This window comes from Pleurodeles waltl, chromosome 2_2 (genome assembly GCF_031143425.1).
Source record: "Pleurodeles waltl isolate 20211129_DDA chromosome 2_2, aPleWal1.hap1.20221129, whole genome shotgun sequence".
NCBI lineage: Eukaryota > Metazoa > Chordata > Amphibia > Caudata > Salamandridae > Pleurodeles > Pleurodeles waltl.
The window spans coordinates 732,035,574-732,107,662 of NC_090439.1; positions in this window are offsets into that span (position 1 = coordinate 732,035,574).

A 72,089-nucleotide genomic window follows, 5' to 3' on the forward strand; every position below is an offset into this window, starting at 1 on the left:
CCTTCACATGAACACCAACATCTGGTGCACGATGACTTGAGTAACACCAGACAATTCTGCTTATACATGAGATGTTACCAATGCAGTGCCTCACGGAAATGAGGCACAACATCTGGTGTGAGATGACTTGAGTCACACCAGAAAATCCCGCTGCGCATGAAAAGTTACCACTGCTGTGCTTCCCTGGAATAAGGCACAAGGTCTAGTGCGCGATGACTTGAGTCGCACCAGACAATCCATCGGCACACAAAAAGTTACCATTGCTGTGCCTCCCTGGATGAGGCACAATGTCTGGTGCGCAATGACATGAGTCGCATCAGACAGTCCCACTGCACATGAAAAGTTACAAATGCAGCGCTTTCCTGGAATGAGACACCACACCTAGGGCGCGATGATTTGTGTCCAGCCAGGTACTTCTGAAAACTCAATCAGTTCCCGTTCTGCATATCCTTGGAATGAGGCACTATGGGGGTCATTCCAATGTTGGCGGGCGGCGGAGGCCGCCCGCCAGAATTCCCCCCTCCGAAATACCGCGCCGCGGTCAAAAGACCGCAGCGGGTATTACAAGTTTTCCCCTGGGCTGGCGGGCGGTTGCTGAAAAACCGCCCGCCAGCCCAGGGGAAAACGACCTTCCCACGAGGATGCCGGCTCGTAATCGAGCCGGCGGAGTGGGAAGGTGCGACGGGTGCAGTGGCACCCGTCGCGTATTTCAGTGTCTGCAAGGCAGACACTGAAATTCTTTGCGGGGCCCTCTTACGGGGGCCCCTGCCGTGCCCATGCCATTGGCATGGGCACGGCAGGGGCCCCCATGGGCCCCGCGACCCCCCCTACCGCCATCCTGTTCATGGCGGCTTTCCCGCCATGAACAGGATGGCGGTAGGGGGGGTCAGAATCCTCATGGCTGCGGAGCGCGCTCCGCAGCCATGGAGGATTCACACGAGCAGCGGAAAGTTGGCGGGAGGCCGCTGACTTTCCGCTTCTGACCGCGGCTGAACCGCCGCGGTCAGAATGCTCGTTGGAGCACCGCCAGCCTGTTGGCGGTGCTCCCGTGGTCGGTGGCCCTGGCGGCCACCGGCCGCCAGGGTCAGAATGACCCTCTATGTCTGATACTTAACGACTTGAGCCACACCAGACAAATCCGGTTCACACACACACAGGCACCCGTTCAGCGGTACGCATGAGAAAGAATGTGGCACTGCTCTGGGTACGCCCACATCTCCAAGGGTCATAACTAGGGACATGGACACAGCACGCAATGAGCATGCAGTCGGTTGTCACACGGGAGAAATGTGGCACACTCTGCAACAGAGGGCCACGCGGGGTCCCTCAACCATTAACCCATTCACTGTGAACCAAATGTTTATGTGTGACGTGTCCCTACGATGAAGGGCCACACTCCTTGAATGTGGGCTGTACTTTGCAGGTCCCACAAAAGGCAAATCTAGTATCCATGTCCAATACTTAGTTCAATGCTTACACCGCTGCTACCAGGTGGACTCCAGCAGATGATGTAAATGCGTAAGAGGGCACCGCTCTCCAAATGACATGGTAAACGGTGTAGGTCCCTCACAGGTCTTTGATTTCCCTGTGACCTCTACACAGAACAGGGGACAAGCCAACAAGCCCTCGAAGAGCACACTTCCAAGTGTCATACTGCAGCAAGCAGTGCACCCAGGCCAGCCGTGATGCAGGAAGGGGGCGCGATCCCTTCCCAGGACAGTAAATACTCCTGCGCATAACAGATTCCTCAGGCAGTGTTCACTACGCAGTACGGGGTCTCTGTCCTGTGCTCCTGCAAGTGCATCTGTCAATTGCTGAAGTGTTGTCCCCTTTGAACCACAGCTGTCTTCCCTAACTTTCAGTTCTGCCGTGGGGCCTGGTAAGTAGATCCTTATCTTTAGTGGTGCCATAATCTGGCTCCGAGAGGCCAGGTGTCCAAACCCCTCTCTCCAGTTTATCCAGCCAGGCCCTCAGATGACAGAGGTCTATTGTTTCAGTTGTCCAAGCTTTATAGCTGTCTCTGGGGAATGCAAATATGTGTTTTCCCTCAGCCCCCAGTGAAATGAAGATTGAAATAAAAAGGCATACAAAAGGTATTTTAGAACATGGAAAAGCCCACTTACTAAAAGTGGCAATTGCAAAGTAATACTGACAAAACTATCTTTACCAGAGTAAAGGGTTTGTCATTGGGAATCTAATGATATAATGATAGAAAACATGATGTAGCTGTTCCACCTCAGTCCACTATTACAGCTAGGATTAATTATAAACTTTCCCCCATATTAACCTATGGGCAGAGCATCTCTCAATGGCAGTGACAACACATGGGCATTCTTCCCTTCATGGGCACATGTGCCCTGGCAAACACACAAGCCTGCAGGGGCAGGATGAACACAAGCTTTAAGATCACCCCAAGGGTGCAGGTGCACCCATGCAAGCCTGCTGTGTCAAGGTGAGTACATATATAAAAACCCTAAAATGCAAGTGTTCACACACTGGCAAGTTGTGAGAACCTCCGTGTACATATGAAAACACCAAAGTGCAAGGGTGCACATACTAGCAAGCCATGCCTGGCTCAGTATATACATGAAAACAATAATATGCAAGTGTGCACATATACACAAGCCATGCCAGGCTCAGTATATACATGAAAACACCATTGTGCAAGTTTGCACATATAGGCAAGCCATGCCAGGCTCAGTATATACGTGAAAACACCATTGTGCAAGTGTGCACTTATAGATAGGTAAGCCATGCCAGGCTCAGTATATACATGAAAATGCCAGTGTGCAGGTGTGCACATACTGGTATGTGCCCCTTCCTAACTTATGCAGGGAGGGCACGGGCACACTTTCACACTGCACTTACAGTGGGAAAGTGCCCAAAGCCCTTATCTCAGCAAACCTCAAGGAGGAGACAAACTCCTCGGTAGGGAACACCACCTGGGAGTTCTCTCCTATCAGGGCATGGGACACTCTTGTGTACATAGGCTGTCTTCTGTCTACCGCCTGCTCCCCCTTCTGGGGGGGTGCTCCAGGGGTAGTGGAAGACCTACACAGGGCTGGTCCCAATGGGGAAAATGCCCCCCTGAGCATAGACGCACCTGCGCCTCCACAGGCTTGCACTGCAAGGCCTATTACATGTTTATCAGACTACTCTGGTAGGTGGCATACTCATTGCAACGTCCCACTAGTGACCCAGGCCGTACCCACCCTGGGTATGTGGTGTACCTTTTTACAGGGCACCTCATCCAATCATGTAAGCACCCCCTTCCTGGCATCAGTATGAAGTGTGTGCGCACTTTCCCCCATGCGACAGTGGGAAAGTGCCTAGAGTCCTAAGAACAAGCACAGGGAGTCAGCAAAAAACTGTGAGGAAAAAAGCAAAAAGTGTCAGGGAAATCTTCTAAGAAGTGCCATGTCCAGAAATAAACTAAACCATATTCCCATCCCTCATTCTTATTATGAATGCTAAACACCACATATATCTCCCCCCTCACACAGCCAAAAGAAACAAAATAAAATCTCATGGTAAAATACATAATAACTTGTACATACTATGACATGCAATATTAATCATACAATTTGTGTGGTATATTATTATTATTATATTTGATCATACAATTTGTGTGGTATTTTTTTAATTCTTGTACTATTTGTAACATCTGCTTGTTTTGGTCACCCAGGTGTTTATCCCCATCTAATTCACTGCTGATTTTGTTTATTGTTGCTAAATGAGCCACGTTCTACCTTTGCCCATTGCTGGTTTTCACCACCTGCCCTTTTATTTCAGTAATACACATTGGCTCCTTACATTTTTATTTTATTTTTTGTAACCATAATGGATCTTTAACATGAACAAAATCACCCACTGCAAACTTCACACAACGTCTCTTTCTTTGCAAGTTCACTTTTTCACATCTCTCACTATTGAATTTATCACTGGTACTCTTGGCCCTGTATGACTCACTCAGTACATCAGTCTTACTACCAAAGTTTTCGGATTGCTAAAATGGATTCAATGTCAAAACCACATTTCTGCCTTTCATTAACTCAAATGGTACAGTTCCAGTAACTGAGTGAGGAGTCGTCCTATAGGCCCATATTACATCTCTAATGGCTGTTTCAGGATCAATTTTCAACTTAATAGCATTCTGTATACACTCCACCAGCACCCTATTGAATCTCTCAACTTTACCATTGTCCTAGGGATGATACAATGGTGTACACAAATGCTTCACCCCCATTTTAGTCAAAAACTCAAACATGGTAGCTGGTGTAAGTTGTACCCCGTTGTCCATTAAGAGTTCCTCAGGGGCTCCATCTATACTGAACATGTCCTGTAAAAAATTAATTCTAGATTTAGTATTGGGTTCTGAAATGCCTCTCACTTCGATCCACCTTGATAAACGATCTATCAATACCACAAAATTCTTCACGTTCTTTGGTAATACATGGAAAGGGCCTAGAAAATCCACTCTTTGCCTTTGCCAAACCTTGTCCAGACTTAATACAGGTCTCGGAGAGGTGTTGCTGTGAACAAATATGTGTTTCTATAAGAGCACTGTACACACTCCTTTATTAACTCCCTTATTAACATTTCCACTTGTCGATCTACATTAGGCCACCAAAAATCATTCCTGATTCTGCATTTGGTTGCAGACATGCCTAAAGAACAGAATGAGCCATTTCAAGTATCTTCTGTCTAAAACAGCTAGGAGGAATTATCTTGCCACCCTAACTAACAAATTATTTTCTAAAGACAATTCATCAGCTACTTTGCAAAGTGGTTGCAAATCTACTTCCACTGACTTCTCTTTTGCCCACCCTGTGGTTACAAACCTCATAACCTACTTTTACACTGTATCAACCTCTATAGCACTTTGCCATTCTCTCATGTCTGAACAAGCCACCCTGTCCTTAACACTTGCAATAATGCATTCTTCACTTTCTTCTTGTTCATTTGTTTCCAACTCACTATTCTCAATGGGTTGTTTAGAAGGAAAATATGCTTTTACATTTTTTCCTCCAGCAATATGATTGGCAGTAAAACTCCTGCTCCAATAACTTTGTTGAAAACCTCACCAATTTAGCCGTTGCTTTCTTAATCTTGTTTCCAGAAAATATATCAATTAAAGGCTTGTAGGATCTGATTTTTTCAACAACCCACACACAAACTAGTATCTCCTTCTCTATTACTGAATATCTGAGCTCCACCACCTTCATTACTCTGGATTCAAATCCAACTGTAACTTCTTTCCCTTCAACAACTTATGATAGAACAGCACCTATACTATATGAGTTAGCATTACCTGTCATATTTATATATATCACAACCTTCAACATATGCCTGAAGTGCTTGGGCAGCTATTATATATTGTTTGATTAGCTGAAAATGTTCTTGAGAAGTTGAAGTCTCCCCTTTCTCTTTAAACACTCTGTAAGACCAGCAACATTTCTAATAAACATTGCATAAAACTCGCACAAACCAATGAACAAGCATAGTTGATCTTTAATTGCTGGATGGGGAGCATTGATAGCACCTTCAACAATGCTGGGTTTAGGTTTAACAACATCCTTTGAAATAATATGTCCTATGTATTCAATTTAATTCACACCAAATATATATTCATCCTCTCTGAGTGTCACACCATTCTCCTGCAAAGTTATTAACACCACTTCCGAAACTTTATTGTGATTGTCTTCTGTATCAGTATGCACTAGAATGTCATCTTGGAGGAAAACTATGTTGGAAATGTCTTGCAGCATTCTGGTCATTACTTTTTGAAACATAGATGCTGCTGAGGTCAGTCCAAATGGCATACAACAAAATTGGAATGTACTATCACGTGTGATGAAAGTTGTTAAATGACGAGAATGTTCATCCAACACCACCTGATACGCCACTCGCAGAGCCAACTTTGAAAATCATTTGGACTGGCCTACTGTCATAATGGAATCATCAATGCATGGTAAGACATGGTTCTCAACCCATATTGCATTGTTTAGAGATCTTAAGTACGCATAGAAATGTAAAGTACCAGATTTCTTTGTTGTTCGAACAATCGTTCACAACCACAATGTAGCATCCACTTATTCAATAATTTAATCCTCCTGCAATGTTTTTAACATTTATGTCAATTCACTCCTTATACTATGTGGTATATTGCAGAGCTTCACAGGGGCCACACCTTCTTTGACTTTAACAGTGTGAACAGGATCTTTGATTTGACCAATCTTTTTCTGAAATACATTTGCAAACTTGTGTTTCCATTGTGTCTGATCAGATACAGAACTTATAAGAGACACATGGAATTTCTGACCTGGTCTAATAATCATGCCAAACTTGGCCTGATGCCACAATCCTAGTACATTTATGCCATTTTGTGCTACATACACTTTCCCATGTATGGTTTTGCTATCAATTGATATGTCACTCCAAAAGAAACCCTCCAAATCTATCTTACTCCCCTCAAATGCAGTAACCACTACATCAGGAAGTAACATCATGTGTGACCAAAATAATCTATAATTGACATACTTCTAATTATTGCACCATAATCAATAAGCAGAGATATGGCACAATCTTCAATTTTTACTAAAACCATAGGATCACCATATCCATTTTCATTTTGCACACTGTTGATTTCCACACAGTCCACTGACAATACCAGTTCTTCCATTTTTTTCCCCAACATCTTCGAGTTCATCACTACCACCATAGTCCTGAACAGATCTTACCATAACACGTTTGCCACCCTTGCATACTTTCCCAAAATGGGTTGTTTAACCGCAATTTGATATTCAGCCAGTTGTTCACTGTCTATATCAGTGTGTTCCAGTAAATGGTCACACATTTTGACCCTCAATTCCCAAATAATAATACAATACACTTTGTTTCCTGTCAGCTTTGAATTTCAATCCATCTATCACACCTAAATATGCATTAAATGTTCTATACCATGAACACTATTTTATTGGTGGATCAGCAAGTTCCTGTAAGAAAAGAATAGGTGGAGTCAAGGTTTGAATTTAACAAATATAGCAATATTTTATTCTTAAATGAAATGCTGTGGAAATTGTGTTACTTACTCTTGTAAACGTGTTAAAAAAGAATTCCAAACTGAGTAAACATGCTGATTGCTGTTTACAAATAAAATAGTTGAAAGCTTGCACAACACACTTAAAATTACCACTTCTTCACTTGTCTTGTCTTTCAACAAAATCCCATCAACTTTCAATAGTGTGCCAATCGCTGTTGACACATATAGAATGTGTATATCTTCAACCTATGAACTCAGGAAAGCGTGGCAATTGCTGTTGACACATGTGAACAAGTAATACAACATTGAAATTATCCAAGCGTGCCAATTGCTGTTGAGACGTGTTAGGTAGCAGTGATACAGTTGGCCTCCAGGGGCGCTGCCAGTAACATCCACAAAGAGAGAAACTCTTTGTGTAGGAAATGACTTCCGGGAATTTATGCAGCCAAATGAAGGTCTAGGTAAGATAAAGGGCCTTATGATGAGTTTGGGGGACAAGAACACCCGTCAGCCAAACTCCCAACAGGGTGGCTGCCACCATAGTGGTGACCATCCCGCCGGACCTATTACGAGTTTCCCACTAGGCTGACAGGTGGAAAATGAGGCTTCCGTCCGTTAGCCTAGCGGGAACTGGTGGCAGCATTGTCTCGAGCTCGAAATCGAGCCGGCAGCAATGCTGTCACCTGCAGGGTGCACCAACACATTCACAATGTTTACTGTCTACAAAGCAGACAGTGAACATTGCGATGGTGCTGGGCAGGGGGACCCCTGCACTGCCCTGCCAAGTGCATGGGCAGTGCACAGGCCCCCCTGTAACCCCCCTGCACCTGTTCTCTGCCAGCCTTTTCATGGTGGTAAAACCTACATGAAAAGGCTGGCAGAGAATGAGGTAGTAATCAGCAGCGCCGCCCTGACTGATTGTGACCTCCATCCACCGTCAACCCAGTGTGATCACTGATCCCGGTGGACATGGCGGAACCCTGGCAGTCTGACCGCCAGGGTCTTAATGTGGCAGTCGGACCACCACAGGTCCTGACCGCTACTACGAGGCTGGTGGTCTCAAGGCCGCCAGCTCCGTAATGAGGCCCAATTTCTTGATTTCAACTTTAACCAAAACAGTGTTTTAAGGTCGCTGCCCATGGAGCATTTAGAATTCCAAAATCAAGCAGCAGCTCTGTAACATTAGAGTGCAATTCTTTCACTCACACCACACTGCTCTGTAGCGTGAACATTGGAAAAGACACTGCGCTGCTGTCACAAGATGCACTGCATGGTGACTGAATGTAGTGGAATTCCACTCACGTGCTGCAACTTCACGCACCAAAAAAATGCTGCTCTGTGGTGTCAAGTGATGCTCCCTATAATGGAGGTGAGCATGCTCCAACTATTTAATGAAAATATGCAAACAACAGATGTGACATGCGGCAAGATGTGGCGACGTCCTCCACTACAATTGGTATCTGGCCCACAAATAATTCCAAAACAGTATATTTCAATGTTCATAGATGAAATCCACATCCAATGCTTTCCTAGTGGGAAAAAAAACTTTTTACAAGTAAAATCCCATGCTTGTTGGCATATTTTATGGTGTGACAAAATTCAGCCAGCAATATTAAATCCAAGAAAGCATTTATTGTAGAAAATAAGAACAACAAGTTATATGTTTGAAGGGCCCAGGAGATCAGCACCAACTGACTCCAGGGTATCTCTCCAAATTATCAGATTCTCTACCATGTATATTCTAAACTACATTGTAAAATATAAGCTAAACTAATATAAGCCTATCCCTCATTTTTATTATAAATGCTATACAGCACATGAACTCCAAATGGTGTGGTGAGTGTATAACACTGTGAGCTCTCACAAGCACACCATATGATACATCCCTTTCCTCACACCCCCGTCTGGTGATTTAATTAAACTAGTGAGGGAAAAGCATGAGAGGATAACATAATCTGTTCCAGTGTGATAGAAGATTCATTATTTTGGAGTTGGACCATCTGTGTAGCCTAATAAATTGTAAGGGAGATGGAAAAGAAATGTACAGGAACAAACAAAGTGCAAGGTTTATAATACATCATTGAATGGCGATAGCTTGAGGGTCACTCAGAAGATAAGGTCTTGGAACCAGAGCTCATAAAGTGCAACTGAGCAAGTCAGCCTTACATCTTTTGGTAAAGAGGATTATGGTGAAAGGATGATGCAAAATATTGTGGAGCACTGCTTCCTTTAATCTCCTGTACGACTAGTAAATTGACAGGTATTGCTATTGTACTAAACTGCTAGTCTTTCAAAAATAGCTGACCAAATCACAATACAGCAAGAGATGGCTAGCTCAGTTGTGGAGCTTTTCTTTCAGTTTCACTAAGGGTAAAAACCGAAGTGTTCAACACTAGGTTGCACACAATGAACATGAGGCTCAATCTCTTATCTATTAAAAAATGTTTACCAGCTGCTAGCAGGAGCAGGAGGTCTGCACTGACCTTGCTGTGGAACCACTAAATGGAGTGAAAAAGTCCACAAACATACCCTGGACAAATGAAGACTACTAGGCGACAGGCTGACGAATTTCCTAAACTAACCCCCGTGTGAATGCAACATCCTTCCTCCGAACAACATAAATTGCACAATAATGGAAAACCAAATACATTCAAAAATTGGGAAACATGGGCAACTGACGAAGAGATGACACAACTTTGCCAAGTGAGCAATATGTGGGCGTAGTGCAAATGAGCATCAAATTTGTCACATTGGAAGCTTCTCAAGCCTTACCTGATGCGGCTTGTGTAGCCAGACTTGATGATCGGTACTTTAAGTGGTTAAGTACTATCAGGTACTCAGCACCTGTACTTCTTTCATTTGTAAGAGATAGTGCCAACAATTATCAGTACTCTCCAATGTTTTTGAAGGAAGCGTATCGCACTTCGCAGCAGCAAAAAGGTACTCTGGTACAAGGAGTACATATGCCCTTATATTTCCATTTCAAGCATTACTGATAATCAAATTGGAAAGGTGGGAGTGACTAAGCCAAAACACACTGCAGCTTAGAAACTGATTGACAGGTGATCTTTCAATGCAACTAAAAGTAGGCAGAGTTCCTGGGGTTGCTGCGAGCAATGATAGCACAGGAAACAGTCAAACATTGCCCAGAATAATGTTCTAGTTAAATGGCTATCTGAGGCACTGGGCACTGTGCATGGTAAATACAGGACGATGCGGCCATACAGACTTATATTGGAAAAATAAAGTTGGAGATAAGGTAGCCGCATTATAAGATCTGCAACCACCCAAGCAATCCACAAGGATTTCCTTTTATATTTAATGGCATACCTGTGGCTAGATAGGGACTTGGGGTTTATAATGAGAATTTATCTTTATGTAAACCAGAAGACCATGGTCACGCCCATCAAAGATTGGGGTACACTACAGTGTTTTATTACATAACAGAATGTTAAATAAACTCAAACATTTAACTGTGAAAAGCAAAATAAACAAATGCATGTCAGCCTAAGGAGAAGATAATGTGCAGTGCAAAAGAAAGAAACATATTTTTGATATTGTGGAGCAGATTAGCGAGGGGTGGATCAGGTCTCAGGGGTAAGAGAATTCAAGAAAAATGAGGGACTGCTATAAAACGTAGACACTGTTTTTTATTTCCACAAATTCCAGGAGTCATCAACTGTACAGTGGACATTTTATTGAAGACTCTCATCTAGATACATCTGCTTGGCTACTAGATTTGATGGTTGCTTCGGTCCGATGATCGTATTGGTCCAGTTTGCAATTTTGAACCAGAGTTTAGCTTACAGGGGCCAATAGTAAGGGGGACATTCTTATCCATATGACCGCTCACTTTCAGGGAAGCAGCTATACTCACTGTAGAGGGATCTCTGGCTCGGTCCTTTTCATTCTGCTCCAGCACTGAGTGTTCACCAGCTTAATTTTTTATACAATGATTTAGGGCGTCCTCTTATTAATTGTTTGTTATTGTGAAGTTCAATGAAACTGGGAATGAGGCAGATAATAAACAGCATGTATAAATCAGTAATAAATACATTCAGTAGGCAGAAACAAGTTTACATGAAGGGCTGATTCATTTGTAAATTAAGATCATAATTTCCCGTGCTTGAAAAAAATAAATGTGACCTTACGTGATTTAACTGGTGCTCATGTAAAGCGCTCCTTTGCCTTCGGGTCGCGTTCACGCTATATAAAAACTGAAAAGAAAAAATAAAAGCTTAGTTTGATTGGATTTCATGACAAATAATTTGCAAATGTTTTCCAAAACAAAAAATGTGATCTTTTTAATACTATTAGTATGACTTTTAATATACTACTACCAATAGTAATAATAATAATGGTTACAGTGTTTACACCATAACACATAATGAACAGTGCACCCAATTAAATAGGTCTTAGTTGTAATCATTGTGTCCGATTAACATTAGGAAAAAAAATTACACGGAGGCCCTCATTACGACTTCTGTAGCTGGAAACGCCCGTCCACCGAAGCTGTGCGGTCAGAAAGCCGCCAGTGCGTTTGTAGGAAAGTCCTCCTTTTTGCCCTGGTCACCCCCAAGCTTTTTGGTTTTTGGACAGATACTGGCGGTGACTGACTCTTGGCTGTGCCCTGGGTACTGCTTACCAGTCCCAGGGCCAGTGCTCTGTGTAAAGTGGATATGCAAATTAGGCTAAATATAATTGCTAATATTAACCTACCTATAAGTCCCTCGTGCAGTGGTCTCCAAACGTTTTAATGCCTCGCCCCCCCCCCAGTTGAAAAATAAAAATCATTGGGGCCCCCCTCAGAATGTTTCACAATTATTTTATGAAGATGTAAATGTTTAAATATGTCTAGATATGCTTCTGAATAAAACAAAGGCCTGTTATCTGTATAATGCTTCTTTTGGCCAGTGTCTGGCGCCCTCCCCCCCCCCCGGGATCACTTGGAGCCCCCCTAAAGGGGCCCAAACCCCAGTTTGAAGACCTCTACCCTAGTGTATGGTAGGGCAGGTAGGTTTAGGGACCCCAGAATAGGTAGTGCACCCATAGGTGCACTGCTGAGGTGCCCAGTGTCATTTTAAAGGCAGGCCTGTCTTGCTGGCTGCTTTTAAATTAAATTGATTTGCAAATTCGACTTTGGAATTAAAAGCACTTCCAAAGTCTTAAACTGCCTTCTTTTTAGATATAAGTCACCCCTAAGGTGTGCCCTATGTGCATCTAAGGTCGGGTGCCATGTAACTATAAGCAGGGACCTTATAAAAATAGTTTTATAAGCCCTGGTGAGGTAAAACAGCCAAATTCGTTTTCCCTCATTGTAGTGAAGGGCCTCCATAGACTACAATGGGGTGACTTTATTTTAATTTATAAAGTACCCTAAAGTGACAGATAAATAAAGTTTGGTATCAAGTTAATTGTTATAATAAATCACACAACTTACAATTATTGGATTTAACATAACTTGTTCAGATGAATAGTTTTAAACTTTACCTAAAAAGTTGCCAACTTCAGCCCTGTGCTGCTTTGCTCTGATTGCTCTGATTGGCCAGCCTCTGGCAGGCTGGCCAGGCTGCCTTGATGAGGTGTGAAGGATCCTGGGCTCAACACAAAGAGATGTGATTGGGAGAGGAGGTTTTCCCTCAACAGATGGAGAAGCAGGAAGGGGGAGGGCTGCCATACTTGTCTTCAAAGGCAGGGAAGGACATTTGGAGCAACCCAGCACCTCCCTCACATCCTGTAAACCTAGACAATTATGTGCCCCCATGATTAGATTAGGAGAGAGCAGGAGAGGGGTGTGTTTAGGATTTTTAGCCACACCAGTGGGTGGTTGGGTTCAGCCGGATGTACCCTCCAAAAATCATTTTCAGCCATGATGGATTATTGAGGAATGTTGCTCCTTGGGATTGATTTTTGCCACACTTCCCAGGAAGTGGTCATCACAGGGGGAAGGACCCTGCACCTGATTGGAGAACCAGGACCCCCCCCGTTTTTCACCCAGGAGCAAGGATAAAACTGGCAGACCTGCACCCACATCTCGGATCCCTGCAAGGAAGAACTACAGGAGAAGAAAGACTGCCCTGCTGGACCCCTGGCCTGCGCCTGTACTTTGCACTCTGGAGAACTGCACCAGCTGCACACTTATGCTTCACCACAAAAAGGACTCTGCCTGGCTTTAACTGTTCAAAGAAGAAGGAACTCCCTGATTGCTACAGGTGAAAAGTTGCTAACAAGAGTCCCCTGCACCAACTCCTGAAGAAGCTGACCAGCTTACCACTGTCCAGTGGCCAATTTGGAGTTTTGACCCGGTGCATTCTGGGAGTTGTAGTCTGCACCCTCGAGGAGTATCTCAGAGCTTCTGGAACCTTGGGGTGAGCTGTGGACCTCAAAAGAAACTTAAAAGAACATCTGGGAGAAGATCCAAAGGTTTGGAGAAGCTTGGATAACATTTTGAAAAAAGCTCCGTAAAGGGACCAACCCACCACGGCAACTGTAGCCGGCTTGCCTCAACTGTGATCCGGCCTGACTTGCAGGTTCGTCCCGGTGAAGAAAATCTCAAAAAAAGTGACTAAGTCCGAATGTGGAAAGTTGACCGAGACCTCCCAGGCAGTGTATCTGAAGAGGGCTCCAAGGACGTCAGATCGAGATTCAGGTTTGCCCCGATCAAGGGATTTTCGTCTTGAAAAATCATCTAAGTCTGAAGGTAAAAATCTCGACTGAGGGCTCCTGCGACGTGTATCTGAGGAAGAGTTCCAGGAGGTTGGATTGCACTGGTGACTTGGTCCCGCTGAAGAAAATCTCCAGAAAAACGACTAAGTCCTATGGTAAACTTTTGACCGAGGTCTCCCGTGGGCTGGAGCCAAGTTGGGGTCCATCGCGGGCGGCCTTAAACTTTGACTTTGCCCCAGTCAAGATGCGACCAGATGACCAGATTGGCGCTATTCGTTTCTTAGCGCAAAAATCATTAATTCTTTAAAAATTCATGTCTCTGGTTCCCTTCATCCGATTTTATTAGTTTTGGTGTCATTTCAAAGCTAAAAATATTTCCTATTTTTGATTAAATGGTTTTGGATTTTTAAACTGTTTCCTGTGTTTTGTTTAATTACTGTTTTGTGATATTTGAATGCTTTACGCTTTGCCTCCTAAGTTAAGCCTTGTTGCTCATTGTCAAGCTACCAAGGGTTGAGCTGGGTTTAATTTATTGAGACCTAACTGGACATAAGTGGGGGTTAGTGGCCTATTGCTAACTGTAGGTACTTACCTGCCCTTACCAATAACCCATTTTCCAACAGCGGTGACCTGACCACAAGGGCTATTAAGAGTTTCCCGCTAGGTCAGCGGGCAGAAACTCGGTTTCAGCCCGCTGGCCCAGCGGGAAACAGCTCACAACATTGACACCGGCTCATAATAGAGTTGGCAGCAATGTTGTGCTGTGTCAGGTGCAGCAGCACCCATTACACTTTTCACTGTCTGCAAAGCAGAGAGTGAACAGCGCAATGGGGCTGCCCATGGAGGCCCCTGCACTGCCCATGCCAAGTGCATGCCCCTGGCACCCCGAATCAACCAGCTTTTTACATGCTGGTGCAACCGCCATGTAAAATCTGGCGGAGAGGGGACTCGTCGTCCGGCGAAAAAGTGGCGGTTAGTTAGTTTGCCTTATGCATTTCTGTCCTACCCTATGCAAGTTTTACCATGGGACATGCTAGGAGATGTACAGTGTTATATTAAGGATTTTGGGGACCCCGACCTAAGCATATTTTGGGGGGGCTCTGTTCTAAACAATTACGAATTATTTTATGCATCTTGTGCTAATTCAAGCCCTGTGGTGCTAAATAATATTGAAGTTCACATTAAAGATTGAGATGGAGAAATAGATAAAAGTTTAATAGAGAGAAACTTCCCCTTCCCAGGGGACCTAGGGAAGATGGGAGTCCTGGGAAGTTGCCCTTCTTTGTCCATGCCTTAAAATGTATCTGGATGTGTAGCAGGTGCAGATTCCAACACATCCCTCAGTCTCATATGAGTGATCTGAAACCTGCACCTCGCCCATGTCCTTTTCGCCCATAACAGCCCTGAACAGGTGCAGCCCTTCTGTAAGTGGATGACACAACAAAGACAAAGGGACAGCAATACTACCGGCCTGCATAAAAGATCCTGTGACTCTCTGGTCATGAACTGCCTTAGCAATAGAGTAGACAGTCACGTTCTCACCATCAACAAAGGGGTGACTTTAACTGGGAGAATCTACGGGCCTTTCAATCCTTGTACAAGTAACTGCACTTTCATGCCTGATGTGAGCGGGAGCCTGCTGACGTCAGCTGTTTGCAGTCACCACACCACGTGGTGCATGGAAGCCAATACCTAAAAGGGCAGCAAGCACAAACATAATGATTTATTCAGAGTAAGGCTGAAACTATGAGCCCAGCGACTGTGCCAGGTCCAAGACCGTCCAGCTGCCCTCAAGTGCTAATGGTGAATCAGGGCCTTGAAGCTTATAAACCGCAGGCACACTCTTGTGATGGCCATTTTGCCCCTCGCAAGTGTGCACTCAGAGTTCTGTAAATCAGCTTATTTTGCTTATATTGATCTTAGTAAGTATCCCCATGCACATTTTCGAGTGTGATGAAAACCAGCACAAACTATTTGAGACTTTCTAACTCAAAAAGTATTTGGGCTGTGGTGATCGTAAAGTAACACACTGTAGAACCAGTGCTGCTTTGCATTCCTCTGAGTCAAGGAGGCGTAGCATGGGTGGCACATGGGCTTTCCCATGCCACCACTCTGCTTTCTGATGCCAAGCCCTATCTATGAACATTTGCAGAAAAGATTTGGGGACAAAGAAATAACACCTCCTTGGCCCTGGTGTTAGCTTGCAGAAGTGTTTTTATTTCTCCAAATTGGTACAAGTTTGCATGTGTGCTGCAGAGTATAACACAGGCACAAAGTGGGTAAAACAGCACACTATTGCTAAGAATAGTACTTTGTGCTGGAACGGTACCCTTGCAGTACATAACCTGTGCTGAACATCGCACGCACACGGTGGCACTATAAGAGTGGGTATACTGGCCTATGGCAGCCTGTAGTGCAGGAAGATATTAAAACTATACGGTGCTGTCCTGCTTCCTACTGTTCAGACAGCGCAGCACTGAGCAACACTATGTTGCTTGAAAAGTTAGTAAATCTGCCCCTCAGTTTGTTACGCTTAGGGTATCAGGGGCCATCACAATCAGTGAACCCACAAGGACCTTTCATTTCAGATGAGTTGTCTAATAGGACAGTGAGCAGCCAGCCAGGCATGCTTGTGAAGGTTAAGTGGCCGCATGTAGGGCAACAGGGTTGTGGCCAGGCTGACTTAAAGAACAGGAACTAACAAATTGAGCCCGTCAGTGATGGATTATACATGAAAGGAGACAATTAACCGCTGTCCACTGGCCATATGAAATAAAAGTACTGAGATTTCCATTCATTTTTTTCTTAACTAAGAGCGCGAGTTTACCCTGGCTTAGGGCTTAACAGGTTCCACATGTAGGCTCGGCCCTCATCACTTGCCTTAAGTCTATCCTGCTTTTACATTTGAAAGAAAGATGAAGGACAACGTAGCCTTTTGCTAATCCCCTAAAATGTGTGCGGATCAGTCCAAAGGAAGGAAAATACTGCAGCGTGACGAAATGTGGGCTTTCCAACATCCATTCTCACCGGAACCATGACTCACACCCTGACAACGGCTGATTTATTGACTGACCCCGAAGTAAGAGACTACTCAGTGTCAACGAGGGAAGGATGGGGAAAAGAGGTCTGAGGGGCCTTTCTTGCTCAATACGTGCTTTATGGTAGCTAGCTCTTTCATTTTCCATTTCAAGGAAATTGATGTTTTGCAGTACTGTGCTGTTGGAAACATCAAGGTTTGTAAATGGGGAAAAAAGAAAGTGGAAAGTAAAGTTGAAACCAAAAGTGTACAATGTAACAGTGTTCTTTGTGGAGCCACTTTGAAGAATAATTCGCTTATTTTCGACAAACAAATGCTTAACGCGCTCCTTTTCACTCTGAAAGTAATGTCGTGCAATGCAATGCCTTTGAACACCCATTCGCTCAAAACAAAACATACTCTTAAGCGCTACATAAATACCCATCACATACCATACTATACCATACCATACAATGGCAGGCCATGCCATACTGTATCATACTATACCATGACATACCATAACATGTACCACACCACAACATACCATGCTGTTTAAAGACAGGCCGAACCATATCATACCACACCATACAATTACATATCATACCATACTATACTATACCACTATAGAAATGTGTCTGGAACCTGTCTTTACTGTCTGCTTGCATTCCATAAACCGCCATTCTAACAGTCTAAAATAGAGCTTGGAATGCCAGAACATTCTACGTAGCCGATACAGAAACAGCGCCTCAATCTGTCCAGTGCTTCATGTTTTTCACAAAAGCTAGGAAAACACAGTCCCACCATACAGGGAAGAAATCCAAAGGTGCTACATGTTTCTCTGTTCAAGCAGCCAAACTATGGACTTATTTACCCCTACACATAAGCTCCACCCATAAACTATCTTATTTTCAGAATACTACTGATGAGTTGGCTCTATCCTACATTACCACCATACTCAAACTCTAATGTACAGCATATCCCTGTGTATATAAACATTTATAGTTTGATTACATGTATATATTTAGAAGTATGTATATCTTTGTACAAATATGCATAATAATTATGGATTTTAAAATATATAGATATTTGTTAAATCTGTTTAGCAACTATATATATTATGTATGGTTAAATATATGATGCCTCTTCAGGAGTAATAAGCGCTATATAAATGCAATTACAATTACAATATATGATGTTACTATATATGATGCTGAGGTAAAGAGTGATACCATCATTCACAGTAATACAGTACTGCGTAAGAGTTGATGTCTTTCTGTACTTGTATAATATTAAAACTCAATAAAACTTTTTGGAACAAAAATAGATTTGATATCAAGTTGGAAATGACAGGCAACCTTACCTCTCTCTACTTGAAACTATCTCCCCAACCGATAAGCATTTCTGTCTCACTGGGCTTCTCCAGTAAATTGTAGCCTGAGCTGCCAGTTACAAGTCAGCACACGCCCTCGACACACATAGGGAAAGCATCAGGGACAAGGGTAAGGCATTATTCATGGACGTCATTTAGGTGTCACCAGGGATCGAAGCTGCAACCCCTAGCTTTCTTCATGTGACCCCTGATAGTACTTTTGCAATCCCAGGACTCAAATGGTAATTTGTGTCGTGATTTATTTTAAGGGATCGGGTCTGTATGTATTTCTCTCACTTGCCTGCTTTTGTCTGGCCTTTAAAACTACATATATTCCAATTAATTTTATCACTGTTACATGTAGAGGTGCGAAATGACCTCAGCGCAGTACAGAATGCAAGAGATTTCCTCAGCTTCTACTGTGCATGTCCGCCCTTACGTGTCCATGCGCTACACATCGCTTGTTCAGCTGGGGCAAGGAATGTGTACTGTGGTGTGGCTCTAACTGCTTGATCAGCACTGCACTTCTCCATGGCCTCTTGCGCACTCTCACTGTGGCCTTGTCCCTGCGCTCTTCTCAGGAGTTGCTTCCAGCCACCTGCACTATTTCTCAGCTGCCTGAATCAAATGCCCACCCTTAGTTCCCTGCTGCTGCCTCAACTCTTAAGTTTGAAGCCACGCCGCACAGGTCTTACCAATGCTGTCCTTCCCAACTGCAGGTACGGTTGGAGACACTGCGTATTTTGCGGGGGCCTGTCTTCGGTACAACATTACAAACTGTCAACTGTGGTCCTGGGATGAAGAACAAAAACGAGGTACTCAGCTTTTCAAAATTTCAGTCATTAAGTATTGCCATTTGAATGTTAAACTGAATTAGGTGGCAATGCAACCGAATTTTATGACTCTTAAAAAGTGTGTGCCCTAAATATTTTCCTGTTGCTCATTGCTTTGACGGGAAGATAATCTACTGCAGACATCCTATAGATAGGATCACATTTTTTTGTATAATAGAACTTTGCCTACTTGGTACTTTATAGGTATGTACCCCTGTCCTTTCTTGGGTTTTATTCAATCATATTATTTGGATTTCTGTTTTCGGTTTTTATTGGACTATGTTTTTGTCTTCTTACTGAACTATACAGAAGCACTTCCGGAATGCATTTGGCATTAGCAGTATGCAGCACTTCACAAATGCCACAATACTATACAATATGCTTCTATGTGTAGTATTTCCCAAGGATGATAATTCGGCATTGCTATGTTCATGATTCACCTCTGAAGTCTGTAGCTCTTCCTGTTACACAAATGGCTTTTTGCAGGGTACCTTTTTCTGTGCAGGGTGATAGGCAATCTAAAGATGAGGGGCTGTCACACAGAAACGCTCATAAAGTGGTAAACAATAAGGGTCGTGCAACAGCTTTACATTTTGTATCACACGGAACTCAGGAGGGACATTATCACTGCACTTTAATTCAGGTATTCTAAACAAATTAACAAAATAAAATAAATATTCAAAGAATCAAAATTATTTATAATGGAAATTACACTTTAAATGTGCAGTTACACTCTGGAGGTAGAGGGCAAGATGGTGGCCGTATGAGACGGCCGGTTGCTGCTCCCCTCACTAGATCCCACACAACCACGGATCCCTAAAGCCTGTGATTAATTTGCTGGAGTGGGCTGTCATCCGCCTGCCTACCTGGGGAATGCTTCTTGCGGTTGGATTTGGCATTTCTCATGGTGGAAGCCGGAGTCGACAGCAGCTGAGTGGCAGCTTCGTTTGGCTACACTGTTGCATTGATCAGTCATCACGACGTGCAGTACAGCAGACACAGTGTAGCGTTATTTGCCTGGAGCTGAGTGCCGCGTGGATGCCGCCAAAAGGGGTGAAGACGGCGCTTCCTGCACCAAGGGGGAAGCAGACCAGGCTGGATGGTGCTCGTGGCTCTGGTGGTGTGGACGCAGCCAAAATGCAGAAGGAAGACACGCATGGAGAAGCAGCCCCCGAGAAGGTGAGGGAAAAGTCTCTGGCATGCACCAAGCCGGTGCTTGCACATCTTGATAAATTCTTGAAGAGAAAGCCCCAAATGGAGCCGGGAGCGGGGGTGGATGCTGTGGATTCACCCAACTCAGAGCAACATGGGGGGGTGCTGGCTGACTCTGAAACACCTGAGTCTAGGGCAGAGAAAGGGGGTCAGGACATGGATGATAACCTACTAGTGGGTGACTACCATGCTCCCTCATCCTCAGACTCTTTTACAGCAGGCTGCTTGAATGCCTTACCCGCTATGGATACTAGGTGAGCAATTTGTGATAAGGTTAATTGTCAGCCCCTTGATCGGACTGCAGGTGGGGATCAAGCTATGGTCCAGGAAATGACGAGCAGCCCAAAGTGTGCTGAAACGGGGCACTTACCTTTGAAGGCAGGTCAGGATAACGATCAGGACAATAAATTATTTTCTCTGTCGGATCAGTCTAGTTGGACAAGTAATCAGGAATTTGACTCAGAGGCAAGGCAGTTCTCCAGCTCAGAAGGAGGCTCTGAGATTCCTGGTGGAATCGATAGCGCCGAACTGGGCCACTCTGAGTGCGGCGGGGTCGCCACTGTTAAGAAAAAAAAGAAAACGAGAAACCCACACTCAGGTTCTCCTAGCCACTCATACACATCTATGGCACCTAAAGTTCTTCATTGGGACTATTCTACTACCCCCCTTTATGATGGCTCTAGTATGCACCCTAGCACTGAAGCACTGACAGGTACAATCTCCCTGGAAACTATTCACCGGAGCATTATGTAGCATTGAGACGAGACAAAGGCCGAAAGTCACAGAACCCAGTTAGCCCGTCGCAAAATGCAGATGTCAATTCGTCGGGTGGCAAAAACATGCTCCGAGTTTGGTATTCGTATGGGGAGGAAGAGACATGAATTTCTAAATTGGAGGACGATGCCATAGCACAGGGAGCCACTGGGGATTTGATAAAAGCTCAGCTGGATGATGCCCAATGGAAATTGGGGGACTTAGAGGACAGACTCAGGCAAAATAACCAGCAAGTATTGGGGGTTCTGGAAGGGATCGAGGGTACTGACTGTCACAGTGTCCTTTCCTCGGGATCTGCACGTCACTGAACAAAAGGCCCACCTTCCGGCGTCACCAACTCAGAAAGCTATTATAGCACAGAGTTATGATGAAGCCAGTCGGGGGGAAGGGAATTAGGGTAGGGAACAGCAGGGAGAGAGATCTGAAAAGTAAAGGATAGAACAAATATGCATTTACTCATTCATAGAAATGTAACTCAACAATAGACTCTTGACTAAATGCGTCTCTGAGATATCAGATGGAGACCCCTTTTGAAATGAGGGCAAAGCCCCTTCTTTGAAACATGGAACAAGGGTGAACTACGACCTTAGAATCATGAGATGGCAGGAACTTTGGACTACGATTATACTCAGAATATCAATCCTGTAACATCTATGCCTTCACAACATAAACCTTTGATCATGACTTAGAAAATCTCAAAGAATTAAATATGTTTTTCACATCCTAAACTTTTCAAAGAACAATGAAAACTATGATTTGCTTATCTCCAGAAATACTTTCAGATTCACAACAATAAAGGCCAAAAAGTTTTACTCATTGAACTTGAAGCGCTTTACTTAATAATACCAGGAAGCGCTTTTACTCAAGTGGCCTGAATCACTTTGATTGTTGTGCCAAGAACCTTCTACTCCTATGAATTGAAGCGCTTTGATTGTCGTGCCAAGAGCGCTTTAAACCTGTGGACTGAAGCGCTTGAATTGCTGTACCAAAAGTGCTTTACATCTGTGAACTGAAGCGCTTGAATTGTTGTGCCAAGAGCGCTTTACATCTGTGAACTGAAGTGCCTGAATTGTTGTGCCAAGAGCGCTTTACATATGTGAACTGAAGTGCTTGAATAGCCATGACAAGAGCGCTTTTCATCTGTGAACTGAAGTGCCTGAATTGTCGTGCCAAGAGCGCTTTACCTCTGTGAACTGAAGCACTTGAATTGCCGTTCCAAGAGCGCTTTGCCTCTATGAACTGAAGCGCTTGAATTGCCGTGCCAAGAGCACTTTGCATCTGTGAACTAAAGCGCTTGAATTGCCGTGCCAAGAGTGCTTTACCTCCGTAAACTGAAGCGCTTGAATTGCCGTGCCAAGAGCGCTTTGCCTCTATGAACTGAAGCGTTTGAATTGCCGTGCCAAGAGCGCTTTACATCTGTGAACGAAACGCTTTGAATTGCTGTGCAAAAGAGCGCTTTACATCTGTGTACTGAAACACTTTGAATTGCTGTGCAAAAGAGCACTTTTACATCTGTGAACTGAAACGCTTTGAATTGCTGTGAAAAAGAGCGCTTTACATCTGTGAACTGAAACACTTTGAATTGCTGTGCAAAAGATCACTTTTACATCTGTGAACTCAAACGCTTTGAATTGCTGTGCAAAAGAGGGCTCTTACATCTGTGAACTGAAACGCTTTCAATTGCTGTGCAAAAGAGCACTTTACCCCTGTGCTCTGAAACGCCTTTGATCGTTGCACCAAGGCCGCTGTACTCTGGAAACTTAAAACGCTTTGCTCGTTGTGCTAAGGGGCGCTTTACCTTTGGAAATAACAACTTCCTCCAAAATTGGATTCGTCAAGGCCTTACCGCTATGACTACGACCTACTCGTTTTAAAAGCACCATGGAAACAAGGATACTTTGGTTGGATGCCACTCTGCCATTCAGGAACTCTGCTCTTCTTCAGAGAAACCCCCACGAGGTCTGACTGCATCAAAGTCTTCAAAATAGTGAGCAACGTGCTTGGGTGTGGCTGGGCTTTATAGGCCTGCCACAGCACAAGATGGCTGCTGCCTCTAAAAACATGGGAATTGTAGTCCCTTCATGGAATAGCACTGATAAGTGCATCTTGTCCTCCAATGTCCTGAACCTGCAGCTCTATGAGCTTTTTTACAGGGCAGACGACACTGATTGCCACCTTTGGAGCAAGAGGGGATGACAAGTGGTGCGCAGAAAGCGCCACAGAGCCGCACAGCGGGGTTTTGGGCAAGACCTGGACCGCGCATGGCCTTATTCCTGACATTACACCCCTCTCCCAAGCGCAATCCAGGGCCTGGTTTATCAGAATGGAGGAGGTGAAATCGTCGCACCAAATGTGGTGCATGGACATGTCTTGCAGGTTCCCAAGAGTCATTTTCCGGTCCGTATCCTTTCCAGGACACCAAGTACCAAAGAGAAGACCCCCTATATTTACAGTCTAGAATAGATCGCACCTCATACTCCCAATGACCTTGGACTAATAGAGGAGCAGGTTGTGTGACGCTTGAGGGTGAAGCAGGTTTAAGAAGCGAAGTGTGAAACAGTGGATGAATTTTCAAAGACAATTGTAATTTTAGCTTATATGTTACTGGGTTTACTTGTCGTATTACTTCATAGTGCCCTTTGAATTTCGGATGAAACATATTTTTATTTTTGAATGCAAAGTTTTTTGTGGATAACCAAACTCTATCTTTGATTGTACACTGAGGACCAGGCTGGTGTTTTTTGTCATATTGCATTTTATATTTTTTCGATGCTTGATGAAGATTTGTTTGTAATTGTGCATGTATCTTTTTCATGTGTGTTAGCATGTCCATGACTGCTGGAGTGGTTTGAGTGGGTGCAAGTAACGTAACTGGCAAAATGTGCGGATGACGCCCATATAAACCATAGAAAGGAGTTGAGTTTATTGAAGAGTGGTGAGAGTTATTATAAGCCAGTTCTACAAGCCACAAAAGATCCAGCCAGGTTTTAGGAGACTTTGTTGCATAACATCGTAAATAGTGTTTCAGAGTTTGGTTTAGTCTCTATGTTTGACCATCCATTTGTGGATGATAAATAGTAGATAAAGTCAAATCATTTTGTAGAGCCTTGCACCATTGTTGCTAAAAACCTGCTGAAAACTGTGTTCCTCTATCAGAGAGGATAACTCTTGGAAGTCTGTGAAGACAAACTATATTTTTTAAGATTATAGTCGCTAAGGTGTCGGAAGTTAGGAGACCTTTACAGGAAATGAAATGAACATACTTGGTAAGACTGTCTACTACCACTAGAATGGTTGTAAATTGTTTTATTTGAGGAAGACCAGTAATAAAATCCATAGAGATATGTTCCCATGGATGACTGGGAACGGGTAGAGGTATCAGTAGACCTTTGCGCTTGCTATGTTTGCTTTTGCATCGTGCACATACTTCACATGAGTATAGCATTTGCCTAAGGTTGTGAACGATTGTAGGCCACCAAAAATACATTTTCATGATTTCTATTGTTTTTTTGAGGACCTGGGTGACCTGGCAGACGATGCTTGTGTAACCAATGAAAAGCTGTCTCTTGGGACCAGTTGAAGACAGCCTTTTTTCTTAGCAATTTGGTGATTGATGACACCTTCTGAGAGAAGTGATGGATGAAGCGTTGATAAAAATTCGCAAAACCCAAAAAACATTGAATATCACGTACTGATTTTGGTGTGGGCCATTCGGATACAGCTTGAATTTTTAATTCAGTCATTTGCATGCTGTCAGGAGTTAAAATGACCCCTAGAATTTCAACTTCTTTGGTATGGAATTCGCATTTACTTAGCTTACAAAACAAATTATGTTTTTGTAGAGTTTGTAATGCTTTTTTAGCATGTTCTTCATGTATATCTTCAGAGTTTGAATAAATCAAAATATGATCAATATAAACAATGACAAAGATGTCTAGATATTCTCTCAGAACATCGTTTAAGAAATATTGAAAGGCTGCTTGGGCATTACACAGACCAAACGGCATCACTAAATACTCAAAGAGGCCATAACGAGTCTTAAAAGCCATCTTCCACTCATCTCCCTCACAAATTCGAACTAGGTGATAAGCACCTCGTAAGTCAAGTTTAGTATAAATGATGTTGGATTTTACCTGGTCTAACAAGACTGGTATGAGAGGTAGTGGTTATTTATTTTTAACTGTGATCTTATTTATCGCTCTAAAGTCAATACAAGGCCTCAAATCACCATTTGCTTTCAGTACAAAAAACAGTGGAGAAGCCGCTGGAGATCGTGATGGCCGAATTAGCTTGTTGGCTAAACATTGATCAAGGTATTCTCGTAGGACTTGGTTTTATTTCTCTGATAGTGCATAGATCCTACAATTTGGTATATTGGCGCCAGGTACAAGGTCGATCTGACAATCGTACAGCCTGTGAGGTGGTAATGAGCTCGCTTTCTTTTCACTGAAAACATCGGCATATTCTGATTACTGTGATGGTAAATCAATTTCCTTCTCAACTGTAGTAGCAATGGAGTGTTGAAGATTTCCTTCTTTGCTTCGTCTTGATTGAAAACATTTCTTTGCACAAGAAGAAGAAAAACGCAAAACCTGGTTGCGCCAGTCTATGCATGGATTATGTAACATTAACCACGGCATTCCTAAAATAAAACCATATTGAGGTGCTTGGATTATATCAAAGCAAAATATCTCACAGTGGTTCTGATTCTCATCATCTTTCCAAATCATTTGTATTCATGAGGTTTGTTTAGTAATGGGGCCTCCTGCCAACTCACTTCCATAAACTGCATACACAACTTCTGGAACCTTTTTCTTGACACTAGGTATATGCAGGTCTAGTGCAGTTTGTTGGTCCACAAAATTTCCTGTTGCCCCTGAATCAATTAGAACTTGAATATTATGTCTTTTTCCCCGCACAGTCATTTGTACTAAGATTCGGAAATGTTTGACATAACGATTTGTGCAAGAGCACACTGAAGGGATTGTGAATTTTCCCAAGAGGTCCCCTTCGTTTTTATTTGGGCAATTTAGTTTTTCTGTGAATTTTCCAAAGCAACCGCTATCTTTGTCTTTGTCACAACTGTTGGATCAATTTTACCTTTGGGTTTCTTTTGGCATTCTTTTACAAAATGACCCTTTTTCCCACAATACAGACACTGACCATTTTTGCGTCTCATGTCTTTCTCCTCTTTGGTCAGTGGTGGGCGAACAGTTCTGATATCCATCGGTTCTATCATAGAATCTGAAGACAATTGAAAGTGTCTGGATCTTTCATTCACCAGTTTGTTTTTACCCATTTTTTCCTTACTCCTTTTCTTTCAGAAAGTCTGTGATCTATCCGTAGAGTTAGATTAATTAAATCAGTACAAGTTTCTGGTTGTGGTTCAACTTGGGCCAATACATCTTTTAGTTCATCTTTTAGCCCTTGATAAAATACTGCTGACCTTTTTTCCTCAGGCCAAGTGGTTTCCACCACTTACCGGTTGAAGTGTGACAAATATGTTATCATGTCTTTATTTCCTTGACGTAATTCTAGTAGCTCTTTGTCTGCAGACATAGTGATTGTGTGTCTGTCAAAAACCTTTACGAATTCTTCTACAAAACGATGCCAGTTATATAAAAGAGGACTGTCTAATCGGACTAATGGCACTGCCCAAGTAGCTGCATCACCATTCAGATATGATATAAGTAATGCAATTCTAGATTGTGCATCCGGAAAGGCACTCAGCCGACATGTAAAATGTAGTTCCACGTGTGTCAGAAAAATATGAACCCCATTGGGGTCCCCAGAAAACCTCTCTGGTGCAGCTAAAGGAATCTGTGTCGGCACATTCACAGCTATGTTAGTAGGTGCGGGAGGAGTAGGACGAGACTCAGATTCAGAATCATCCACCTTGCTCTGTAACTGAGTTACTTTATCAGCTGTAACATTTTTTGAGTCTGTCAAATCCCTTTGCATCTGAGTGACTACTTGCATAAGGGTATCTAGGGTGGCCATTTTGTGCAGCTCCCATACAGACCAAGAGGAAAGTATAAAACTCAAAAGCTCACTATTCTGTCACAGTGTCCTTTCCTCGGGATCTGCACGTCACTGAACAAAAGGCCCACCTTCCGGTGTCACCAACTCAGAAAGCTATTATAGCACAGAGTTATGATGAAGCCAGTCGGGGAAGGGAGTTAGGGTAGGGAACAGCAGGGAGAGAGATCTGAAAAGTAAAGGTTAGAACAAATATGCATTTACTCATTCATAGAAATGTAACTCATCAATAGACTCTTGACTAAATGAGTCTCCGAGATATCAGATGGAGACCCCTTTTGAAATGAGGGCAAAGCCCCTTCTTTGAAACATGGAACAAGGGTAAACTATGACCTCAGAATCAAGAGATGGCAAGAATTTTGGACTACGATTACACTCAGAATATCAATCCTGTAACATCTATGCCTTCACAACATAAACCTTTGATCATGACTTAAAAAATCTCAAAGAATTAAATATTCTTTTCACATCTTAAGCTTTTCAAAGAACAATGAAAATTATGATTTGCTTATCTCCAGAAATACTTTCAGATTCACAACAATAAAGGACAAAAAGTTTTACTCATTGAACTTGAAGCGCTTTACTTAATAATACCAGGAAGCACTTTTACTCAAGTGGCCTGAATCACTTTGATTGTTGTGCCAAGAACCTTTTACTCCTATGTATTGAAGCACTTTGATTGTCATGCCAAGAGCGCTTTACACCTGTGGACTGAAGCGCTTGAATTGCTGTGCCAAGAGCGCTTTACATCTGTGAACTGAAGCACTTGAATTGTTGTGCCAAGAGCGCTTTACATCTGTGAACTGAAGCGCCTGAATTGTCGTGCCAAGAGTGCTTTACATCTGTGAACTGAAGTGCTTGAATTGCCGTGCCAAGAGCGATTTTCATTTGTGAACTGAAGCGCTTGAATTGTCGTGCCAAGAGCGCTTTACCTCTGTGAACTGAAGCGCTTGAATTGCCGTGCCAAGAGCACTTTGCATCTGTGAACTAAAGCGCTTGAATTGCCGTGCCAAGAGTGCTTTACCTCCGTAAACTGAAGCGCTTGAATTGCCGTGCCAAGAGCGCTTTGCCTCTATGAACTGAAGCGTTTGAATTGCCGTGCCAAGAGCGCTTTACATCTGTGAACGTAATGCTTTGAATTGCTGTGCAAAAGAGCGCCTTACATCTGTGAACTGAAACGCTTTGAATTGCTGTTCAAAAGAGCGCTTTTACATCTGTCAACTGAAACGCTTTGAATTGCTGTGCAAAAGAGCGCTTTTACATCTGTGAACTGAAACACTTTGAATTGCTGTGCAAAAGAGCGCTTTACACCTGTGCTCTGAAACGCCTTTGATCGTTGCGCCAAAGCCGCTCTACTCTGGAAACTGAAAACGCTTTGCTCGTTGTGCTAAGGGGCGCTTTACCTTTGGAAATAACGACTTCCTCCAAAATTGGATTCATCAAGGCCTTACCGCTACGACTGCAACCTACTCATTTTAAAAGCACCATGGAAACAAGGATACTTCGGTTGGATACCACTCTGCCATTCAGGAACTCTGCTCTTCTTCAGAGAAACCCCCACGAGGTCTGACTGCATCGAAGTCTTCAAAATAGTGAGCAACGTGCTTGGGTGTGGCTGGGCTTTATAGGCCTGCCACACCCCAAGATGGCTGCTGCCTCTAAAAACATGGGAATTGTAGTCCCTTCATGGAATAGCACTGATAAGTGCATCTTTATCCACCAATGTCCTGAACCTGCAGCTCTATGAGCTTTCCCACAGGGCAGACGACGTTGATGGCCACCTTTGGAGCAAGAGGGGATGACAAGTGGTGAGCAGAAAGTGCCACAGAGCCGCGCAGCCGAGTTTTGGGCGAGACCTGGACTGCGCATGGCATTATTCCTGACACTGACCCGTGAGGATTTATGGCAGGCCTGTTCAAGGAAGCTTTCCCCGAGCTGACTCAGTGGGATTGGGAGAGAGAGATACAGCGGGCACATTGCTTTCCTTTTAAAATCAAAGCCAAAGTGGCTTCAGGGGATACTAAGCCCAGGGCAATGTTAATCTCCCTCCTCAACTTTTAGGCAAGACAGGCTGTGATCTTGTTCACCCAGATCGCAAACGTACCACCAGGGGATTTGATTTTTTTGTTATACCCAATTTGTGCCATACAACTGTAGAAAAGAGATGGAGGCTTCACCAATTAATTATGCCCCTACAGAATAAAGTGGCTCAGGTGTATTTGATGAATCCTGCCAAATTGAAGGTGGTTGTCAGTGGCAAGACACATTATTTTGTATGCGAAGGGAAAGCTAAGGATTTTCTAGACTTGCTCTGAGTGTATTTAGGGGAATATGATGAGGGAGCTTTATGTGGTTTTTGGCTGTATGGACAATGCATATACATGTAGGTAATGTAAGGTGGTGCTCTTCTTCTTCTTCTTTCCTCTTTCGGTGGCTAAGAGGACTGTTGGTTGTTATATGTGGTTTATGCTATATGTTTGATACAGGACACTCTTTAGGGTGAGGTCTGAGTAAGGGAGGGGAGCACAAATTCATCGTGGATTGGAACTGTGTAGTCCTATGCTCTCCACAAGGTGGTGGGGGAAGTAAGTGAGGGGTGGGAGTTAGGAGGGGTGGTGGGTGGGGGAGGGACAGGGGATGGGATATGGAGGGTTTTGGGGGGTGGAAGGGAGGTGCAGGCCTGGTAAGATTGGGCAAGTGTAGAAGGCAAACTCGTGTGAATGGGCAAAAAACGTTACTCATGCTTGTAGGAGATGTATTTGTGAAAAGTCAATGGGCAGTAAACTCTCGTCCACAGTCAAGCAAATTTCAGGCAGGTGGGCCATTGGACAGCTAGAAGTATCTCTATGAGGCACAGGGTACGAATATGCACTATTAATATATGTGGTCTAAACAACCCCCAAAAAAGGAGAAGGGTGGCAGTGGATCTTAAATCATTAAAGTCAGATATTGTCTGTATCCAGGAGACCCACATTCTGTGGGACAGGCAGGACATGTTAAAAGAGCTTGGGATGGTACTTTTAGCCTGTACACATCAGACAGTCTCAACACGGGGTGGCAATTATGGCTAGGAGCTCTACTTGTACCCGAGGCCGTGTCTTGGTGGATAAAGGCGGACGCTGGGTTGGTTTAGAATGAAAGTTAGTGGGGGTGGCGCAAACTTACCCTGGTTAGTATTTATGGATCAACTTTCAATTCAATGAGGCTGAAACACTGGAAACTCTAAGTTTGGAATTAGTTACCTGGCCCTCTCCGTTAATGATCTGTGGGGATCTTAATATTCACTTAGAGGTCAGGAGGGGTTGGATTAGAGCTGATAATTATCAAGGACGCAAAGCTAAGATATATAGGGCACTAAAATGGTTGGTAGAGGACTATGCTCTAGTTGATGTATGGGAAAAGCTTAAAACTCCAGACCCAGGTTAGTCATACCATTCTCCCCATAACAAATTGGTTCACCTTGATTACTTCTTCACAACAGCAGCCTTAGCCTCTGAGGCGGAGATAGATCTCGCCCCCAGAATTCTATCTGATCATAACCCCCTAATCTTGACTGTACCAATAACTCAACTTTCTAGGGTCCGTCACACCTGGACATTTGATAGAGAACTATTAGCCGACCCTGCTTATGTAGATCACATGCGTAGGTGACTTTCACAATTCTTTGAGATAAGCAGGAGCACCGCTTAACCAGGAGTGGTCTGGGTTGCCTTGAAAGCGGGAATCAAAGAGGAGACATTGAGTTTCAGCTTATATCTGCAGAAGAGGAGGGATCTAGAAATTACCAGCCTGCACAAACAGCTTAGGCAAGGTAAATTGATGCACTGTTTAAGAAAAGGTGAAGAGTCAATTACGATCCAGGCTGAGATATCAGTTCTGAAGGCTAAGCAGTTTAGCAATGAGGGAACTTCCAAATATTAGAGATTCAAAGCAGAGCGCTATGAATATGGAGAGTCCACTGGGAATAGTCTGGCTAGGTGGGTGAGACAAAAAGCCGCACAGGGGTTTATTGTGGCCATTAAGGATGCTCAGGGTTGTCTTAAGGAAAAACCAGAAGAGATCCTAAAAGTGTTCAGAGGCTTCTACAAGGAGTTATTTTCTGGCACCCAAGAACAGACAGCTGGTGCTTCTGGAGATGTGGCGGGATTCTTGGAGGGGTTAAAAATAGCTAGGCTTAGTCAAACAGAGAAGGATCTGTTAGAGATCCCAATATCCCTCATGAAATTGCAAGATGGCATGAGTTCTTTAGCCACTATCAAAGCCCAGGGGCAAAGCCCAGGGGCCTGGTGCTCTATTTTTTCAATAGCTAATGAACGATATGCTATTAAACTGTCTCACCACCCAGCAGGGCCAACCACCATCAACCTGGGAGGAGGCTACTATAATAGTCTTTAAAAAGAAAGGATAAGCCCTCCTGCTCACCACAATCTTACAGACCAATCTCATTGCTGAACTGTGTTGGGAAAATGTATGCTAAGATTCTGGCCAGCAGGATGACAAGGGTTATTTCTCTGTTGGTATGCAGAAGACCGCATGGGATTATTCCTGGTAGAAGTACGGTTGATCACATAAGAAGAGTTATCACCATGCTTGATTTAGTGGAAGCAAGTCATACACCTCTGGGTCTGATATTACTGGATGCTGAAAAAGCATTTGATCACGTTTCATGGTCATTTCTCTGGGAGATTCTCAGACGGAAAGGGTTTGGGGAAGGTTTTTTAACAGCCATTAAAGCAATGTATAAGTCCCCCAAAGTCCGGGTACGGTTAGGTGGGGTAGAATCAGAGGTAAATGAAATTTCCAGAGGTACTAGGCAGGGCTGTCCCTGCTCACACCTGTTATTTGCATTGTATATAAACCCCTTTCTTGTCAATTTAGAGGCATCTACGGAGATCAGCCTGATTGTTCACCAGGGCGAGCGTTATAAGATTTTTGCCTATGCAGATGATGTTGCTGTAACCACAGACAATCCAGATAGAGCTCTTAAGGAAACAGAGAGGTTAGCCAAAATGTTTGGTGCACACTCGGGTTTTTAATTAAATAATGCTAAGTCTCAGATTATCTGCTCTGGCCAGGCCATTATTAGTGACAGTCGGCGGGTGGCCGAGACCTTATATTTAGGGAGCAGAATTTCGGCCTGAATTGACCGTCTGGTAGAATTGAATATGACCCCCCTGCTGGCCAAAATAAAAGGTATTTGGTCAGAATGCATCATCTTAACCTTTCTCTTTTGGGTCGCTGTAATGTGCTAAAAATGAATATACTCCCTAAAGTGCTATATCTCTTTAGGTTAATCCCATTGGAATTCGTTAGAACATGGCTTGCTAAACTAGAGACAATCAGTAGTAATTTTCTCTGGGGGTATACTAAACCTAGAAGGGCCCTGAAATATATGACCCTGTCAAGAGCTCGGGGTGGCTGGGCGATCCTTCACTTTACGTTTTATTACTATGCATGTTTTCTACAGCATATGAAAATATTAATCTTAGGTAACACAGTGGGGAGTAGCTATGCAGAAATTACATCCATATATAAAATGATACTGGGTTCGGAAGCAAAGGGATGGTTCACAAGATGCAAAAAACCAAGCTACTTTAAAAAAACACAATCTAAGGCCCTGTGGGCTGTATGTATGGTATGGACAAAGCTAAAAAGGCGGATTCCTGTTGGAAACTTTAATATTTACACCCCTATGTCCGCATTGACATATCCCCCCTCAATTTCTAAAGGCCCAATTTTGGAAATTTGGAGACAGCAGGGGATAAATAGGGTTGGGGATTTATACTCCAACACCCTGCCTAAATCCTTCATGGACCTACATAGTCAGTTTGACCTTCTGCGGCAGCATTTCTTCAAGTTTCTGCAAATATGGGATTTCTTCCATCGCCCCAAGAAGGAACTCCCCCGTTTGGACAAAATCTCGATCATAGAAGCCAGTACGTGTGGGGAAAGGATAGGTACGCTCTATAATTTATTAATAGATACAGAATGCAATGATCTGGCCCTTCAGAGTTATAAATGGGGCGTGTGCCTCGGACAGGAAGGGTCTTGGCTGGAAGATTCATTAGAGATGGCACAAAAGGTTTTCCTTACAGCTAGCTTAAAAGTACAACACTATAAGATTGTGGCCCTCATTATAACCCTGCCGGTCGGTGACCGCCAGGGCCATAGTGGCATTCGTACCGCCAACAGGCTGGCGGTACTGGACACCACATTTTGACCGTGGCGGTACCGCCGCAGTAACACAGCCGGGACCAGCGGTATACCGCCATGGAGGTCCCGGCAGTCGTAATTCACCAGGGCAGCGCTGCAAGCAGTGCTGCCCTGGAGATTTCGACTCCCCTTACCGCCAGCCTGTCCATGGTGGCAGACACCGCCATGGAAAGGCTGGTGGCAAGGGGACTCGGGTGCCCCTGGGGGCCCCTGCACTGCCCATGCACTTGACATGGGCAGTGCAGGGCCCCCCAGGCATAGCCCCATCACGCATTTCACTGCCCGAATTCACTACTACTTCACCCGCTGCACATCAGCATTGCCGCCGGCTCTATTACCAGCTGGAAGCAATGTTGATGTGACTTTTTCGCTGGCCCAGCAGACGGTAACACTGTTACCGTCCGCTGGCCCAGCGGAAAAGTCAAAATAGGGAGCCAGCAATGGCGGTATTCTGGCGCCCGCAGCCTCAGCGGTCTTCTGGGAAGACTGCCGAGGTTGTAATGAGGGCCTGTATTTAACCTCTATTATACTCTGGCCAAGATCTCTAAATGGGGGGGGGGCTGCAACGGGAAATGCATTTGGTGTGGGGGAGTTTATGCTGGAATTTTGCATATGTTCTTTGCCTGCCCTAAATTGAAGCCGCTGCTGCGGGTGATTGAGCAGTTTCTTAGTACAGTTATTAATGGGCGGGTCCATATCTTTCTCCATCATTGTTGTTATTAGGGGTCAGAGAATAGGGAGACAAACAAGGAAAGATATTTCCTATTTATGGCAATGGCTGTACTTTGACTATGTATCGCCTCTGCATGGCTGAAAGTGGAGCACCCGACCTTTGAAAGCTGGAGGGTGCGGCTGCTAACTATACATGGCTTGGAGATGGGGCAATGTAGGCTCGAGGGCAACAAGAACCGATGTTGGGGGTGACCGGATATGGTCAGTTTTAACCAAGTGGTCGGAAGATTTTATTATTTGAGTTAAGGGGGCTTAAGTTTAGTATTGCTTGTCTTCAATGTTTCTTGTTTAGAGATCTATGTGCGACCGTAGCCTTCACTCCTGCCGGTGTTTGTTGCTGCGGGAGGCATTGAGCCAACTTATTTTTGCCAGGCTGTTGATGAAAGAGTGTTTATAAAGTTGTATTATTGCTCTTGCCCAAAAATAATAAATAAAAAAAATATATATATATATATATAAATATATATATATATATATATATAAAAGATGGGAGGGAACGGGTGAGAGAGGAAGGGAGAAAATAATTTAAAGGCAAAAATAGAGAGCATTGATTAGAGTCACACTGAAGATGGAACAACCAGGGTCAATAGCAGGGCAAGATGAAAATTTTGCTCTATAACAGCAGGAGGCATTTCACAAACTTCTAGGCTCCCTAGGATGACACTTTTTATCTACGAATCAAACACAGGCAGATGTCGGTTCCGCCATCTTGGAGAGGTCACAGCTTCCTTTGGTCCCCTTTATAGAACTTTGAAAACAATCATTTGTGTCTCTGTCTTTTGTTTCTGATGCTGTGTCTGGTGTGCCCTTGTCAGGTTTTGTACATTTTGTGTGTTTTAATATATAGTTTTATTGAAGAAAAATAGATATATCCGCAAGACATAAGTGCAACATAAACGCACCTATGATTTTTTAAGGCAGCAAAATACAGTTAATATCAACCATGCATCAACTTAGGGTATCCAAATTTCAACTACCAGTATGACAGTCCACTGCAGCTTGCTCACCCATTGCCCCTGCCAGCGCTGCCAATGTCAGAACCAACAAAACTACTGACCATCACACCCTACAAGTTTGACAATTCAGATTATTCCAGGCCCCCTAACTTATAGGAATACTTGGGCAGCAGCCATTAGTCACTTTTTAATTAGACAAACAGCGCCATTATGTGGCAGACTGCCATTAAGTGGTGGTGTTGACAATTAAGTGTCAAGCACTGGAAACCAGTGGCTCAAATTATGCACTGCTGTTAGGGTTACCACCTTATGAAGAGAAAAAATATGGGATATTTGTTGTTCTTTTAAGAGTCTGCAAACGCCTGCACATGTTTCCAAAGAAGACTGCAAACAAAATCGTATGCATCCTTTTGTAACATGACTTTTTTGTCATTGTTTACTTTAATTATTAGCTATGAACCATTACCACAGCTCTTGAACACATTTAAAAGTGCTTTCTATTTATATTTGCTGTTTGAAGCATGTACACATAAATGCTAGGATCGCTGGGGTTAGGTGGCAACCCTAACTGCTGATAATCTCTGAATATGATGTTTTGTGTAGCTGTAATCAAGAAGGTGTTATTTCATGTTAGACTACTTGGGAGATCTGAACCTTGGAACTGGCCGACAACAAAGACTGCAAGAAAAAAATAAGCCATGGACTACACTTTCAACATTGTATATGTGAGACAGCTTCAACACGAGGCATCCTCATTCTTTTGTCCACAGCCCCTGCGGCCTGTCACAGGTATGTCTTCTGCACTATCATCATATTGTGTCTTATTGTGTGTTGATAAATACAATATTCAAAGGAATGTGCCTCTACTGCACCATTTGGCACAATTTTCCTAAACTTTTTTGGGAGGTAGGTAAACCATATATTTTGTTCAAATTTGTGCTTTATGTACCTTGTGGTAAGGAGGTCAGTCCATACTGAATAAATATAATGGCATACAGTCATACATGCTACGTCATGGTCACAGTAGAGCCCAGACCTTGATGCCACATGATCATTCCTAGGCAACGCAACTCTTGAGGTAATGGTTACCACCTCTTGTAAGTCAAGTGTCTAGTGATGTCCTTTCACAAAGTATTCACTTGTATGTGAGGGGGCAGTTAATAGGAAGTGCCAGCAAAGTGTCCACAACTGTGCAAGTTAGTGTCTTCTAATGCCGGCCCACTGACCCAAGAGTGCCACTATCCATGATCAAGGTGCTAGACCTGCATTGGTAGCTCTAAAGGGAGTCTCCCATTATTGCATGTTTAGATCATGCCAGGCAGACACAGCTCCAGGTAGCCAAAATACTTATACCGGCTTCCTCTGAATGAATTAAAGTCTAAATAAGACCAACCTGCAAGAAAAAGAAGAAGGATCAATACTTGTTGTTCAAGTGTACCATGAACGAATGTAGACTAACATTACCTCAAATGATACCCTTCAGGGTAAATTACTGTGCAGACATTAAATGTTAAGCATTGGCAAAGCCAATAGGCCCGATGTTGGTCGCCAACCTTTTGGCAATTCTTGTTTTGTTTAGAAAACTGTATTGTTGGGGAAGTTGCCAGGCCCTGATCAAATCTAAAAAAAAAATGGCTAAAGGTAAAAGTGTTTTCCTGATCTCAAAAAAGAACACATTGCCACGGTACACTCAGCATTGAAGGGAACTACTTTGTGTGTGGATGCGCTCCTAGAGTAAGCGCAGCGTGCTGTAACTGATAGTGAAGTCAGTCAATGGCTGACATTGTCTTGCAGTGCCCCTTGAGGCGTGCTGGAGTGGATAGAAGAAAATGTGAATTACACAATCACAGACTAATCTATGAAGTCTGGCTGAAAACCCCTATGAGTCACTATGTTTGACATACTGTAGGAATTTGGGATATGGGCTGAGGAAGGTTGAACTCTTTTATTACTCAGAGGACTACTAGAAAGATAAAGCATGGAAACCATTTTGTACATCCGTTTACTGCTTTAAAATTGCAATTATATCGCACATGTATTGTGATAGCAATGTACTTGGACCAGTTTATCTCAGTACTTTATGGGGGTCATTCTGACCTCGGCGGTAAAAGGCCCTTACCGCCGGTCAGAAGTCCGCCATTCTACCGCCGCGGTAGACCGCCACGGTCATTCTGACCACCAACTGTGAAACCGCCAAAAATCCGACATCCAAGGAAGGCCGCCACATCAGCGGGCCGCGGAAAACTGGAGATGAACAAACCTCCACCGTCACGCCAACACATACACGCCCATGCCATTCTGACCCACGAATCCACGCGGCGGTCTTTCAACCGCGGTATTCCATTGGCGGTACACACCGCTGCGGTCAAAATACACACCCAGCTCCAAAACACTGCCACATTGGACATTTTGAAATACGCACACCTGAGACACATACAAACAACGCTCCCACACATCCAATCAACTATAAAACACACACCCACATCACCCACAAACCCCCACTAGTTGGAAATCGGAGCGAAGGCGAGAGCGAGAGAGATAGAGATAGCGAGCACAGCAATAGAAAACCCCAACACACACAGGAACCCAACTTCATCACCCACACCACATCTACGCACACATCACCACATATCACCACGCACATCACCACAAACACCACCCCACACCTCATCCACACCACCCCATGGCACCCCAAAGACACCCAAGGTTTTCGGACCAAGAACTCCGGGTCATGGTGGAGGAAATCATGAGGGTTGAGCCCCAGCTCTTCGGCACACAGGTGCAGCACACCACCATAGCAAGGAAGGCTGAGCTATGGCAAAGGATCGTAGACAGCATCCCAGAAATCGGGAAGATATCAGAAAGCAATGGAACGACCTACGGGGGAAGGTGCGCTCGATGATCTCCAGGCACAACATCGCTGTGCAGAAGACTGGCGGCGGACCCCCACCCACCCCACCCCAATTCACAGCATGGGAGCAAGAGCTGGTAAACATCCTGCATCCTGATGGCCTCGCTGGAGTACACTGAGGAATGGACTCTGGTAAGTCGAATCTCAACTACTTCACCCCCTCAACCACCAGCATGCCAACCCCCCCTCCCTCACCCCCAATATCACCCCCCAGCACATAACCTCCCTGCCAATGTCTCACCAGCACAACCCACCCTAAACAACACCAACCCCTGAATGCCAACACAAACCATAGACAGCCACCACCAAAGCATGACCATTGCACATACCCATACACCCCCCCAAACCCTCACAACACCTCCCACAAGGGAATGCCAGCACTGGGGGACAAGGGCACTCAAAATGCACGCCATGGCACACACAGAAACAATAACCATACTCCTTCACCCCTGCAGGGCCCGAACGCCAACACACCGCCACGGAGGGTCCAGAGATGTCCATCCCACCCCCAGAACAGGCCCCCAGCGAGGACAGCAGCTCTGTCGACCTAGAACCTGACGACCAGCCCGGACCATCGGGGACCTCTGGACAGTCGGTTCCCCACACACAGACACAGGCCACAGCAGACCCAAACCCCTCTGGGAACACCAGCACAGCTCCCACCCAGCGGGCCCATGCCTCTGTCTCGCGGACGCGTCAATCAGCGGTGTGTCCGCCACTACAGGGCACCCAGGCTGACCCAACACCCCAACAACAACAGGGACCTGGGAGCAGTGGTAGTGGGCACACCGTCCAGGGGACAGAGGCCCGGGGAAACAGGGCAACTGGGAGGGCTGCTGTGCGACAGGGGGGGAGGACAGGCCCAGGGAACCGACTCTCCAAGAGGCCCTCACCACCATCATGGGAGCATACCATCACTCCCAGGAGACGATGGCGACGGTACTGGCCAGGTTCACCGAGATCCAGGCACAGCAGGAGGAACGGTACATGGGGTTCAGCAATGAACTCCGGGCCATCGCTACCGCAATGGGGACCATAGTCCAGGCCCTCAACCGGATAGAAACCACATTGCGGGACCATGTGGCACCGCAAAGGGCCCCTGTCACTAGCCAGGAACAGCCTACCACCTCCGCCGGCGCTAGTGGTCAGGAGGCCCCCACAGAACGACGGGCCACCAGAACCCCACCTCCTGCTGAAGAACAACCACCCCGCAAGAGGAACCTGAGATCTCAAAGGAAGACAGAGTAGGATGCCAAGACCCCCGCCAGCCTAATATCCCCCCGGATGTCATTCCACTGTCCCACAGTGTCACCCTGTCCAACCTTGAACTGCCCCTGCTCCATCCTTCCACAGCCATATGAACAATGCACCTGTGCGACAGAGAACTGGACTCTGCCATGGACATAACTCCACCCTCACCCTTCACCGTTTTAATATCATGTACCAATATATAGCACTAAAAATAAATCACTCATTGCACATAAATCATTCTGGAGTCAGCCTGTATTAATTACAAATGTATAACACATTACTTATCAATAATGTTCTGTTATTTATGTGTGGACAACATACCGATGTCAATAAGCATTAGTCCATGGGCTAACCAAGCAGAAGTCACGCAGTGGGTCATACAGCACTGAAAAGGGAAGGGAAAAGTAAACTTCAGTTTAAAAGAACTGGGGGGAAATACACAAAGTAAAGATGCAGGGGGCATTCAGTAAATGTTAAATGGCGTGGTTGATTCCTACCTGTGTGCTACTGAAAATACTGTTGGATAACTCTGTCCCTGTTGTCTGGGTCGTCCTCTTCGTCTTCCTCCTCTTCACTCTCCGCAGGCTCCACAGCTGCTTCAACCCCACCATCTGGACCACCCTCCTGCAGGAAGGGCACCTGACGTCGCAATGCCAGATTGTGAAGCATACAGCAGGCCACGATGATCTGGCACACCTTCTTTGGTGAGTACATCAGGGATCCCCCTGTCATATGTAGGCACCTAAACCTGGCCTTCAGGAGGCCAAAGGTTCTTTCAATGATCCTCCTAGTTCGCCCATGGGCCTCATTTTACCGTTCCTCTGCCCTGGTCCGGGGATTCCTCACTGGGGTCAATAGCCAAGGCAGGTTGGGGTAACCAGAGTCACCAATTAGCCACACACGTTGTCTCTGTAGCTGTTCCATCACATAAGGGATGCTGCTATTTCGCATCACATACGCGTCATGCACTGACCCAGGGAACATGGCATTCACATGGGAGATGTACTGGTCAGCCAAACAGACCACCTGAACGTTCATCGAATGGTAACTTTTCCTGTTTCTGTACACCTGCTCATCGTCTTTTGGGGGTACTAAAGCCACATGGGTCCCATCAATGGCACCAATTATGTTGGGGATATGTCCAAGGGCATAAAAATCACCCTTCACAGTGGCCAAATCTACCTCCTCAGGGAATACAATGTAGCGCCGCATGTGTTTCGTCAGGGCAGACAACACTCTAGACAAGATTTTTGAAAACATAGGCTGAGACATTCCAGATGACATGGCCACTGTTGTCTGGAATGAGCCACTTGCCAGAAAATGGAGGACTGACAGAACCTGCACTAGAGGGGGAATTCCTGTGGGTTGGCGGATGGGGGACATCAGGGCTGGCTCCAGCTGGGCACACAGTTCATGTATAGTGGCTCGGTCAAGTCGGTATCGTAGTATGATGTGGTGTTCTTCCATTGTCGACAGGTCCACCAGCGGTCGGTACACGCGAGGATTCATCCTTCTCCTCGCAAGTCAACATGGAGCACAGAGTCAAGCAAGTCACAGGTACGTTCACCACTGCATGCATAGCACACGATTATCTATGTATTGAAAGGCGTGTATGTGTGGCAATGCAAGGCCTAGGCCTGTGTGACGCAGTACAAATAATGCCATGTGGGCCCTTGAAATGGCGGCTGCCTGACCTGTGAAGTGGGACAATGGGATGTGAGGTCAATGCGCTGGCGTGGCACACCGTGGCGGTAGGCGGTCGAAGACCGCTATACGAAGCCGCATTGGCTAACATTAAAGCCTATGGGTTTCAGGAGCCAATAATGAGGTGCGCCGGCGGTCGCGGTATGCACCGCCGCGGTACGCACCGCCGCGGGCGTGACCGCCATTTTCTATCTGTTTAATCACTCGAGACCTGATCTTCCACAGGAGAGGACCTATACTGCAAGTGCTGCTGTGACCTCGGTCTGGAAGTGACAATGGCTGCTGCGACTGGGGAAAGGGCCCCCGCCTTCAGTTCCGAAGAGTTGGAGAAGCTCGTGGACGGGGTCCTCCCCCAGTGTGCGTTACTCTACGGTTCTCCAGACCAACAGGTAAGTACACTGGGTGCACATTGAATGGGCTATGCCTGTGTGGAGTGGGGTGGATGCTAAGTTGGTGGGGTGGGGGGCGAATGAGGAGTGCAACGCACGACAGATGAGAGCATGTGCCATATGGCAAGGTTGGGGAGGGGGGGCCAATCGCATCTAACATGGAGGAATATGATGATTTCTCCTTCCCACCCTGTACATGTCAAATAGGTCAGCGCCCATCAGAAAGTGGACATATGGCGTGCCATCGCCAAGGAAGTCCGAGCCCTAGGGGTCCACGTCAGACGGTGAGTATCAGCACATTCTGCTATCTCTCTGCGCAGTGGAGGTGTCTGGGTGGGGTAGGAGGGTTGGGGTGACATTAGGCCAGGGCGCTTTCTGTAGTGTAGTCCTCTCCTTTAGGCATGGCCCTGTGCTCCCGGCCCCCACCTCTGTAGGGTGACAAGTACAGCTATCGATGGTCCAGCATCACACATGTGCGCCTTTGTCGTCTCTAGACCTGTTGTCCTAGTCCAGCAACAGCACGGTCGGAGGGCGACTGAGCAGGGAGTCCAGGCCAGGTCTGGCTCCCTTGACTTACTGGACGAGCACCGCTGAACAGGGCCCCGCCGTGCAGAAGAGCACCGCTGAAGAGGGCCCCGCCGTGCAGAAGAGCACCGCTGAACAGGGCCTCGCCGTGCAGAAGAGCACCGCTGAACAGGGCCCCGCCGGGTAGAAGAGCACCGCTGAAGAGGGCCCCGCCGTGCAGAAGAGCACCGCTGAACAGGGCCCCGCCGTGCAGAAGAGCACCGCTGAACAGGGCCCCGCCATCTCAAGCACCGCTCCGCTGGGCCCTTCATCCCAAGCACCGCTCCGCTGGGCCCCGCCATCTCAAGCACCGCTCCGCTGGGCCCTTCATCCCAAGCACTGCTCCGCTGGGCCCCGCCGTCTCAAGCACCGCTCCGCTGGGCCCCGCCGTCTCAAGCACCGCTCCGCTGGGCCCTTCATCCCAAGCACCGCTCCGCTGGGCACCGCCGTCTCAAGCACCGCTCCGCTGGGCCCTTCATCCCAAGCACCGCTCCGCTGGGCCCCGCCATCTCAAGCACCGCTCCGCTGGGCCCTTCCTGTCAAGCACTGTTAACGGTTCACTGTGCCCACCATGCCTCCTCAGTGGAGACTGTAATCCACCTGATGGACTGTGGCTTTGCACTCCCCAGGATGGCCGAGTGGCCAAGCCACCCACTGTAGAGACTTGAGAGACTGTGGCTTTGCACTCCCCAGGATTGATCAGTGGGCAACCCACCCACTGTAGAGACTTGAGAGACTGTGGCTTTGCACTCCCCAGGTTGGCCGAGTGGGCAACCCACCCACTGTAGAGACTTGAGAGACTGTGGATTTGCACTCCCCAGGATTGATCAGTGGGCAACCCACCCACTGTAGAGACTTGAAAGGCTGTGGCTTTGCACTCCCCAGGATGGCCGAGTGGGCAACCCACCCACTGTAGAGACTTGAGAGACTGTGGCTTTGCACTCCCCAGGATGGCCGAGTGGGCATGGTGGGGCCCCTTCGTGGATCTGGCGTCGTGGAATCATGTGGCTGTGGTGCCCCCCCCTTCCCTTCCCCCTGAGGTGCCGGTAGTTTTTTCATCAGATGCCCCTGCAGTGTTCTCTCCAAAGGACTCAGGTCTCCTGTGTGGGCTTTGCCCTTGTGTTGCTACACTTTGGCCCACGGACACTTTGAATCTCGTTAGTTGTGCAGGACTTATTGCCTCGTTTATCGTATGCACTGGATATTGAATTTGGATTTTTGAGTTGTTATTGCTATTTGACCGTGACTTATCAGTGGTTTTTATTTCCCATAAATTTCGAGTCACTATTTAATTATGTCCTTGTTTTCTTTACGGGGGTTTGGGTGGTTTCACTGTGACTTGTTGCTCTGCATTGGTGTGTACATGGTTTGGGGGGGTGGGTGTATCGCGTATGTGTGTGCACGTGACCTTTCCTCCTCCCCCCTCCCCTGTGTCGTAGGTGCAGTACTCACCGTTGTCGTCTGTGCCGGCGTTCGTACTCGTGGTAGATGAGCAGGTAGACGAGAGCAGGTAGGATGTTTAATTCGGGTTCCATGCTGTCCTCCTTCCTCGTGGAGTGCGTAGAGGTGCGCGTTTTCCCGTTCGTAGTCTGTTTCCGCCGTGTTTTTATCGGCAGTGCTCCCGCCCCAGAAAAGGTGGCGGATTGGCCGGTCATGATAGTGTGGGCGGAACATTGTCTGCCGCCTGGCTGTTGGCGGTGACCGCCGCGCTGTTTGTCGGTCCCGCTGTGGCGGTCGGAGTGTTAATGTGGCGGGCTGTGTTGGCGGTTCCCGCCAGGGTCAGAATTCCATTTTTTGGACCGCCGGCCTGTTGGTGGGTTGGCCGCCGCTTTTCACCGACCGCCAGGGTTAGAATCACCCCCTATATATAAGTAGGAGAAGTAGGCCAGAGTCTAATTGTTCGTAAAACCTTGACAGAGGTGTAGTGATCCCAGCTTTAACACTTAGAGAATTCTAGACAAATCACCTCAACTACCTGTGTCCGAAACTGTGAATATGTGTGATTGAGAGATGATACTAACACATGCAAAGATACTATTACTCGTTCCCCCTTCAGTTCACATTACCGCATGGTGTCTGTAATCCAGTCTCAATTTCATCACAAATACAATAAGGTTCTATTTATGGTTACGTTAGGTAAGTATAAGAGAGTGTTTCTGGGTACTGTCTCTTGTATAGCATTCTTTTTTACCTAAAAAGGCTACTGCAGGCTTATTGCATTGTGAGGTGCAGGTACTTGTACATGTATCTTTCCTCTGTACACAGCATTCAGGGTCAGTATAATGGTTAATGGCTGAGGCAATGAGTGTGACAGTCAGATTTGTTAGTTCTGGGATTGCAGGTTGGGGACAGATTGTGTTTATAATTCACAAAGTCCAAAGGATCAGAATGACAGGCAGGAATGGATGGTGCTGGAGGCATAAACCATGAATCTGTGGTGCTCAAGAGTTTCTTTCAATTGTATTATCTGATTTTGCTCAACTTAATTGTTCAGAGTATTTATCCCAAAGTTTATTTATTGCAACTCATAATATGCAAGTAAGTTTAATCTTCATTTGAACATATAGAACAAATGAAAAAGCGCTTTTTCACATGATGGGTCTTCCTCAAACTTTACTATGAAAGAACTGAATATTTCATGAGGGCCCTTTCAGAGGTTGTGGCTCTTTAGCAAATTTAAGTGTAATATTAGGTGGGACAGTGCTATTTCGCCCGATTTTGTAAACATTTTCGTGGGTGAGAACCCCCACCCCAAATCTCCCTAGAAGAGATTTGTTTCACTTGCTACAATTCAGGACATGTTTTACATCCCACCACTTTCAAAAACCATGTCAGTGCCCCACTATAGGTGGCATCTAAAATAGACATTAGTCTGTGGTGTTGTATTAATCATTTTGTTATTGTGATGCAATCAGGTTTAAGGTCATGTTACATCAAGTCCTGAAAGATTAAGAATCATAGGTTATATGATGTCACTTACTGTGAGGTTGTTAAGGTCAAAGGGTAGATAATGTCACTTCCGCTATCCATGGCATTTTGGTGAATTGACGTGCCCACTACTTTTAATGTGGATGACCATTACCTCCTTTTAGCTAGGTTTGATAGCATGGCACTGGGATTACTTAGGTTAATTTGCGGCACAAATAATCACTGAAGTTCTCAGTGAATTTTTTACATGGGTTTCTATCCAATTTAATTCCATTCTGGAGTTCAGGTTGTTTTCTATACATATAATTTGTGAGGTGTACGTTTTTCATTAATATGTCACACTTTGGTGCAAAAGAAAATCTCCTCCAGCTAATTTGTTCCCCATCCTGCAACTGTCCCACAGAGATTTTGGCCATGTACTGAGTTAACTCATCCTCCTGCGGGTATATTTCTTGTGTATAGAGTTTCTGGTAAAAACCCCTAAACACTCTTAAAACTTCAGAGCTGCCGCTAACCAATTGTCCATATTATTGCTGTGGGTTAACTTCTGTCTCATTTTTAGAGCCAGCTGCTTACCAACTTTCTCGCTATATTTATAACATTTCTGGTGTGTGCCAAGAACTTAGCCGCAGCCGTTTCCATATATATTTTCACAATCTCAGCTTTTACCACACCTATTTCATTTAAAATGTCCAACATTACAGAATAATTTATCTCTGCCTCCCCCAACCGCCGTTCGGCTGAGGTCAGTTTTCCTAGTATTGACTCCAGCTGTATAGTGCTCGACCTCTCTTTGCCAACCGCGTACCTAAGCGTCTCTCCTCTGAGAGCAGCTTTGAGCGTGTTCCACACTACATGGCTAGGGGCGGTTTCCCGATTTACCTCTAAAAACTCAGGAATCCAACCCCTCATGTGTTGCACATAAACTGGATCACCTAGCAATCCTCTATCAATCGACCAGGTCCTAGCCTTGGAACCATCCCTCCCCAAACACACTTCCAAAACCAGAGGGTTATGGTCCGATATTATTCTTGGATATCTCTTGATCCATAAACCCTTTTGCAAAGTGGCTGACACAAAAACATTGTCTACCCTCACTGATTTCTTGTGTGGGAAGGAGAAAAACGTGTGGCCTAGTTCTAAAGACCTACAATTCTGCCAGGCATCAACCAAACCATAGTTCAATATTAGTGTCTGTAGTGCAGCAAATACTTTGGGTTTTCTCCCCTGGTATATTGTTTGCTCTTGAATTACATTTTTATTGTCTAAGTGTATATTTAAATCGCCGCATATTATCACCGGAGCTGCCCAAGACGCAAGCTCCCTATTGACAAGGTCCAGCACTTCCGGGTCATCTACATTCGACCCATAGGTTGAGCAGATTGCGAATTTCGACCCTGCAACCAAACACTCCAGCAACACCACTCGACCCACTTTATCCATAAATAGTTTTAAAACCACCAGTGATCTAATATGTGTAATTATAGCTACCCCTCTAGGAGTTGTGTTTTGACTTGTATACGCCACCAGCCTCCATCCAGGAATTTCCAACAAGTGTTTCTGCGAACCTACAATGTGCGTCTCTTGCATGCAAACAATGTCAGCCTTAAAAGGTTTTAGACCTTCCCTTACCAGTTGTTGTTTTTTACCGTCGTTGAGCCCACAAACATTCACCGATACTATACGTATTTTACCTTTCTGACCTGTGTTCTCCATTTTACTCTGTTCCTTAACTGTACCAACCAATTGCTCTTTCCACGCACTGTACCTGCCTGAAATCCACTAATACTGCTGACCCCCCTGCTGTGTGTCCCTTTAAGCACCCCCTACCTTGGTCAAAGGCCAAGACCTCCCCACCACAACACAACCTAACTCTAACCCTTCCCCCCACACTATTTAGTGAGATCGCCAGACCGCTAGGTCCGTAAGATGGAAGTCGTCCTACCCCCCACCCGGCTTGCTATGTAACTACCCTAAAAAAAACAAAGCCCATCCTCGGAGCTACCACCGCTGCCCAGCCAACAAAAAAAAAGCCCAGAAAACCAAGAAGAAAAGACAGAGGAGAATCATTGTCAACCGCTAGCCACCTCCCGAACTGTGATCAGCTTTTTGTTCCTCCCCCCTACTAATTCCCAGATTCCAAAGCTCAGTTTAATCCTCCGCTGCTTCTAATATCTTTCAACTACATCAAATATTCCCTGGCCTTAATTTCTGAAGTGAAGGTGTGTATTGCAGCCTTACATGTAATCTTTAGGCGAGCAGGGCTTAAGAGGTACGCCTCTGCCCCCTCCTCCTGTAACAGCACTATCATTTGCCTCACCTGCCAGCGTCTCTCTACAGTAGCATGTGCAAAGTCTGGTCGTGAGAAGAAGGATACCCCATCCACATTCGCCACTTTTGGGGCCATCAGAAGCATGCTGAGCACCCCTGTGCTTCCAGGTTGACAGCAGGAGCCGAAAAAAACAGCCACCGCGGCACCCTCCAAACATCCACAAGCCAGTTCGCATTGTTCGAACCACTCCTGCCCACAATTCTCTGGCTCCACACTCTGCGACGCCGTGCTGCCCAGAGCCAAAAAGTCTCAGCTACAATGCTGCCTCGGCTCACCCCCAAACATGCAGAACCAGAAAGCGACAGCCGCAATGGTAGCGTTTCTCTGTTCGGGCAGTAAGCCGGGTAAGGACGCAGATCCGAATCGGCCGATCAGCCGGCCGCCATCTTGTCTCAGCACAAGTATTGCCTTCTGCTGTGAGTTCACAGCTTGCCAAAATGAGCTGGAGGCTCCTTTGTTGGATAAAAAGATGGGAGCAGGTGTTAGTGCACTTTTGAGTGGGAAAGCCGCCAGTCCAGATCAGATTCCCCTTGAATTTTATACGTTTTTTTTTCGGAGCTAAGGAAAGAACTGCTTACTCTCTTCTTGGAGGTGCAAGCAGGGTCCCAGCCTCCTGCATTGTGGGCAGAGGCAAACATGATAGTTTTTTTTAAAACAAGCAAGGATCCCCGCCTACCAGGCTTATATCGCCCTATCTTCTTAATTAATAGCGATGCCAAAATCTACTCTAAGGTATTAGCTACTCGGTTAAGTTCAGTGACCACCAACTTAGTTTCTCCCTGGCAAAATGGGTTTATTCCAGGGAAAAGTATGACTGATCATGTTAGACGTGTAAATACATTATTGGACCCCCAGGAAGTGGCAAAGCTGCCGATGGCAGTGATACTGCTTGACGCAGAGAAAGCCTTTGACCGGGTGCACTGGAGATTTTTATGGGCAATGTTGCGCAAAAATGATATTGGCCCGGGTTTATTAGGGCTATCCAGAATTTATATTATAATCCCATGGCTACTATGCAAGTGGTGGGATCCAAATCGGATCCTATTTTCATTCAGAGAGGCACAAGACAGGGGTGCCCATGCCCACCGCTGCTGTTCGCCTTATATATTGATCCACTGATTAAAACTTATTAGGCAATAGGGTGATCAAGCCTTTAGAGCTGGTATGGGGTAGTACTAAAATATTGGCTTATACTGATGACATTGCAGTTGGAACACCTGACCCAGTGGCTGCTATAAGAGAGATAGAACAAGAGGCGGTATGATTTGGGATGGTTTCTGGATGCCTGTTAAATAAGACCAAATGTCAAATTTTGACTAATGCCTGGAGAAATATTGAGGACAAGTGCAAGGTGACTCAAGCTCAGTATCTAGGGGTTAGGCTGTCAGCCAATTTGGATGAGGTAGTCAAAATTAATCTGGCTCCGGTTTTAGCAAACGCCAAGAAAGAACTGCGCCGCATTAATAATCTACAGCTCTCACTGGTGGGGCACTGCAATGTGATCAAAATTACATTTTTACCCTGGGTGCTGTATTTTTTTAGGACTTTATTGCTAGAGATAGGACAGGACTGGTTCAAGCAGATGGAGGAGTTGACTAATAGTTTTATATGGTCCTATTCTAAAACACGTCGGGCTTTCCGCTTGTTTTAATATTACCAAGAGAGAGATGGGGTGGGCATTCCCTAACTTCAAGTTATCCTATTTGGCGGCGGTATTACAATGTGCGCAGATGTTATGCTTTCCAGGCAAAGCTTTACAAGATACCCCTCCCTCTATCTATGCACTGATTTGGGGTAAGGAGGCCGATGCAGTTTTTTTAAGGATAGTGGAACCCAGTTACTTCAAGAAAGTTACATTTAAAACGATTAGGGCTGCTTTCAAAGTTTGGGTTCAGATTAAACGTTAGTTGGGTATGGGGCGGGTTTGTTACTATACGCCACTCTGGAATACTCCAATGTTTCCAGGGATCCTCAAGGATAGGCAGTGTTTAAAATGGGCCAATCATGGCGTTCAGAAAGTGGGTGATTTTTTTCACGAAGGCGGCCATTTAAAGGCATTTGAGGACTTGAAAGTGGAGTTTGCCTGGATAATAAAGATTTTTTTAAATTCCTACAGATTACGAATTGTTTTATTGACTATTATTAATCACAATAGGTGTGGGGGAAGGTTCAGGTTAAGGGATCCCTTGGGTAAAACAGTATGCTGTACCACTGGCAATCTTTACCCACTTTTGTTCGACTAAATGCAAGATGATGTGGGACTTCTTGCTAGGAATTGGGAGTGGTGGATAGGTGCCAGTGAAGCTGTGGTCCGAGAGTCTTTAGATATGGCTCAATGCGTGTTCTTGTCAGCTGCACCGCAAGCCCAGCATTATAAGGTATTATTCAACCTATATTATACACCCGCCAAGATTTCTAGCTGGGGTAGGACAGAAGGCATCACTTGTCCTCGGTGTGGGAGGTCGGAGGCCGATCTTCGTCATATGTTCTTCATCTGTGGAAAATTATCTAGGCTTATCAGTGACATTTCAGAATTTTTGGGAAAAGTGCTGAAACAGGACATTGGCCTATCACCCCAGCTGGTGTTGTTATGGGTTGATGAGACAGTTTGCGAGAATCAATTGTGATACTTTCTTTTCCTGGTAATGTCAATATTGCGTGGGTGTGTTACAGCTGATTGGTTGAAACCTGAACCCCCTTCCTGGAATCAATGAATTACACGGCTCTTGTCTGCATACCATCTGGAATCCTGTTTATATATGATAAAGGGCACCACTTCTAAAAAAAAGCGTTTGAAAATCTGGGCCCCTCTGTCGTCATGGCTTCAAAGGGTTGAGAGGATAGATTAGTAATTTTGTGGTTAATTAACTTTTACCTGCTTTATGTATGTATGCATTAGTGATTGAAAATGGTCTTTTTGTGATTGATTAAGGTTTTTGATAAAATTGTATCCTGCTGTGTGTCAAATAAAAAAAAAAAAAAAAAATCTCTTCCAGCCGCTCACTTGCAGCTTGCACTGCGGCAACTGTGAAAATTTGTACATCTGAGTTGTTTGCCTAAATAAAAACACAAACAAATAGATAGCACGGCGATGAGATACGAGAAACCTTCAAATGTGCTCGCAGTCAGAAAACATGATCACTGCTTTCTCTATCTTATTTTCTCTGATTTCTCTGTGGAGGATGAGCTGCTGGTCTGTTCGTTATGGCAGCAGTGTGCACAGCTTTATAAGATCTCTGTTTACTTTGAGAAGCTTTGCTGACGACTGTGAACATCCTTCAAAAAGAAGCATATAGTTATTTTGATGTAAATGAAGCACAATCATTTTGTCAGATTTTGCTTATTTGTCCTATAAGGCTCAACTGGACATATGGCCGACAGGCAAGACATGAGTACATTTATGTTAGGATTTCTCAATCTCGGTTGATTGTCAGCATGCTAACGTTTCAATTTGTGTTGTATGGCAAATAATGTAGATTTTTCTAGTATTTTATGACAGAAAGCCTTAGTCTTATTAAAGATATGGAGGCGAGTATTATGCTGTTCTAATCTTGCTTTATTCAATAGCAGCAGTCAAGGAAAAATAACAAACTACAATTCCCATGAGGCCCTGGAACATAGGCCAATGGGGATAGATTAAAACAGAGTACAATTACCCAATCAGAGGCCATGCATAAGGTCTTATGCCTAACTTGACTGCAAGCAGCCCTCTTTTCTTGAGCGAGTAGTAACATTAAGTGGTGAACATAGGGACAATTAAACATTTAATAGCCAAGGCTAAAATCCAAGTAAAACTGTCTTGAAGAAATTCTATCCAAAGGAAAAGAGAGAGATCCTGCTTGGACCTCTAAGACATAGAGCAGGACGGTGAAGACATGCCGAAAGTAGGCAATGTTGCAGGCTAATTGGGAAACAATCTCTTCCTATGTGGATGAAGAAGTCGGTGTAGTAAAAACTGTGGGAAGGAAATAAACACAGAATTAGATAGGAGGGATAATACTCGCCTCTGTGTCTTTAATCAAATTAAGACTTTCCGTAATAAAATACTAGGATAATCTACATTTTATGGCAAGATCGGAGACTCATATTATGCTTGTTTAGAGCATATCAATTACAACAGACGAAGCAGTTGCAACAGGCTTACAATAAAAGGTTCTAAACGTAGTATCATTAGACCAATCAGCAGATCTCACAATGTCCTCTAAATGGGATCCTGCCCAAAAGGCTTTTGAAACCACAGCAGAGCAGGTAGAATGGGCACCAAAAAAGGAAGTGTCAATACCAGCTAGGGACGTGACCTATTTGACCCACCGGTCAAGGGTAGGGGAGGAGACTGGAACATGGGGTCTTCGAAAAGAGCTGAGAAGTTGTGAATGAGAGGATGGTCTGACATGCATTGTTCTTTCTTCATAAACTTTAAGACAATTTCCAACACAGATATTTGGTTGAGAGGAAAAGTAAGGGTAAAATACTGAAGATAAATTTGTTTTGGTACGTCTATGAATGTTAAAGAGGATGCCTGTGGGAGTGAAAAAACGTGAGGAAACATCTAAATCCCTGACATCAGATAAGCGTTTAATTAATATTAATAAAGATTAAACATAAAAACATTGTTAACTTCGTAGAAAGCATTTCCAACAAAAGCAATTGATTTGTTGGGCATGAAATAAACAATTTCAAAACTAGATTGACATCCCACACTTGACTATATTTTGGAATAGGAGGATTGGAAGCTTTTACTCCCTTCAACAGGCGACAGATGACCATGTGTTCTCCGATCAGTTTCCCATTGGTGTATATGTGATTGATAGAAATAGCAGAATGACGAAGGTTTATTGTGCGATATGTCTTACCTGCTTGGTACACAAGAAAATTTGCTGTGAAAGATATATCTGTTGAAAAGGGATTAACAGATTTTCCAAAATACCAGCTAGACCAAAGAGACCAGGCAGATCTGTTGTAATTTAGTAGCGATTAGATTTAGCATTAGCAGAAGACATCTTGTATTTAGCAACTATTGTGAACATTTCGTGGAATCCATTTTGTATTCATGGCAGCCATTATCTCTGCCACATGCTGTCATGTGCTCGCCATGTGCTCTGTCCTACCTTCCTGTTAACTACTCTTGAAAATCTGTCTAGTGACTAGTTATATTTAGCATCTCTCACTTTGCACATACCCAGTAAGGTCTGCAGCTGTTAGTAATTAGTAACCAACAATAATGTGTCTACTAGTCCTTGAAAACAGTTAGCCCCTCCTACCTGTCGACTGTGCATTTCCATATGACCTTATATGTATATAAGTCTTGCTTCTATAATTGTACCACCTTCTTTTAGCCCCTGCGTGGGTATAAAAGGACCATGCTGTTTAGTTCAGTGTGCTACTTCAAACATTACAGAAGGTTAATAAACTTTGGGGATCATTACAAGCTTGGCGGGCGGCGGCGGTAACCGCTGTGCGACCGCCAATGCGGCCGCACTCCCGCAGACCCCATTACAACATCCCGCTGGGCCGGCGGGCGCAAACCTAGTTTACGCCCGCCGGCCCAGGGGGGATGCAGCCGCAACATAGGAGCCGGCTCCTAATGGAGCCGGCGGTGTTGCGGCCGTGCGCCGGGTGCAGTAGCACCCGCCGTGCTTTTCACTGTCTGCTATGCAGACAGTGAAAAGCTGCATGGGGCCCTGTTAGGGGGCCCCAGGACTCCCCTTACCGCCAACCTCTTCCTGGCGGTGCAAACCGCCAGAAACAGGCCGGCGGTAGGGGAGTCATAATCCCCAGGGCAGCGCTGCCCTGGCAGATTATCACCGCCGGGGCTAAAGCGGCGGGAAACCGCCGGCCCCGGCGGTGCGACCGCGGCGCTACCGCCGCGGTCGTAATACGGGTCTCCATACCGCCAGCCTGTTGGCGGTACGGACGCCACATTACCCCGGTAATGACCCCCTTTGTCTTTTATTTCAGTTTCTGTGCCAACTTCTTCCTATATGGTCTGAGGACTTTGTGCAGAGAAGGGCGAACCCCTTGCACTAGTAGGCCTTGCTGAGGCTTACTTCGACAAACTGGCACCCAAACAGGGACTCATCGGCGACTCAGACGCCCGATGGATTGGTTGCGACAAAAGATTGGGATCTTGCTGCGGACGATCAATGCCTTAGGAGACCTGAGTCTTGGCAACCACAGCGTTTTCCCTTCTTTCTGATTTGACCATCCAGGTGGCGCCGGTCCTCGACTGAGATCCTTTTTGTTCATTCGTCATGCAGTGACCATTTGGTCGATTTTAGAACTTGGCAGTTGGAACCTGGACACCCTGTGATTGGTAAGATCCGTTTTACGGCACTTGCTGTGGGTTTTGATGCCTTTGTTTCACCATTTACTGTGGCTCTCGTGTTTTGGGTGACTAGTCAATTTGTGTCCTTTGAATTGATATATAACTTGCAATTTATATAGGCAGGTAATGAGGAGAATTTTCTCCAATTTAATTTTGATTTGAACGGCACCTTAAGTGCTGCTTTGATTATAATACTGCATATTCTGCACTATTTTTGGCATGCCTGTTTTTAGCGCACTTCGTAGGATGTGTTGCTTTTGTAATGGTACCAATTTGAGACTGGAAGAATCGCAACCGGCACCCCCAGAGGGGACGCCCAATAGAGATATGTATGTTAAACATGGTCTTTCTTCTATAATGTACAGCTCATTATGGAATAAATACACTTGTGCGGATCCTGAGTTACGTTGGCCTATGCATGGGTCATTTGATTTGCGAAAGATTGAATATGTGGAACAATGTATGTGTAAGCGAAGGTCTAGGCAAGATATGTTTGACTGTGTACGAATGTGGGAGAAAGAAGTGCGTGGACGAGTGAAGCGTGAGCAAGTCTTGCTTGAGAAAGAGCAGCGGAAGAATGTATATGTGAAAGCATTGGAAATGAGAAAGAAAGAAATAAACGATTTAAAGGAGATAGAAGAGAAAGAACGTAAATTACAGGTAACTGGCCAATACACTGTTCGGCAACCTCTCTATCCTATCCTTAATAAACCGCACAATGATTTTTTGTTACCAGATCGCCCTCCACCTCCGTATGTCGTTCCTTCTGCCCCTCATGAGTTAGCTGAGGTCTCCGGTACGGAGCAACAGAAGATACGAGACAGTCGCTCTATGTTGCCTACTGACCGTGCGTCTGAGCTTAGATCTACTGCTCGTAAAACAATTGGTAGCGTTGTCTCTGCTTCTGAACTTTTAGACAACATGAAAGGGTGGACGGAAAAGGAGCACCTGAGGCATTTGGCACAGAAGTTATTGAACTATTTCAGAAATATTCTGATGAGTTAGAGTCTGATGATGTAGCAGCTGATCATAAGCAAATGCGTGATGGTCTTTTTGTTTTCTCCCAGGTGGCTGATGCAATCTGGCGTTTGGGGAAATTATGTGTTGCGGCAGTCCATTTGCAAGAGGAGAAAAGGGCCATGGACGTAGTTGCACGGACATCTCAGACCGGCGGGGTGCAAGCTTCCATCTTCGGAACAGATAAGACTATAATAGTTCACGCGAAACCAATGCGGGAGGCCGTGCCTTTGTATGTTCCTCCTAAAGGATCGGGTACCAGTGATGATAAAACTTCTGTTGATGCTAAGGGTTATTTTATTTATAATTGGGTGCATACTCCTTGGAATAGGGCAGATGTAATGGCACTTAAAACAGCATTACCTGACCCGTGGAAATATCCAGCCGCCTTTTGTGAGGAAGTTGAGGGAGCAACTAGTTCTTGTACTACGAATTTGGCTGACATTGATTTATTTTTCGGATTGATATTACCACCAGATATGTGGAGAACTGTTCGTAAAGTTGATGATCGTGTAGTTTTTGGGGCGTCATGGAAAGAATTAGAACAGATGGACGGGGATAGGGAACCTGCGAAAAAGCCGTATCAGTTGATTCTAGATCTTCCCTCAGCCATATTAGTTACGTTAAAAACGATTATTCCCCCTAAAAAGATAGATTGGACTGTTTTAGCGTCTTGTAAGCAAAAGGCAGATGAATCGGTCTCTGATTTCTTTACACGCTTTAAAGAAGCATTTCATGATTTTAGCGGCCAGTTATTGTCAGATGATACAGACAGACATTTGTTCGTCGATAAATATGTTGCAAATCTGTTACCAGGAATAGCTAGTCGTTTAAAAGCTAGTGAAAGTTCATGGAATACCTCTACTCCAGTTTCTCTTTTGACTATGGCTCAGTATTATGAACGTCAGGAATTAGAAGCAAAAGGTAGCGAGGATAAAAAGATTAAAGAATTAAAGATGAAGGTTATGTTGGCTCAAGCTTATGGTCCGCCTTTTAGAGGTAGTGATAGAGGTGGACATGGATCTTATGGTTCTTCTTACACTCGTTAAAATTTGTCTGTTGATCAGTGTGCGTAGTGTAAGAAATTTGGGCATTGGGCTGCCGATTGTCCAGCACTACGTGTTCAGCAGTGTTCACGTGGTCGGGGACAAGTGAGAAATCGCTCAGGATATTCAGGGCCTAGAAGAAGCAAGAATGATCATGCTAGGTTTGATGCTAATGTATGAAGGCAGGATGGGTTTAACACTTTTGATAGACGTAACCAATACCAGATGTCTAACTATATGCAGCCTGATTTCCAAGATTCTGCTTATGCATAGGATTGCCTAGGATGGGGTAAGGAATCAGTTGAAGTTCCAGTAGATCAGAGGGGTCCCTATGTTACAGCACATGTTTTGGGTTCTACTGATCAGTTTCTGGTTGATACAGGAGCTACTCATAGCGGCTTGTCTAAACAATTGGTTCCAAGGGCTCCCCTGTCTGGCTTAACCAGTACATCAATAGGTTTCGATGGAACACCTTCCCCTATCCCATTGCCACAACCACTTGCATTCCATGTTGATAAATTTACTGCTCCATGTCCGTTTTTGCTTTCTCCAAATACACCAGACAATATTGTGGGTCTTGATATGCTCAAGTATTTCAGGGCTTCAATACGATGCTCTCCTGAAGGGGTGCGTGTTATTTTGAATGATAATCATCCTGTGATGGAAAGAGTCTGTCTTGTTAAAGAGGATATTGCATTAGCTTCACTCCCTAGTACTTTATGGGCTACTTCAGATACTGATGTGGGACAAATGATTATTCCACCGGTACATATTAGTGTCAAGGAGGGAGCTGTATTGCCACGTTTGCCTCAATACAAAATTTCACAGGATGGCAAAGAAGCACTCACACGAATTGTGCATGATCTTATTGCAGTTGGAGTTGTTGAGGAAGTTTGGTATAATGTTTGTAACAGTCCGATTCTTCCTTTTCTGAAAAAGGATACTGATACTAGGATTTACCGATTCATTATTGATTTACGAGAAGTGAATAAGATTGTGGTACCACAATATCCTGTGGTCTCTGACATCACGACAATTCTTACTTTGGTTCCCACAACAGCAACTACATTCTCTGTGCTAGACTTGAAGAATGCTTTCTTTTCGATCCCTATTCATCCTGACAGCCAATATTTGTTTGGTTTTACTTTGAATAAACGATCATTTAGATTTTGCAGAGTTCCTCAATGCTATACTGAGAGTCCTAGTATTTATAGTCAAGCGTTAAAACGACAACTTGATTCTTTTGTTTTGCCTGAAGGTGTGGCTCTCATACAATATGTCGACGATATTTTGTTGGCAGCTGATACCCCTGAGCAATGTGAAAAGTGCACTTTGTCCTTACTTTCTTTTCTTGCTTCACACCATCATAAAGTGTCACAAAAGAAATTGCAATATTGTAGACCAAAGGTAACCTATTTAGGTCACCTTTTGTCTAAGGAGGGCCGTGCACTTACGTTAGATCGTATTCAAGCAATTTTAGACACACCAGTACCCTCTACTCAGAAAGATGTTTGTGCATTCCTTGGTCTTACTTCTTTTTGTAGGCAATGGATATTAGGGTTTTCACACATTGTCACACCTTTGCTAGCACTTTTGACTAAAGATACTCCAATGCCCCTCCCATGGACAGATGAATGTGAGACTGCTTTCCGGCAGCTACGACAAGCCCTTTGTTCAGCACCAGTGTTAGGTACTCCAGATTACACGAAGCCTTTTGCACTTTATGTACATGAGAAAGATGGATGTGCATTGTCAATTTTAGTACAGACACATGGCGATAAGAAGCGTCCCTGTGCATATTTTTCAGCAGTACTTGATCCTGTCGCTCGAGCGTTGCCTGGGTGTTTTCGTTCAGTTGCGGCAACAGCTGTGTCAATACGTCAGAGTGAAGGGATAGTTTTGTCACATAAGCTGTTGGTGTTAGTACCCCATGCAGTTAATGCTCTTTTACATCAAACAAAGACGCAACATTTAACTAACGCTCGCCTGACAGGATATGACTTGACATTCCTGGCTCCTCTCATTACACTGAAGAGATGTGCAACACTAAATCCAGCCACTTTGTTGCCATATCCGGTGACTCAGCCTCAGTCACAAGAAACACATGATTGTATATTCCTTACCGAAGAACAGACAAAGGGTCGTATTGATTTGCAAGATACGCCCCTTCCAGATGTAGACGGGGAATTGTGGGTTGATGGGTCTTGTTTGAAGTTGCCAGACGGTACGACCTCAGCTGCATATGCAATCACCACAATACACACGGTAGTGGAGACAGCTCGTATACCACAGAAGTCAGCTCAAGCAGCTGAACTAATAGCTTTGACATGAGCATGTGAGCTTAGTACTGACTTATGTGTGAATATTTATACAGACAGCCACTATGCTTTTGGAGTGGCTCATGATTTTGGTTTGCTTTGGAAGGAGAGAGGCTTTCTCACATCCCACGGGATGCAGATAATGCACGGAGAATTAGTGCATAACGTCTTGACTGCATTGACATATCCAAAGAAAATAGCTATTGTGAAATGTAGTTCACACAAGAGAGTGACCGATAAGATAGGGAAAGGTAATGCCCTTGCGGGCCGCATAGCACGTGTGACTGCGATGCAGCGAAGTACTACTTCTATGTATGTAGTGAAGTCACAAGCTGAACGTTGGCATAATGCTAGACAAGACGTATTAGATATACAGAAATCTGCTTCTGTGAAAGAACGTGAGCAATGGTCTGAAGAAGGAGAATTAGATGATGAGGGCTGTTGACGGAATAAGCAGATGGATAAATGGAAATTGCCTATAGCTTTTGTACAACCTATGGTTCAGATGGCACATGGGCTGGCACATGTTGGAGCTTCAACAATAACGAAGTTGCTTACGCAAGTTTGGGAGCATCCAGAAATTTCCAGTACAGGTAAGAGAGTAGTAAAGTCTTGTTTGATCTGTTTACAATACAATCCTGGAAAAGGGACACAAACTCCTGCGGGAGGGTTTGCTACACCAAATGCACCTTTCGAAGTTCTACAAATGTATTATATTCAGCTTTAAATCTGCAACAATTTAAAGTATGTCTTGGTGGTGGTATGTGCCTTCAGTAAATGGATAGAGGCGTACCCCACAAAGGATAATACTGCCATTACCACAGCCAAGGTACTTTTGAAAGAATTTTTCCCTAGGTTTGGTGTTTGCAGACTTTTATGGAATGATAACGGACCTCATTTTGTTGGGGAAGTTATTAAGTATGTCCTGAAAGGATTATGGATCAAACAGAAGTTCCATGCGGTTTTCCACCCACAATCCGCAGGGTTGGTGGAAAGGTATAATGCTACTTTGAAGCTGAAGTTAGCGAAGATACAGGCTTCCACATCTTTAACTTGTCCGGATGCATTACCGTTGGCATTATTGTCTATTAGGTCAGTGCCACACTCTCGAACAGGCCTTACCCCCTATGAAATAGTATTTGGAAGGCCAATGAACATTTGGGGAGTTCCTAAGCCAAATTCTGTATATGATGTACCTTGTGTCTTGATGAATGATTATTTGGCACAGTTAACCGACAATTTGGTTTCTATTCATCAACAGGTTTGAGAAGCACTTCCTGACAGATCTACAGGTGAAGGCCATGAACTGCGACCTGGTGACCAGGTGATGATTAAGTCCTTTGAAAGATCAAGCAGCTTGGAACCAAGGTGGCGAGGCCCAGAGCAGGTGCTCCTTGCGACAAAAACAGCAGTTCGAGTGACAAACCGAAATAATTGGGTCCATAGTACTCACTGCAAGAGAGTGCTACCTACCTTGGTGGAACCTGCTGTGCTGACTGATCATCGAGAGAATTTGACTACGGAGAAAGGCCGTGCTATATCACCTGACGAATCTGCGGAGTTCTTCCCGGACCATACGATTTCTGGAGTGTCGCAATATAATTTGAGACCGAGTAAAGAGTCTGTAGTGCTGAAAAAAAAACTGGTTGAGCTACCGCCCTGGGTTAGTGAAACGGAGAGCCAATTTGGCAAGGAGGGGGGGGATCAGCCATGCATTAGAGTAGTGACACCCGTCTTGGCCTGTGGTGAAGAAATCAGCGGCTGCCCAGGGATAAGAGCTCCAACGATTGTTTTTAATTAATTTCTGAAAGGGTCGATTATCACTGTTGCTAAAATGAATAACAAAGTGATCATTAGTACTATGGGGTTTGTTGTTGTTTTGGTGGTTATAGCAATAATCACCTGGTTTATTGAAAAGATGGCTCCTGCTCGTGAGTTTTTTGTTGCCACTACTCCAGTACCAGAGGATCACTATTACTTTACGCTTCCCTATCAGGAGCAGAAGCACTGTCAATCGTACTTCAATAATACTTTCATTCAGATGTTGCATCATACTCATAATGCTACAAATACTACTAACTGTTGGGTATGTGGAATGATACCTGCGCATCAAAAGAAAGGAGGAACACCTTTCATTCCTCTTCCTTTTTCACACAATGGTTCTTTTCAAGCTTGGTATACGCTTTTGTTTGCAACTGGAAAACGTACAGAGGGCGGACTTCTTTTTCGCCTTAATAAAGTATGCTACCAAGACAAAGATGGGTATCCCCAAGACAAAGGAACTAAATGGGAATGGGAAGAGTATCAAATGGACAATGTTTCAATACCATATGTCTTCACAAATAGAAGAGACTCTGACAAGAAAGAACAATTTGTGATTTCTGTTACAAAAACTAAAGCAGATTTATGTATGCGTAGCATTGGGTGAATTCCAGTGGGGACAAGCAATTGTACCTTGATTTTAACTATTGAGGGTGTAAATAATAGTAATTTTACAGCTTCACATAATACATATTTTGTTTGTGGTAACTATGGAGATTACCAACTACCTGTTGGGTGGTCAGGTGTGTGTTATGTATCTTTTCTATTACCCCCTGTGTTTTTGGCACCTGCATTATATCACTGAGATTTGAAACTGTTCAATGACATCATTAAAAATAGATATAAAAGGACAATAAGTACAAATGAGGTAGACCAAACGGACACTAGCCTGCAACAATATGTTGATTTTAATTTAGGGTTGTTGTCCTTTGTGGGTGCTGCATTAAACAGTAGGAAAGTGAGACGATTGACTAGGGTTGTGGAAGCTGTTACCAATCAGGCAGCTCTGGCACTTGGGAATATTACTGAAGAGCTCCAAATTGCGAGGATTGTAGCGCTCCAAAATCGTATGGTACTAGATGTGATATTAGCTGATCGAGGTGGTGCATGTCGCATCATCTGTAGTAATTGCTGCGTTTTCATTCCAGATCACTCACCTTCAGTATATGAAGCAATATCTAAATTGCATAAAATTGCTGCAGAAATTCACACAGAGACTGGTACTTGGACTTTTTCTGGATGGTTTTGGGCTCTTGTTTCCGCTTGGGGCTGGAAACTACTGACTATCCTGTGTGTAATGATTGCAATATTTTTCACATGCTGTATCTGTATTCAGTGTGGTCCAATTTTCTGCTCCATGTGTATTACTGCTTGTATGCCTACCAAAAGAAATATTACAGAAATAAAAGCACAACACTTGTTAGATAAGGAAATAGCTGAAATGATCAGCATAAATATACAAGATGAATATTTAGAATATCCCAGAAAGACGAATGCCTTCAGCTAATGCTGAAAGGGTCGTCTGTTGTAATTTAGTAGCGATTAGATTAAGCATTAGCAGAAGACATCTTGTATTTAGCAACTATTGTGAACATTTCGCGGAATCCATTTTGTAGTCATGGCAGCCATTATCTCTGCCACATGCTGCCATGTGCTCGCCATGTGCTCTGTCCTACCTTCCTGTTAACTACTCTTGAAAATCTGTCTAGTGACAAGTTATATTTAGCATCTCCCACTTTGCACATGCCCAGTAAGGCCTGCAGCTGTTAGTAATTAGTAACCAACAGTAATGTGTCTACTAGTCCTTGAAAACTGTTAGCCAATCCTACCTGTGGACTGTGCATTTCCATATGACCTTATATGTATATAAGTCTTGCTTCTATAATTGTACCACCTTCTTTTAGCCCCTGCATGGGTATAAAAGGACCATGCTCTCTTAGTTCAGTGTGCTACTTCAAACATTACCGAAGGGTGCTGTTTGAACTATGGTACCACCTCATGAGGTTTAATAAACTTTGGGGGTGATTCTAACTCTGGCGGGTGGCTGAGGCCAGAGTTCCCCCCTCCAGAATACCGCACCGCACCGCGGTCGTGATTCTGGGTTTTCCACTGGGCTGGCGGGCGACCGCCAAAAGGCCGCCCGCCAGCCCAGTGGAAAACAACCTTCCCACGAGGACGCCGGCTCTGAATGGAGCCGGTGGAGTGGGAAGGTGCGACGGGTGCAGTTGCACCCGTCGCGAATTTCACTGTCTGCAATGCAATGCCAGGAACAGGATGGCGGTATGGGGTGTCAGAATCCCCATGGCGGCGCAGCGCCGCCATGGAGGATTCTTTTGGGCAGCGGAAAACCGGCGGGAGACCGCCGGTTTTCCTCTTCTGACCGCGGCCAAACCGCCGCGGTCAGAATGCCCTGCGGGGCACCGCCAGCCTGTTGGCGGTGCTCCCGCCAACCCTGGCCCCGGCGGTCCATGACCGCCGGGGTCAGAATGACCCCCTTTGTCTTTTATTTCAGTTTCTGTGCCAACTTCTTCCTATATGGTCTGAGGACTTTGTGCAGAGAAGGGCGAAGCCCTGGCACTAGTAGGACTTGCTGAGGCTTACTTTGACAGATCTACATGCCTTAGTAGTGCCTGGGGCCCAAGATTTGAGGATATAGTGAGAAGTTTCCTCTGAAATACCTGGATAAGAGAAGGAAGACCCAGAATCCTCCAGTCTGTTAGGGATAGGGTGTTGTTGAGAATAAAGAAGTGACTGGGTCCCCCTGGACTGAGGTGAAGGTCCGGGAAAGATGGAAGGAGAAGGGGGAAATCTGTTGACAATTCCAGAAGAGGGGGAAACCATACTTGGGATTGCCAAAATGGTACTAAAATGACCACCAAGGCTTTTTGGCGTTGAATCTGAGCAAGGTCTCTGTTGATCATTATGAAAGGGAGGAAGGCATAATTGAGAGACTGAGACTATCCCTGAAGTAAAGCATCTGTTGCTAAAGCAAGAGGGTCTGGATACAAACTGAAAATCTGGGAAAGTTAGAGATTGAGGCGGGATGCAAATAAATCTATTTGAAAAGGGCCCAATTTGTAGTGAAGAAGCTTGAAAACTGAAGAACGAAGCCTCCAGTTGCTGAAGTTGTGAAAATGACGAGAGTGCCAATCTGCAATAAAATTGAGAGAGCCTGGTAAATGTTTTGTATGGACCAACAGTTTGTAAAGAAGACAGAACTCCCAGAAGTTTTTTGCTAACTCCGCAAAGGGCTTTGATTTGGTTCCACCTAAATGGTTTATGTGGCACACTGCTGACAGATTGTCCATTCTGAGAAGAATGGATCATTTGATTCTGTTCTTTGTAAGGCTTTTGATGACAAAGGATCCTGTAAGCATCTCTAAACCATTGATGAGGACTCCAGAGGAGACCATGAACCTCCAGCAAATATTGGACCACCCAGGCTTGCATTGGATTCTAACACAAGATCTGGGGCCGAAGCGAAGATGGTTCTGCCATTCCAGGCATCTAAATGGTCTAGCCACCATTCAAATTCTAATTTGGACTCATGTCTAGACAAACGGAGACTGAATAAGGAAGACTTTTGGGGAGATGGTGAATCTTCAGTCTCTGAAGAGCTCGATAATGCAAAGTGTGTGGAAAAATGGCCTGAATCGATGAGGAAAGCAGACCAACAATCATTGCAAGAGATCTGAGGGAAATACTTGGATGTTTCAGAGTATGACGAATTTCTTGTTTGATACCGTGAACTTTGGACTGAGGAAGATGTAAAGTGGCATCTAGGGAATTTATGAGGAACCTGAGGAATTCCATTTGTTGAGCCGGGACCAGACCTTTCTTTGTTTATAAGAAACCCAAGATCTGTTAGGAGTGAGGAGGTGATAGAAATTTGAGAAAGAAGGGAATTAAGATTTTAGCACATCAGAAGGATATCATCCAGGAAAATAATTAGTCTTATACCTTCGGCCCTGAGAAAGGATATGACTGGTTTCATAAGCTTGGTAAAACACCAAGGAGCGGAAGTTAGTCCAAAAGGAAGAGAGGAAAACTGATATGTTTTCCCTTGCCAATGAAATTGGAGGAATTTCCTGTGATTGCGGTGTATGGGCACAGTTAGATAAGCATCTTGGAGTTTGAAACGGACCATGCAATTGAACTGAAGCAAAGAGTGCCAGAGATGAATGATAGTTTCCATCTTGAAGTGTTGGTAAACAATAAATTGATTGAAAGCTTTAAGGTTAATGACTGGTCTGAATTTTTTGTTTTTCTTTTTTACTAAGAAAAGTGTGCTTGAGAAGCCTAATAGATGGGGATGAGAGAGTTGAATTGCTCTTTTTTGAAATAGGGAAGACATTTTCTGGGAAATGAGAAGGGAAGTTTTTCTTGAGAATTTGAGAGGAGGAGTGGATTGTTAAAGAGTTTTAAACAATTCTATGAAATAGCCTTGAACTGTGGCTAAAACCCAAGGATCCGAGGTAATAGTATGCCACTTGTTTAGGAAGAACTTTAAACAACCTCCTATGGAAGGAGGGCCAGAAGATAGGCTCACCTGAAGATTAAGAGAATCTGGAGTTTCTCTGGTAGCAATCTCAGAAACCTCTTTAACTTTGTGGTAAGAATTGAGGACAGAAGTCTTGATATGCTGTTGCAAAGGAACTTTGGTATCCCGGGTTTCTGGAATATCGACAGGTAAAGCGGTTCCTGCCTCTGCCAGCCCTGGCAAAAACCCGGTTGAAAAAAACCTTTTTAAGGGATTGCTGGGCTTTGTCGAGGAAGGAGAAGACTGTGACATACTTACTTAACTCCTTAATAATGGATTTACTAAATAAAAGACCATTCACCTTAAGGCCAGGATCCGTAGAAGCCAGGTTAGTCAATTTGGGATTCAATTTTCATGACAATCTTTTGTGACGTTTGTGAGTAATGGCTGAATTTACATTACCTAGTAAACAAAAGGTTTTCTGGACCCACATTGAGAGTTCATCAGTGTCAATTTCGGTTTTGTCTAATCTCGTGGATTCAGCAATATAAAAAATGAGTGACAAAGGACCAACTATGTCCAGCAATTTGTCTTGACATTTGGACCAAGCCTTGTCCACACATTTCCGAAGGTTATTCCCAAACTTGGAAAATAAACTCAGCATGTTGGAATCTATGAGAGGGGTCGAAGTAATATGAAAAGGTAATTAGGGTCTAGGACATTCTAACCTGAGTTTTGCTCTGGTCTGTTTATCTAGTGGAAGGTGCAGTTTAGCTGCAATACATTTACTCACATGATCTGAAGGGATCAATTCAGTAGAATTTGGATGATGAATTAATTGGGGATCGAACATGGGATTACCATCAGTATTGAGAATACTCTTGGAGGAAAAAGGATCATAGGAGGATAGAGAGAGCTGTGAGTTTTAGATTTAGGACCAGTCCAAAAATCTGAATTATCACCAACATCGGGGACGTTATCAGAGTCAGCGTCTCCTATATCATCATCCATATCCTGGTAACTAGTAATAACAAGCTTTTCATGACTGTTCTGTAAGGTTTTGGTTTTTGACTTTGCGTCAAAAGTAGATGGAGAATTCCCCTCCTGGGAAGGAGGCCTTGGAGGAACGTCACCCTCAGTCACCTGTGAGACATGCTCACCAATCCCAAGTGCAGTCTTTTTTATAGGTTTATTCTTTGATGTAAAGGCTTCCATAGCCGAGCGCTTTTTGCTTTCCCCGCAGATAGAGCTTTTGTGGATTGAGACATCCAATTCAGAGCAATATTCTCAAATTGTTTAGTGACTTTAGTCATGGAAGCTGAAACAGCTTGGGCAACAGAAGATTGTATAAAGTCATTTAAATTATTCTTAAAATCCTCTTCATTATCTTCAGTTTCTTCAGAAAGAGAGGATTAGGCTCCATGTTGTGAAAATTGATTAAAGTTAATGGAGATTTAATAAAATTAAATAATAAGAAGAAATAATGTGAATTTCTTGAGTTAAATAGCGTGAACAGCAAAAAACGACAGGGAAACAAGAGGTTAATTTTTCTCAACCTCCAAGGCACCTCCCAAACAGGGAAATACAGTCCAAGGAGGGTGTGTGAAGGGGCGGTTGAAAAACGAAAGCGGCGAGCCCAAGGTCAGACTTGACAAGAGAGTAAGCAATGCTTATTATAAAGGAGGTGGAGAAAGGGCAGACGGGTTTGTCCCTGGTCCAGTCGGCAGGGCAAGGCCCGTCAACGAGGACAGGTGGCAAATGGTGGTGGCGAGCTAAAACTGAGAAAAATGCTGCAATGTAAGGAAAGAAATATGGTGTGCCACAGTGAACTAATGGGCCTGAGTGTAACGGAAGGAGCAGATAAGGGGCCAAATGCACGCACACGCGCTACAGACAAAGGCAACAAAAGCACAATGGAAGCAGCTACAAGGTATCAACCACTATAATACGACATAATAACAACAAGCTATTGTAATACATAAGGAGACATAATTATCTTGGCTGCGAGCAGCAAAAAAAGAGGGCTGCTTGCAGGCAAGTTAGGTATAAGACCTTATGCATGGCCTCTGATTGGGTCATGGTACTCTTTTTTATCTGTCCCCATTGGTCTATGTTCCAGGGCCTCATGGGAATTGTAGTTTGTTATTTTTCCTTGACTGCTGCTATTGAATAAAGCAAGATTAGAACAGCATAATATGAGCCTCTGGTCTTGCCATAAAATTATACTTTAACAAACACAGGAAACAACAAAGTTTCGGTAGTATTCCAAACTAGTGTATGTGATTAGTTTTTAGCAGCATTGTGAAGGTTCAGTCCTCTCAAACGTACAGTCTTCTCAATTATATACTCCTCTCAGACTCAGTTACCCCACAATACAAATTACCCGGCTGGCATCAGAGACTTGTAAAGGCATGGGCAAAGTGGGCTCTGGCCCAGGTCCCCAGCCTTTCAGGGGATCCCCTGATAGAGCCAGCTCTGTTCTGCAGAGAGTCTTGCCCTGATGACCTTTAACAATTCTTACACAGATTGTTTTAAATACCATTAAATGCAGTTTTCCTTTAAAGTATTTTACTGTGGGTGATGCGTGAGAGTCTGTTATAGACATTTTGCAGAGTAATGTTGCGTTTGTTTCACGCAACATCCATAAATAAAAATTTCTTACACATCTAAACAGGACCTCACATAAGAGAAATGGGAGGGTGTCACTGAGACTATTTGCAGTAATATTATTGAGTTGCTCCTGTGTTACAATTTTGAAAACACACATCGCTATCCCTGAATATTAGATTAAACACATGTAGAATTTGGATGAGTGTGCCAGGACACTGTTAGGGCATGACAGTCCTGAAATTGGATCATAAATTCATAGCTGTTCTAAACAGGGGTCCTTAAAATATGTTTGGCCCAGGGCCCCCAAAATACTTAAGATGTCCCTGGCGGCATGAGCTGAATGGGTCCGTGCTCTTTTCTGGCCAAAGCGCACATCTTGGTGAGGTTCTACAAGACAAAGGTGGAACAATTTTCTGATTAGAGTGGTGGAGATTGACGTCATATAACTAAAGATTACCTACCCATTAAATGAGGATGGTGCATTCTGGGCAACAACACTACAAGATTATTTGTTTGTTAGTGTACAGTCTTACACATAGCCAAGAAATCCATGCTATACAGACATCTACGCTGTACATTTTAAAAGTTTATTGAAATGAATGTGCAGATAACATGTACGGAAGTAACTATACAAGCAAACATATAGGGATAATGAAAGCAGTTAATAAGCAAAATATTAAAAAGCATTGCAACATTATGGTGGTGTGACGAAACTAGTCTTTGTTCACAACCTCTCAAAAAAATGTTATGTAGCAGGAGATCCCAAAAATGCAACAAGCATGAGCATCCCCGTGACCTGTGCCAAAGCACCACAAAAAAGTTGGAGAGCACTCCAAATTTAATTTATGGAGACCTGTGGCAGTGCTATATGCTCTGATTAAACACTTGGGCCCATATTTACACTATTTTAGCGCTGCATTTTCGTCATTTTTTGACGCAAAAGCAGCGCAAACTTACAAAATATACTTGTATTTTGTAAGTTTGCACCGCTTTTGCGTCAAAAAATGGCGCAAATGCAGTTCTAAAAAAGTATAAATAAGGGCCTTGTATTTTCTAAGTTTAAACATGGTGTTGTGGGAGACAAAAGTTTCGCATGCCCTGTGCCATTCAACAATTGATAATTGTTCCTCTTTTCAATGCCTGGTTTAACCAATCACTGCGAAAAAAGGTGAGTCTGACTTCAGCATGTAGTGTGAAAATGCATTCACCTAAAGTTGGTAATTATGGTATGGCAATGTTTTTTATTGCGTGAATCCGTCTTCTTTTGCAATCTCACTCAGGCCACAAGAGCTGCAAACTTCAAGAGCCCTATGCCCTGATCCCCGAAACATGATAGCATCAAGTGATGTAAATCAATGTATGTGCATTTTAGTAGTCCAGTTAAACCTCTCTTTATGTCATACTTCAGCAGTTCTTAACCTTTTGACTTCTGTAGACACCCATTTAATCATTACTGGAATCGAGGGACCCACATTGAATCATTAATGGAATCCTAGGATGCCCATTTAGTCTTTACTGGATGTGGCGAACTGCAACCTGAACAATTTCGATGGTTTGAATGGAAAAAACAATACACAAAAATACAGAACCAATCATTCATCAAACAAACACACACATGTATAAATATTTTATTTAATTCACAAATAGTATAAATGGTGAATACCTACCAATAACATCATCTGACAGTAATCCATTGCTACTGTTTTTGCAATTGTGTCCTATTTGAGCCAGGATCCCTATGCGACACTTCCAAGTTCCAGTATTAAAGGTGCACAGGGCCACTATTGTGAAGGGAATTCAGCACTACTTTGGCATCAAGGCAGGGTCTAATGCTGACCCTTTGATGGAATGGGAACCCTTCATGGGTGTCTGCTTTAAAACCTCTATAGGAGTGTGCACAGTACTCTGAGGCCTACTGTGCCGACTCAAGCAGTAGGCAGCCTGTAAGGAAATGCCTCCTTGGCATGGTTGCCCCCTGACTTTTTGCCTTTGCTGATGCTATGTTTACAATTGAAAGTGTGCTGAGGCCTGCTAACCAGGCCCCAGCACCAGTGTTCTTTCCCTAACCTGTACTTTTGTATCCACAATTGGCAGACCCTGGCATCCAGATAAGTCCCTTGTAACTGGTACTTCTAGTACCAAGGGCCCTGATGCCAAGGAAGGTCTCTAAGGGCTGCAGCATGTCTTATGCCACCCTGGAGACCTCTCACCCAGCACAGACACACTGCTTGCCAGCTTGTGTGTGCTAGTGAGGACAAAACGAGTAAGTCGACATGGCACTCCCCTCAGGGTGCCATGCCAGCCTCTCACTGCCTATGCAGTATAGGTAAGACACCCCTCTAGCAGGCCTTACAGCCCTAAGGCAGGGTGCACTATACCATAGGTGAGGGTACCAGTGCATGAGCATGGTACCCCTACAGTGTCTAAACAAAACCTTAGACATTGTAAGTGCAGGGTAGCCATAAGAGTATATGGTCTGGGAGTTTGTCAAACACGAACTCCACAGCACCATAATGGCTACACTGAAAACTGGGAAGTTTGGTATCAAACTTCTCAGCACAATAAATGCACACTGATGCCAGTGTACATTTTATTGTAAAATACACCCCAGAGGGCACCTTAGAGGTGCCCCCTGAAACTTAACCGACTATCTGTGTAGGCTGACTAGTTTTAGCAGCCTGCCACAAACCGAGACCTGTTGCTGGCCCCATGGGGAGAGTGCCTTTGTCACTCTGAGGCCAGTAACAAAGCCTGCACTGGGTGGAGATGCTAACACCTCCCCCAGGCAGGAATTGTCACACCTGGCGGTGAGCCTCAAAGGCTCACCTCCTTTGTGCCAACCCAGCAGGACACTCCAGCTAGTGGAGTTGCCCGCCCCCTCCGGCCAGGCCCCACTTTTGGCGGCAAGGCCGGAGAAAATAATGAGAAAAACAAGGAGGAGTCACTGGCCAGTCAGGACAGCCCCTAAGGTGTCCTGAGCTGAGGTGACTCTGACTTTTAGAAATCCTCCATCTTGCAGATGGAGGATTCCCCCAATAGGGTTAGGATTGTGACCCCCTCCCCTTGGGAGGAGGCACAAAGAGGGTGTACCCACCCTCAGGGATAGTAGCCATTGGCTACTAACCCCCCAGACCTAAACACGCCCTTAAATTTAGTATTTAAGGGCTACCCTGAACCCTAGAAAATTAGATTCCTGCAACTACAAGAAGAAGGACTGCCTAGCTGAAAACCCCTGCAGAGGAAGACCAGAAGACGACAACTGCCTTGGCTCCAGAAACTCACCGGCCTGTCTCCCGCCTTCCAAAGATCCTGCTCCAGCGACGCCTTCCAAAGGGACCAGCGACCTCGACATCCTCTGAGGACTGCCCCTGCTTCGAAAAGACAAGAAACTCCCGAGGACAGCGGACCTGCTCCAAGAAAAGCTGCAACTTTGTTTCCAGCAAGCTTTAAAGATCCCTGCAAGCTCCCCGCAAGGAGCGTGAGACTTGCAACACTGCACCCGGCGACCCCGACTCGGCGGGTGGAGATCCAACACCTCAGGAGGGACCCCAGGACTACTCTGATACTGTGAGTACCAAAACCTGTCCCCCCTGAGCCCCCACAGCGCCGCCTGCAGAGGGAATCCCGAGGCTTCCCCTGACCGCGACTCTTTGAATCCTAAGTCCCGACGCCTGGGAGAGACCCTGCACCCGCAGCCCCCAGGACCTGAAGGACCGGACTTTCACTGGAGAAGTGACCCCCAGGAGTCCCTCTCCCTCGCCCAAGTGGAGGTTTCCCCGAGGAACCCCCCCCTTGCCTGTCTGCAGCGCTGAAGAGATCCCGAGATCTCTCATAGACTAACATTGCGAACCCGACGCTGGTTTCTACACTGCACCCGGCCGCCCCCGCGCCGCTGAGGGTGAAATTTCTGTGTGGGCTTGTGTCCCTCCCGGTGCCCTACAAAACCCCCCTGGTCTGCCCTCCGAAGACGCGGGTACTTACCTGCAAGCAGACCGGAACCGGGGCACCCCCTTCTCTCCATTCTAGCCTATGTGTTTTGGGCACCACTTTGAACTCTGCACCTGACCGGCCCTGAGCTGCTGGTGTGGTAACCTTGGGGTTGCTCTGAACCCCCAACGGTGGGCTACTTTGGACCAAGAACTAAGCCCTGTAAGTGTCCTACTTACCTGGTTAACCTAACAAATACTTACCTCCCCTAGGAACTGTGAAAATTGCACTGTGTCCACTTTTAAAACAGCTATTTGTGAATAACTCGAAAAGTATACATGCAATTTTGATGATTTGAAGTTCCTAAAGTACTTACCTGCAATACCTTTCGAATGAGATATTACATGTAGAATTTGAACCAGTGGTTCTTAAAATAAACTAAGAAAAGATATTTTTCTACATAAAAACCTATTGGCTGGATTTGTCTCTGAGTGTGTGTACCTCATTTATTGTCTATGTGTATGTACAACAAATGCTTAACACTACTCCTTGGATAAGCCTACTGCTCGACCACACTACCACAAAATAGAGCATTAGTATTATCTCTTTTTGCCACTATCTTACCTCTAAGGGGAACCCTTGGACTCTGTGCATGCTATTCCTTACTTTGAAATAGCACATACAGAGCCAACTTCCTACATTGGAATCCATAAGGAAAAACTGGAACACAAAAGGCAACATCACCCCGACCTTAGCAATCGAGTAGCGAAGCATGGGTATAGGGAGTGTATTGAGCAAAGACACTCTGAAGAGGACAAATTCAGCAACCTACTATCTGGACTGACTCAAACAAAAATACGCATAATGGCCATAACAGCCAGCTGCCACCCAGATGGGCACCACTTTCATAGACAAGTTGATAAAAATGCAGTGTTCAGCGCATGCTATAAACAATTATATGCAGAACCATACATAGTTGACATCAACTGCATGGACCGTTTCTTGTCATTCACTAGGCTGCCCTAGACTGCACAGGCTATCATGGGATCAGGTGCTCAAGATCGTAGCGTCACAATCCCCTCTTGAGCACTCTGTTCTGTTGGTTTTGTGCACAGGCTCATGTTGTCTTTCCCCTGTGGCACCTCCAGGCCTCCTGCAACCCATGCCCCCCCCCTCCCAGAGCTCTACACCCCTTAAACCTCCTGTACTGTTGTTCCCTATGTTTGCACTCTTGTAAGAGAACCACGTGTTTCCTGGTTAATTTACCCCATCTGCCATTAGCTATTGAATGTAACCATTTATGCTTATTTGTTCTACCTGCCATGGTTATTGGCACCAACTACCATGACCTATTGACTCCAATAGCTAAAGCCCTTTGGTTCCGCCTGCCATGGTTAATTGATTTCAACCATCACTTGCACCTGCTATCACCAACGATCACATCCATTATTTTAACACATGCTCTCTCTCAGGTTTCCTTTGGAACGTTATGTCCTTTCATGTGAGCCGCATGCCTTTTTGGAACAGTCTCTCTCATTGGGTATAAATAACCCATCTGAACCTGAGTCGGGGCTTGTCCTCATTCCAGTCTTGCACAAGCATCTTCCCTGCACT